General features: G+C 34.5%; 1 long non-coding RNA gene across 1 annotated transcript; it reads left to right on the top strand.

The window, feature by feature from the left end:
* Positions 1-22,046: 22,046 nt before the first annotated feature.
* LOC132013038 (uncharacterized) lies at positions 22,047-64,876 on the top strand. Its single transcript, XR_009402855.1, has 3 exons — positions 22,047-22,204; positions 22,738-22,865; positions 64,701-64,876. It is a non-coding gene; the product is annotated as an uncharacterized LOC132013038 (long non-coding RNA).
* Positions 64,877-72,089: the final 7,213 nt, after the last annotated feature.

Raw genomic sequence — 72,089 nt, 5'->3', positions numbered from 1 at the left:
ACCCGGGGCCGGGGTGAGTAATCCGCTCGGGTTTGCTTTCAGGAGCTTTTATTCCCTGAGCGCTTTCCGTAGAGTTCTGGAGGACGGGAATACAAATGGCGTCCTCCTGGTCTCCGGCCCGGAGGAGCCGAGAGCCCAGGGCCGCACTCCTCAGTGCGCCCTCAGAGAACAGCGCCCAGTTACTCCCGTCTGCCTGATCTCCGGTCATGCTCCGAGCTCACGGAGCCTGCGACCGGTTCAAGGTAACCCCGAGCTGCGAGCTTACTAGCTTACTGTCGGCTCTGTCTCTGTAGCCTGCTTTCCCGTTCCAATACCCGCAAGCTCTGCGACACTCAGACACCCCGGATCCTTCTGTGACCCTGCGGGACCTGAGGCCACGCTGACCCCGCGTGGGCTTCGCCCCGGTTTAGCCTCTGGAGCAATGTCCCTCAGCGGAACAGACTTTTAAAAGTCCTGATTTTGTGCGCCATTGCTCCGCTGCTTGCCAGGAGCCGGCCCCTCCCCCCGGGGTCTATCTTCCCGTTGCTTTGGATTCACTTCTCCACCGGTCCTAACTTTCAGGTTGTTTTTCTGTTTCCAGAATTGCTGTTCTTCTTCTCTTCGATCTGCCGATGGATTTTCAGGTGTTTGCAATCTTTAGATAAGCTATCTAGCTGATCTCCGGCTAGCTGAAGTAGTCTCAGCCTGCTACTTCTCCACCATCTTGACTCCTCCCCCCGAGATTAATATTTTTAATAAAGCTTAGACAGTGAAAACCAGAAGAGTCAAAGATTTTTACACTGATTTAAATAAAACTGAAATATTCCATGCAAAGACTTCAAAAAAGGTAGAAAAATAGGCTGCAAAAACCTCTCAACAATGCAGAGGATTAATGTAGAGAATATAGAGACAACTTCTTTCCCAATCATAAGACAAAGAGAAATTGTACTTACTAGATAAAAAATGAGTAAAATATTAAAGTACTTGATTAATAGAAGAAAGAATTAAATGTTCAATAAGTATAGGGAAGATTCTCAACCTCACTAGTAATCAAGGAACTGTTAAGTTAAAATGACAGTGAGATTCCAGCTCTATTTCAATACATTGACAAAATGTTAAAATCCTGATGTTATATATTGTAAAAAGAATTTGGGAAAACTATAAATGATATTACATTGCTAATAGGAGTGTAAATTGATTAAACACTTTGCAAGACAATTTTTTGATATCTACTAAAGTAAAAAAAATCATAATACATATACTTTAACTTGAACTTCCACATCTAGTTCTATAACACAGTGAAAATTTCATGCATAATTTACTGGAAGACACTTATTAAGAATGCTTACTTCAGTAATGTTTATAATAGAGAAAAAAATACTTCAATGTCTATCAGCAATAATGGATTTTAAAATTGAATGTATACAATGAAATACCCTATAATGGATAAAAAAGTAATGTAAAACAACACAGAACTATTTACAAGACATAAGTTCTTGTAAATCAAGTAGCAAAAGTATATACAGCCACAATAATAAATAAACAATACTTTACACTTTCCCTTTATTTTCTGAAAAATAGTTTTCCAACATATGGGATTTTTATTTTATTTTGTAAAAATTTATTTATTTGAGTGATAGTCAAGACTCAGACATTTAACTGAACTGAGCCACCCAGGCATCCCTGAGACATAGGATTTTAAACGGACCTTTTGTTTGTTTGATTGTTTGTTTCATTTTGGTACTTTATCAGTTTGTTGTCTTTGGGTTTGCACAGTTTTTGAGGACGTGTTATCTGTATTTCTTATTTTCATTTTTTTCTCTGACCACTAGAAAGATTTTCCTTTTATCTTTTTTTAAAGCAATCTGAAAATTTGAATATTATGTGTATGATTGTATATGTGTGCCTTCCTGTTTATCCTGCTTGGGTTTCCCTGAGATTCTTGGTTTTGTGGTTTAATATCTTTCATCATTGTTAGAAATTTCTTAGCTACTATCCCTTAAACCTTTTTTCTTCCATATTCTCTTCTTTTTTTGTGAGAAAATCACTCTAGTTACATGTGTGAGACAATTTGATATTTTATTTCAAATTGTGTACTCTTTTGTTTGTTTGTTTTTCATCTCACCATAGCTTTTGGATACTGTTTCTCCATTTCTTTGTGATTAAGTTTTGGTAATTTTATTGGTTAACTTCCAATTCTGATGACTTTCCTCAGCTGTTTGAGGGCAAGCTTTTTGAAGGTAATTTTTTTTCCACTGCTGTTACCTTTTCCTTTCATTTCTTTAATTTTCATTTAACTCTTCTATTTTTCTTCTCTCTGTTAAAATTATCCATTGATTCCTGTATGATAGCCATCTTTTCTACCCACCCCTTTAACATGTTAATCCTGATTATTTTAAAGTTCATTCTGATAATTGAGATATCTGGATCATTATCTTTGACTTTTAATAATTTTCTTTAGAGTGGGTGATCCTTTTTTGTCTTGTAATTTTTCATCTAGTGTGGATCATAATTTATAAAACTGCAGAGACTGAAGAAAATAGTATTTATGCCTGCAAATGAACATAGATTTCTTTTAGGCTGGTAGTACAAGGTTTTAGCTGTTTTGTTTGTCTGACTGTCTATCTATTTTGCCATGACTACTTCCAGCACAAAAGCCTTCAAATTTCTTTAGTGATGAGGTTCTATTGGCTGAACTCAGAGTCAGAAGGATTTCTCACAGCTCTTGCTCCATCCTGAGCTTCTGTTTTTATTTACATGCTTGTGTCACAGATGTGGTCTCTCCACTCTTGCTTTTTCTTTGTGATACTAGATAATTGCTCAGTTGATGGTGAGGAACAGGGATTTTATCTGTTGCCCTGGTTCAAGCTCAGTCCAGGCAGGCCTGTGTTCTTATCCCTCAAAAGGGTGGCTTTATATTTTGAAATAATGACATAACACTACATGATATTTATTGACACATACATATATTTTAAAGTGCATAACCATATGTGAGATGGATTAATACTAAATACATGATTGTGGTGTTGCAGAAAGAGGATGAAGAATAAATTTTAAACAAGGGACACAGAAATATCAATAGTATATATAATATATTATTTCCTAAGGTTGTTAGATATTATGAAAACAATATTATATTATTATAATTTTGTTTACTTATGTGAACATTATGCAAACATAATTTATATTTAATAAGATAAAAATCCCTTGCTTAGCTTGAAATTTTATTCTAGTTAGCTTTTTCTTTTCTTTTTTTTTTTTCCATTTTGCAATGACAGCCATCCATTATGCACAGATCCAATACTTCTTTGATTCTTTGATGCAATACTTCTTTGCAAAGACCACTCAGATTTTTGAAATGTGGCAATTAATAAAATATAAATGAAACATATCTTAACCATCTGCAAATAAAGCATACAACTTCTACTTCTCTACAAATACTTATGACTGTGTTAAACTGACTTCCATTGAGAGTCATAATCTGCACCAAGAAAAAAGAAAAAAAAAGGAAGAAGGAAATTATAGCTAGTTGAAAAGACCATTTGGAATACCAAAAAAAAAAAAAAAAAAAAAAATCCAGAGACCCTTATACAGCTGAAGAAGAATTACTTTTTTTAAAACTTTTTTTTAAAAGATTTTATTTATTTGAGAGAGATCACAAGTAGGCAGAGAGGCAGAAGCAGGCTCCCTGTTGAGCAGAGAGCCCAATGTGGGGCTCGAGGGAGCCCAATGTGGGGCTTCATCCCAGGACCCTGAGATCATGAGATCATGACCTGAGCCAGAGGCAGAGGCTTACCCCACTGAGCCACCCAGGCGCCCCAAGAAGAATGACTTTTAAAGTTAGCCTTAGCAATCTCACATTGCCACTTGCTGGTTCCATAAACTTGGGCAAGTGAAATAACTCAACATTTTCTTTCCTCAAATGTAATATGAAGATAGTATACCTACCTTGAAATAGGTATTAAATAAGGATGACACTGTGCTTAATTTTTTACTTTGCATAGGAAAAAATAAGTCCTCAACCAGCTCTGTGATTTTAAAAAGATCACTTCCCTTTTATGTGTCTAAGTTTCCTTCTTTACAACTAACCATAATATTTTCCACCTACTTATACAATAAAATGAGTATAAAACAAGATAACATAAAACCTGCTCAAAAAGCTATGTTTTTATGTGAAGTTAAGTCATTAGAGTGAATGGGTATTTACTTTCTTTCAGACAAATGAGTACTAGAATGGAAAAGTATATATTGAGAGAGATTACCACTCTTGGTAATCTAACCATTCTTAGACACTTACCATTCTTCAATAGTGAGGTAAGCGCATAGCTACATGTATCAGCTCCAAAAAAACAGAGCTGTGGATAAAATAAATAAATAAATAAGCAAACAAACACAAACAAGACACAGTAAAATAACAGAAATAGCCATTTTGTTGTTTTTCTGGCCTTTATTTTTAAAAACATGCTTTTATTTTTTGTGAACAGAATTCACATCTTTTTCAGTTGAGTGGCAATAAAATGTGTAAACAGATCCATAATAACTAACAATCATGTGCATGGAACTGTGAAGTATAAGAAGGACTTCAAATACAATGCAAACTTTTACATTTTTAAGCATCTGGAAAATTTTTTATTGCATGGACTCAGATATGATTTACCTGAGTCCATACATATAATTTAGAACATAGACATAATTTAGAAGCAATATAAATACATATTTTCTAAACTTTAATCAAGGAATAAATTAATACTTAATAATAATGTATGATAGTTTTCCCACCTTGCAATCATTTCCATTATATTTAATCCCAACAGTACTTAAAGCCTATCCCACAAGACGTTTTTTCTTTTTTCCACTTAAAAAACTAAATTCATTCTTACAAATCCAAATTAGTATGTTTATAGAGTTTACGTATTTTGTTTGCCTTGCTTTGATGTTTGGCAGTTGTCCAATAGTAGCTATTCTAACTAATATCAATTCCATTCCACCCAAGATCATTAATGGTGGTGCCGAAAGAGTTTCATGAGGCACACAGAAAGAACTGTTTTCATTTTCTTAAAATTAAAAAAAGAAAAAAAAAAGACATTTGCGATTTCACAAGACGATAGTATTGGTCATAACATGAGCTCATAGTTTTTCTTAAATGCAAACAATACATGTAATGACTGACTTGGATACCATTTTTTAAAGAAGAGATAACATTTGATTGAACATTAGATCACATTTCAAACCACTCTGACTTATCCCACTGCAGAAATAACCTGACTCTTGAGGGGAAGAATTTAGTTTAATTATCTACCACTTATGTCAGGGGAAAATTATTATGAAAAATTCGAACCTCTTTCTAAAGTTCACCATGAGGCTACAGTTGTAACAGGAAGAAAGCATTAGTGACTTGAAGCTCAACTTACTTAGTTTTCACTTTTGTGGGAATATGTGCTGAAAGTTGAGACATTTGTTAACCTTTCAACAAAATAACTGAGGTGCTGGCTTTTTGACCCTATTTGGGTACCCAGAGATGGAAAGAAGAAAAATGATTTCAAATCAGAGTCCCAACATGTGAGTGTATTTTTCGCCTTTCCCTTTTTGGTTAGTGACCCTCAGGCATCAAAAGCATATGGTATCTTGGCCTCTTCTCTTCACAGCATGAAAGTCAGTAAAGCTTTCAACAATCTTCTGTCCTTAATAGCTTTCTTTTCTGTATACACACACACACACACACACACATATATATATATATTTTCCCAAGCCCCAAAGCAGCCATTAAAAGTCACCATCATCTATCCAGTTATAGCAGCAGCCCAGAAAAAGAGCTGAAAAGAACTGTTGGTTGTTGGCATGGAGCCAGGAATTCAAGCTTAATTTTCTGTGTTTATTTCTTGAATTGAAGAGAATATGTGCCCAAATAATTGCAGCTTAAGAGGCCCTCCCAAGCCATCACATAAAAATATAAGGAGAGAAAGAAATACACATGAAATGAACTAAGAACTTGATTTTCAGAATTTAAAGATCTGTCAACAAAGAAGATGAAATCTCAAAGCTTTTGTCCAAGATGAGTGAATCTTTCAAATTAAATTTTCATAGTGTTGCAGAATATATCTATTCCTGCTAAAGATATACCAGCTGCTGGTTAAGCATGATACCTTAAACTCTGTAACTTGAAGTTGGCTAAACAGCAGCTCTTCTAAATCAGATGAATACCTACTAATCTAAACTACCATCCTTCAGGAATAAAATGAAATGTGAGGGCTACGTTTGACAAAATGGGCCCTTAAATATTCTTCAGATCCCCTACAAATCTGTACTTCTGAGGAAAATCTGGCTGAATTTCCTGTCAAACTTTTGTTTGTTTTTTAGGTGCTGAAATTTATATTCCCTCAAAATATGCTTCTTTTGGACTCACCTATCTCTGAAGTCTGTTTCTTCTACAGCATCATATGCCAGGCATGATCTTACTATATTTTGTTTTCTCTGTGTATGTATATACATGTGTGTATGTGTTAGTTTGAAATCTCCTCAGAAGCGTCTGAGTATAATCTAAAATCAACTTATATACAAGAGGGCAAGGTGACCAAGGAAAGAAGCAGACCACTCCAGATTAATAGGTGGAAGACTCAGAAGCAAGAGAATTTACTGGTCCTGAAGCTTTCTCTGGGTGACCACAAGACAAGTAGACTTCTACACCTGCCAGGAGACTCTCAGTTCATATAGAGGACTTAACTGGGATCAGTTATGTACCCAATCCAGATAGCCCCAATAACACATTTTTATGTCAAGGCTATATTATTGAAGCAACTTCTAGGAAGAGGGAAGACAAGGGAGCACATATTTCAAGGACAAGGGAAGGTGAGAGGAGCCTCTAATTGCCAGAGTCCAGCTTGTGTGTCAACTTGTGGCCATGTCTCCATGATGACCTCTTCCGTGGTATGCCTGTTTTATTGGCCTTTCTACTACCAAAGCAAATATGACACTGTCTGGAGCACGGGATAGGAGAAATAAGGTACTTCAAAACTTTGCATGTATAGTTATTTTCCATGTTTTAAAAAACAATGTAATCACATTACTTGCTGTAAGAAAAATAAATTAATTCTAAATAGTTATTTTTATACTGTGGACCAGTTCCTTGCCATGTGATTAGTACTAGTATATAAGGGAAGATCTCAGATTGCCCAATCCTTTGAGAAATATCACTACCCATTTCTGCCAGTATATACCAGTATCTAGTCTGATTGTCAGTACCTTTTTCATACTGATTGTTTAATATTGTGATCAGTCTCTTAGAAATACTCATACCTCTCTAATGTTCTTAATTCCTGGGCAAATACTACTCTTTTGTTCCAAACTCCTCAGCCCATTTGACTCTAGATTGACTTAGCATCAAATATATTTGCTGAATGCTATAAAATGGAAGTTTTACTTAATATTTCATCTATATAGTGAGATTCAGGAACAACTAGTAAATATCACAAAGGAGAAAACCAAAAAAGATTAAAAGAATTATCAAGTAGACCAATTTTAAATTTATCCCCCAAATAGGTCCAAAATTCTATACTCCAGGGAATATAATTTCATTACATCAAATTATTTAGGCAGAGCTACTCATCTCACCCGACATGAGATTTGGATCACATGAAAGAATGCTCACTTAATGGAGATCTGGCCTCTTGTTTCTAAGCTATAACCCTAAAAAACGTCGCACTGCAAGATTTTCATGCTCTTGGACATACGCTTTATTTTTGTGTGATATCAGGGCTTGAGCTATATCCAGGCTGATATAAACTACATTTTTAAAAGAAGAAGAAAAATTTACATGCAGTGGAGCGTTTTCTTCTCAATTACTTTATCATCATTAAATGTATATTTTAACACACTATGAAGTTTAATATTCAAATATTCAAAACATTTCTTAATTGAAATATTTCTTTAATTGAAAATACCTCACTATTTGAAATAACCTTAAATTTACAGAATATTTTCACATATTGACTCTGTCACAATAATAAAAGAGGAGCAAGAAATGAATTTGATGAACATAAATTCATGCATACAAAATGATACTTATAAAGCTTATTTTTCCTTAGAAATTGTGGCTAAAAAGTAAACCTTTCTCCTATATTTACAAAACCATATACAGGAGTCTAAAACCAAAATAAAACAAAAAAAACAAAAAACAAATAAAAAAGAAACAGACCCATAAATATAGAAAATACACTAATGGTTGCCAGGAGTAGAGTGGAGGAGATGGGTGAAATGGGTGAAAGGGAGTGGGGGCTTTCAGTTGCGGAAAGAATAATTCATGGAATTAAAACCTAGAGCATAGGGGTTATAGTTAGTGGTACTATAAAAGCATTATATGGTGAAGGATGATAGTGACACTTGCAGTGAGCACAGAATAATGCGTGAACTTGTTGCATCACTGTGTTGCACACCTAAATGTAATATAACATTGTATGTCAACTATACTTCAATAAAAATAATTAGTTAGTTAATTTAAAAATAAAAATTAAAAAACAATTGAAGTTGGAGGTGTCTCCATCAAATTATGATTGAAATTGTTAATGTTTAGGAGTTCACTGGCCTGCTGCCTAAAATGTGTTTTCTTACTACCATTAACTTATTTACCATGTAGAATAAACATCAGGGGCGCCTGGGTGGCTCAGTGGGTTAAGCCGCTGCCTTTGGCTCAGGTCATGATCTCAGGGTCCTGGGATAGAGTCCCGCATCGGGCTCTCTGCTCAGCAGGGAGCCTGCTTCCCTCTCTCTCTCTCTGCCTGCCTCTCTGCCTACTTGTGATCTCTGTCTGTCAAATAAATAAATAAAATCTTTAAAAAAAAAAAGAATAAACATCAGAGAATAATTTTTAAACCATCTGTACCCCACTATTCATAGCAGCAATGACCACAGTTACCAAACTGTGGAAAGAGCCAAGATGATCTTCAACAGACGAATTGATAGGGAAGATATGGTCCTTATATATAATTGAGTATTATGCCTCCATCAGAAAGGATGAATACCCAACTTTGTATCAACATGGACAGGACTACAGGAGATTATGCTGAGTGAAATAAGTCAAGCAAAGAGAGTCAATTATCATTTGGATTCATAGTTTCACTTACTTGTGAAACACAGAGGACATTGGGTGAAGGAGAGGAGAACTGACTTGGAGGAAGCTGGAAGGGAGATGAACCATGAGAGACTGTGGACTCTGAGAAATAAACTGAGGGGTTTGGGGAAGAGGGGTATAGGGGGTTGGGAGGTCCTGGTGGTGGGTATTAAGGAGGGCACATTTGCATAGAGCACTGGGTATGGTGCATAAACAATGATTCTTGGAACACTGGAAAAAAATAAAATAAAATGACCAAAAAAAAAAAAAAAAAAAGCCATTACACACACAAAGAAACACAAATCCATCATAGGAAATTACCAAATTTAACCATTGTTTACAAAGATCTCATTTTAAAAAAAAGTAATGATTGTCAATAATGAAATAAACCCAGATTACCATGTAGAGACAAACCTACTAAAACCAAGAAACATCTCATCAAATTCTGAGTTCATGTTTTCTTCAGATGTTGTAAGACTTCTCCAATCTGTCTGTTCCATTGTTTTCCATAAAGTTAGATGATTAAAAAAAAAAAAGGCAACCAAATTCTAGGGGTTTGTTTGTTTGTTTGTTTGTTCGTTTTACATGACATATTTTAAGCACATGTCTTGACAGTAATGAGCTTGAGGTAAGGTGGAAAGAAATTAGAACAATTCCCTAGAACCAACATTTCTTGTATTCCAACCCCAATTAAAAATTAATTCCCTAATTAGGGAATTAGAGTTCAAATCGTGGGTTAGAAGTTCATAAAACAAAGTTCAGGGGAAGACTGGAAGTCAGTCAAAAGAAAAATGAAGAGGAGGTGAAATAGAAAAGTCTGAAAGAAAAAGATATTCCAAAGTATATTGCACATAATTGCACACACTTAGAACTAGACTAAAATCTTTCAAAAAGAAAGGACAACGAGGTCATTCCCCATTGTCCTCTATGGCAAGCGTTATTGATAGATGTTGCTTAGATGAATATCGTAAGCTATATTTTTATTTCAGTGTCCTCTCATGTTTACATGAACTGTCACCTTTTCCTAGTAACATTTTTTAAAGTACTTATACCACTTCAATCAACTGGGGGGTGAACTGACCATTTTTTTTTTGTTTCAAAGAGGACAGGATGAAAACAAAATTTAATACTCTTTTCATAGAAAACCACACAGGAGTTTGGAAAATGTAAACTAATAAGCTATATTTTTTAAATTTTTAAATAAAGTATCAGCACAACTCCCTGATTTTTAACTAAAAATATTTTCATTGATTGTTCTACTGAGTTGATGATGCTGGCTCCTCCTCTTTCCTCTATCCTAACGTTGGATCTTGACTACCTAAAGAGGAACAAAAACAGTGCCTTGAGTACTGAAGTAGGCCTTGTGTTAAATTTCATCAGTTCCAACTTGTATACAATCAAGTCAAAGGAAATTAATTATATGTGAGGAATGGCTCTAAATCCTTGTGACTGATTTTGAATAATAATTCAGATTTCATATATCTAGATCAGTATTATTCTCTTAAAAGGTGTGGTTATACTTTTTTTTTTCAGTTATTTTTCTATTGTTTAAATATCTTAATACCTTCTTAAGGAACTGGGATAGAGTTAATCTCAAAAACTACAAGCCAAGTCAGTTGTGAAAATAAGCATTATCTTTATTTCTTTTTTGTTTTTCAGATAAAGATACTGAAACTGCATGAGGATTAAAAGCTGTATTTCTCCACCTTATAAAGCTGAGTAGCACTGGGGGCAAAACTGAGCTGTGTGACAAATACAGACAGAGCAAGAGAAAAGTGATAAAGGAGAGCAGAAGAGATTCACAAAATTATAAACACTTGATGTAACTGATGATAGTACTATATTATTACTTTATGATCATACTTAATCAAGAATCAAATTGGAAAAATCATATATTTTTTACTGTATCTAAAAATTAAATGTAACTTAAAATCTCCATGAAGTAAAATAACAACCTGGTTAATGTTTCCCTCCTTATACTGTATATCATTTGTTTAAAATTCAGGCTGATATTTTTTATTCAAGAATATAATTAGTGGGGGCGCCTGGGTGGCTCAGTGGGTTAAAGCCTCTGCCTTCAGCTCAGGTCATGATCCCAGGGTCCTGGGATCGAGCCCCGCATTGGGCTCTCTGCTCGGCAGAGAGCCTGCTTCCTCCTCTCTCTCTGCCTGCTTCTCTGCCTACATGTGATCTCCGTTTGTTAAATAAATAAATAAAATATTAAAAAAAAAAAAGAATATAATTAATGTAATTTTTAAGCAGGATTATTAGCCTAACTTCCGTGGGCATTTTTCAGTATCATTCCTGCCCACTGTTAACCAGGGACCATTAAGGAAAAAATTCCAAGTGTATCCTTTGAGTTTCTGACTTAAGCAAAAAATGATAATGCAGTTTCCAAATCATCCCTGCCTCTCTTATCCCTCTGTCTTAAAAAACAATACTTGCTGGAATTATATTCATGTATTTTAAGGAAACTTAGGTACTAAGATAGCTGTTTTCTTACTCTAACAGATTGGTTTACTGTCTTCAAATTTTCTGAGTGTGCCTCAATGAATTCTGACCTGAAATGAATTAAACTTCAACAGATAGAATAATGTGTTCCCAGCAAATGAAATAATTCTGTAAATTTCAAGATGGTACTGCATATAATGAATTACCTTATGTTGTGTTAAAGCAATCAGTGAAACTGCTATAAAGACCTTCATCTAGGTATCTAGCCAGACTTCATAAGAATTTTTTAAGTGCAAATCTAGGAAGGTTTCAGCTCTAGGACACCAAGTCATGCAGAAACAACCTGGACATCAGCAAACCCAAAAGAACCCACAAGACATCCAGAAATCTAAGGGTCACCAGTTTCTAAGTCTTTATGATCAACAAATGTTAGGAGAATGTTTTAATTATGTAGAATTTTTAGAAATTTTATTTTTGGAAATTTCACACAATATAACATGCAGACCACAGACAGAAGGATAAAACTTGCCTTAAATACTCTTTTCACTGTTAAAGATTTGAAATTTATTACTTATGAAAGCAGTGATAGTCATCCATGCCCATAAGCTCATTGATTATTACCATGGCTATTGCAAGCTATTTTCCACCAGAACAGAAAATGGCTTCCCTTTCCTCAGTTCTTCAAATAAGCAGAAATCTGTTTTTTGTAAGACAGAATAATTAAATATGTGACAGATATTAAGGAGGTATCTCAGATTCAGTGACCCAATATAAAAAGAGTTATTTACAGACATGGGCAAGTGTGGCCTACAACCCATTTCCTTGTGATTTGGAGGGTGGCAGCCTCTTGCATTCATCTAAGTTCCAGAGAAGGTTGGCCTCTGTTTACCTTAGTCTCTGCTTCGAAGAAGTATCCACTACTTAGGAGGATCCAAATGTACAGGATCTATATTTATTTCAGATGTGCAGAGAGGTGGGGAATTACAAAATTTGTCCCAGATTGCTCAAAAGCAACTGAGTTTTCCAGACATTTAAACTTCGTGTTTAACTCTATATAGCTGGACTATCTTTAGCTACCTGAGTGTATTAGCCTGTTAATAACGTTAAGCTCTTGGATTTTGTCTTTTGGCTGTTCAAGTTTAAAGCTTATTTGGTCAATAAAATGGTATTCAGATCCATTACAAGGATTATAATAATGATTTAAAATAACATCCTTCATAGTTAGAAGTTAAATTTTATCTTAAAGTAAACTAAATTAGAAAAAAAAAATACTTATTGCCAGAATAAGTGAAGTATCTCAATAATTGTTAAGTATTTTTCTAAGGATATATTTTTAAAAAGTTATAATTTGGTATTCTGCAAATAATAATAAACTGGAGAAGAGCCATATGAAAAATATAGTGTAAGTTATTTCTCTGTTTACTTAATTATCTAAATATCTATAATTTTTTTGGAAATGTCAGATTAACTAGAGATCTACAGATTAAAATAAATATGTGTACCACTTTAAAGTAAAGAAAGAAGTAGTTTGGCTTGTCTCTTTTTCAGTAATGTATTTTGAATACCAACCTATACCTGATGATCATTATCATTCATCCACATTTCAATATTCTGACTGATTTCAGATTCTCAATTTTGCCAAATAAATTTATAAAAATTTAAAAAAGGAAATAAGAGGACATGAATTTACATTGAATAGATAAGAATTCTATTTAGCTAGTACATCCATGGAAATTCACATTAATTTGGAGAGAAATCCATTTGTGACATATGTTGCCATGGGTTTTAAAACTTAAGTTTGAAGATGAAGTAAGGATTAGAAAAGACCTCATATTTTAAACTAAGTGAATGACATGTGTCCTAGTTCAAGGCTACTATTAATTTCATTGCTCCTAACAGATCCAGAAGGAAACTATGATCTAAAGGAATGTATAAAAAACATTCATCTCCAATACAAATGCAAATAAGTAAGCTGAATAATAAGTGTAAGGAAAGCTCATACTACCTACAAATACCACTGAAACTCCAGTTAATCGAGGTATCAAAGTAATTAAAGCATTTATACCAGTTTTATTGAAAATAAATCAGTTTATCATGTACTTAACTGTATGAATGACTTTCTCATAGAGTTTTGGGGTTTTTTTGCTTTTTTTTTTTTTTCCCTTGGTCTTCTGTAGTTTTTTTTTATAGAGTATCTCCTGCCCTCTTTAGTCCAGATTTTATAACTACATGTAGGAAGGATATCTAACGACAGCATTAATTTTTACTTCAGCTTCTCCTATTGCTCAGTGAAAATAGGTCATTATTAGCCATTTCTGGCAGAAACAGTTGACAGGAAACAGGACAGGAAATGATATAATGATTCCAGAATTGTAGATTTCCCCTATGCCCTGCTGTTTGGGGAATGACCTTACAGTTAACCAGGAAATTGGGAGGTGGTACTGAACCTCAAACACTCATACTATTGAACTCCTTTTTTGTCTCTTGTTCCTCTTCACTTAAAGAAATAGATCAAAATTCAAGGCCCCACAGAGGTAAAGATAAATCTAACAAAATATCTGTTTAATCATATATGTTTCTAAATTTCTGAGCAGACTATTCAAAGCATACATTCATATCCAGTTTGCTAACACAAGCAAAGCATATAAACCACCTAAATATTAAAACAACAAACTTCTAAATGCTTCAATATTTATGGATTTTAACTATTTTCTCATGAAAATTCAACTTTGCTGCTATTTATTATTAAATACATGGTTTTTTATTTACAGTTAAATCACTATGTTTTAAAATTGCTTTTTATATGTGTTTTTATATACCACATAATGATAAATTACATTAATATGTGGTCCATTCCTCATTTTTTTCTCTAAAATAGACGGTATCTCCTGGATGAAATATACCCAATAAAAATGACATAACTTCAGCTCACACAAACACATAGGCACAAAGATACATAGCATAAAATGTAAACTCCTCCATTTAATATTGTATGCAAATATAGTGTCAGTAAATTCCATTTAGACTTTTTGTGTTCTTTAAGGTTACTCTATATCTTTAAAAACAGATATCCAGTTTAGGACCTCACCTGAGACAATTAATTTCTCCATAAACGAAAAGTGCGGAATCCAATACACAGGTCTGATGCTCACAATGTGACCTAAATCCTTTTTGTTACTCCAGTGTGATATCAAGCCCATTAATATTTTAAAACACTTAACTATTTTATTTACATTCCTTTAGTCATTAACTTCAACCTGTTTTAAATTTATGTCACTGGAGGATCGAGAATAACAAAGCTGTACAAATTTAACAATTAGGCTTACTATGTAATTGCTTAGAATAAACATACTGATTAGTCAAATCACTATTAAATTTTAATCAATGTGAGTGGGTGTTTCTAATTTTGATTGGGGATTCCACATGGATTTTCTAAGCAAGTCCTTTTTTGTACATGATGTTGATATGTTTTTTCTCTTCATAGTAATGTCTAATGGATTGTATCTCAATCTTACGTAATGCACTGTTAGTGAAGAGTCAGATATTTTTCTTTAATATGAGCTTTAGTTTAATGATTTTTAATGACATATTTTCCTTTTCTAAATTTGTTTTCTTTTGGTGTTTAAACAAAGGTATGTATAGAGATTAAAATGTGGCAGTCTGTTATAATGGTATTTTCAAAATATAGAATTTCATTTTATGCAAACATTTTGTGTTAGTTTAGGTAAAAAATGACATTTTTTAAAAGGAGCAATGCTAATTATCTGAAAAATAAGCATTTATTTTTGAAAAAAGAAAGTATGCTCTGATTTCACCCACACAAAATATATCAGAAGAGATAATATCTAACAACTCCTAAAATTTAAAAAGCAACTGATTATTTTTCCAGAAATTTTAATTTCATTAAATAGACATATGACTGTAGTTTGGTTTTTTTGTGGGGAGGGGAATAGCTTGACAATCTTCCTATCAGAAACAATCAACACAAAATAATATTTACTGTGTTTGATATTCTGCAGATATAATTTTCTTACATTTCTTTAACAAATGTTTATGAATTCTTCAGGTGTGTTGAGATGAGTACCTCATTTCCTACATATTCTGTCATCATTGTGAGAACATTCTCTCTGTAGTGAAATGTTCAGAACTACTCAATCTCATTTAGCATTCTCTGCTAATCAACGCAATCTACCAGAGAACAGGTAGAATGGCTTTTAGAGTAACAGGCTCTATTACAAATACAATCAATTCTGTAAAACAAGATTTTTTCAGAAATGCATTCGGTTAAAAACTGAAATATGAGAATAAATATACAAACATTGCATTTATGAAAATGAATAAAATGTTTCCTCTGAATCACAGGAATCATTTTTTCTAAATGCAATCTTTGTATTTTCCTTGTCTTTTATAACACAGCCACTTTTGAATATGGCATTACTTTGAAACTTACCAGAATAAACTAGTAAAATGACATTCTCTTCCTTTGTTGTTCAATGTATAGTTTATGTTCCACAGTTTCCATTTAGACTATTTTTCTTTATTTTCTTTTTTTTAGACTATTTTTCTTAATTAAATAATTACTCTGCTTTTTGAAAAGTTACAGCTGTAATATGCAACTGTGTAAATCTTTAGATAACTAAATATAGTTCCACTGTAATTTACCATTTCTAAGAAACATTTACATGGGAACATTAGAAATCTCTCTCTCTCCCTCTCTCTCTCTCTCTTTTAATATAATGATGACAAAGTTGTGAAATTGTATTACTTACCAAAGTTAAGGACAAGTTTAAATGTGCTGTTTGCTTTTTGTTTGGATCATTAAATGGTTAATCCTAACAAGCATGGGGGGAGGAAAAGAAATTAACTAAAGTAAGGCCCTTGTGATACAATGACACTTGGTCTATGCTCTTACAGAGAAAAAGCATGATGATAAAACAGCACAAAGTGGAGTGTTATGAATTTTATTAATGACTAGGAGACAGTGTGCAAAACATCAAAGGTCTGTGGAAAAGATTAATGACCCCGTGTGAGACTGTTTAATTACCTCCAGCTAATTAGATTCTTGACCAAATTTTTAATATCTGCATTCCTTCTACTGCCTAATTGAGATTCCACATTATTTATCAATCTTTCAAAAAGCCCTTAGTGGGCTGCTTTTTTAGTTTTTCCCTTTGCACTTTGACTCCATTTATGGTCAATTATTAAATAAATAGCAAAGTAACTATTCCCCACAAATTGTATATGCAGAACACTTTATGCCTGTTTATTTTGACTAGGAGACTATCATTGGCCTCTTTTATACATAATGAAGCGCTCCAACTAATAAACTGACTAACTCCACTGTAAACAAGGTGGATAATATTTTTGTTATCTGCACTGTCTGTGCTCAGAACTTCTCATGTGGTTTCTGTAAATTAGCCTTTGCGATAGTCAGTTAATCCTTATATCAGTTTACCTTGGTGGGGGCTCAGAGACTCATGGAATGTCATCATACAAAGTAGAAAGAACAAGTCAATCAATTCTTCCCCCACCTTTTTTGGTAAATTTTTTTTTTGCCTTTCAGTGTTCAGAACACCCTAATTACACAACAATTTGCATTAACAAATACTAAGCAGTTACTTCTGAAATCCTGGAAACTCAAATGTAATTTGTTAGATATACATACAATGCAATATATATTTTGTTTTCTATATATTTATGTCATTTCTGAAGAAAAAACTTTCAATAGAACACCACAATGGAATAAAAAGGTACTTTATGGAATACCTAAAAATCATCTAGAAAATACTAATGACAGAGATTGTCCTTGACACACATTGAGCAAAACAGGAAGTCCAGACTCCTCAGGGACCAGCTGCGTTATCTTTATTCAGACAACTCCTTTTTCTTTAATTATGAATAAAATCTTAGCTTTTAAATCCAAGTATTTCAAATAGGATAAATTCAATAGCATGATAGGTCAAATATTACTCTATGTTTCATGTATTTACAGAACCAATGAAAGGAAAATAAAAACTATTGTAATGCAAACACATTGATAAAGTTAATCCATGTCAAACTGTGAATCTAATAATATTATACTATAGGGATTCTGTGTATTTCATCTCTGATTATAAAACCTGGAAAACATATACTGGGCTTTACCATGTACATAAATCCTCTTTTATTAATAATCATTATCTTCTGTATGTTTCTTAGTATTGGTCTTATGTTCAAGAGAAAAAAGAATATAAAACAATCATAGATTCATCCACATTTATAAAAAGGACAGGGTAACTTATTAGTTTTTTCACAGGAGTTGTAACTCCTCCATCAAACATGTGAGGATGACCAGAAGAGTCACTCATCACTTCTTTTCCTCACCTTCTGTATTTGATACAGTCCATTGTGCTCAATATTCCATTTATTCATATTGTTGATCATTTTTAAAATGAGAAGAAAAGGGGTGCTTTGGTGGCTCGGTCAGTTAAGCATATGACTCTTGATTTCGGGTCAGGTAATGATCTCAGGGTCCTTGAGATCAAGGCCCCATGCCCTGGGCTTGGAGCCTGATCAAGATTCTCTCTCTTCTTCTGCCATTCCCTACCCTCCACATGCTCGTGCTCTCTCTCTCCCTCTCTTTCATAAATAAATAAATAAAATGAAGGAGGAAAATGACAAGACGATTTCTAATGTAACTCCCAGTTCTAAAGTCCTATGATTTCAAAAGATTCTCACATCTCTACAACTCAGATACTTCCTTCAAGTGTCCTAGCAGGTTTCATATCAATGGCTAGACTTCGAAATCCACTAATAGCATCATGTTAGTCCTGCCTTATACTCATGACAAAGATTCAGATTGAGGTTAGATCAAAATAAAAAAAAAAATAATGAAAGGAGAACCAGCTCTTTATGAAATTTTATGGAGGTGAAAACAAAATTAAGGAGCCTGCCATGCTCCTCTAGGAGATAGATCCCAGAAACAGTGATGAAATTGGGAAAGTCTAAGAACCGACTACATGATCTAAATGTCCTGAGGCACCTTCAGCATCTAAAGAGCTGTAAGATCTGAGATCGCATGTAGACCAATGAGTGAACAGTCAGCAGGCCAGTAATTTACATCAGTTAAGTCTCTGAATCCCAGAATACCTTCATCCAATCACAAACAGGGGGAGAGGCAAAGAGAGAGGGACAGACGACTCCCTGCTCACCCAGAAGACCCACAGGGGCTAGATTCCAGGATCCTGAGATCATGACCTGAGTTAAAGGCAGACACTTAACTGACCAAGCCACCCAGGCACCCCTAGGTTCTTATTAAAATCAAAGCAAAGCCACTTGGCCATTAACAAATTTCAGATAATTTTGACATGACAACAAAGATAAAGCTCCTTTCCTCAATCCTACATTCTTGTGGGGAAAAAATAAAAATAAAAAAACCTGTGGAGGACTTCATGACTAAATCAGATCCCCTAAGCCAACTTCCAGATCATTATAGGACTCTCTTGCACAGCATCTCCCTAGGTGTTCCTTTCAGAGCATCACTGCCCAAGAGTTAGGCCACTTAAAGCTGTATTTTCATACATCGTAAGTTGTAATTCTGCCATTTGTGCTTATTTATTGTGCAGTAATTATTTACGCACTCTAAATTTCTCTATATAATTGTCATAATTATAAATTCTTATAATTATGTTCTCAAAACCTGAAGGACTAATCTGGGAATAATTTCTCACCATTAGCTTTCTAGCAGCCATGCTTTTGCTCCATATTAAACCACTTAGTAGTTTATAGGAAACATCAATAGATTTTGGTGAGAATTAGATTGAAACTCTTAGCAAGATCTATGTTCTACCACTGAGTATAAATTACAAAAGGTAAACATCAATCAAATCACCTAAATATGAAATTTCAGGGAAAAAATACTCCCATACATTGTTGCTAAAATTATATATTGAGCAGTTAATTTAATATATAATAAGAACTTGAAAATGTCCATGTCCTTTGGCCCAGTATTTCCCACTGAAAAATTCAATGCAAAGAAGAGAGAGGAAAAGAAGAGTACTAGAAAAAGAAGATGGAGGAGGAAGGGGAAGACAAGGCAAAGGAGAAAGAGGGAGAGGAGGAAAAGCGAGAAGGCAGAGGAAAAAGATATTTCAAATGATGTCAAAATCATAAAAATGTTCTTTTCCATTTTTTAAACATTTACTTTAAATAGTGTAATGGGGTATTATAAAGTTAAAAGAAAGTGCCATGAAAATGTTACATAATAATAAGAAATTATTCTAGTTATCATGATAAATAAAAAGAAAAGCATGCAATCCTATATGTAAACATGATTCTATATGTTAAAAATCCAAATAGAATAGGAGTTCCTGGATGTCTCAGTTGATAGAGTGACTCTTGACCTCAGGGTTGTGTGCTGAAATCCCACATTGGGTGTAGAGGTTACACAAAAATAAAATCTTTAAAAAATACAAATAGAGGGTGCCTGGGTGGCTCAGTGGGTTAAGCCTCTGCCTTCGACTCAGGTTATGATCCTAGGGTCCTGGGACTGAGACCCTCATCAGGCTTTCTGCTCAGCAGAGAGCCTACTTCCCTCTCTCTCTATCTGCCTCTCTGTGTACTTGTGATCTCTTTCTCTGTCAAATAAATAAATAAAATCTTTTAAAAAAACACAAATAGAATGTACTCAACTACAAGTCCATATATCCTATTTATTTTGAGGGGGAAGAAAGGTTTCAAAGTGCTTACATAAAATAGACCTACTTCTTTAAAAATACTTAAATGCAACTTATTAAATATTTAAATGTAACTTATCTAACAACTTGTTACATACTTTTAATCCATGGGAAAAACTTACAGGACTATACAAGCTATTTATTATTCTGGAATTGAAATATTTAGAAATATTTTCTTTCAGCATAAGTTTTTATAATGTTTGAACTGTTTATAATAAATATCTATTTATTACCATAAAATATATATTTATGGATAAAAAGTTAGCTGGGAAAGATGGAACAATAAAATGTTACAGAGGATTGTCTAACATAACCATATATTTAAATTACATATTCATTGATACCTAAAATATAACATTAAAATAAAGATTTTTTTTTCTGAGAATGTTATATATAAATTTTAAAGATTTCATATCGGTAAGTTTTGCATTACTAAAACACTAGTCAATCAAATCTGGAAGGATGTGCTTATGGATATATAGAGTAGTCAGACAAGTGTAGATTTTTTTCAAGACTTGCTGGAAGTGACAGAACACTGAATGTAAATTACTCCTAAAATATGAAGTGTTCTATTAATTTTAAGTTACTCTAGATCATGCCTGTTCAAGATATCAATTTTTCCTATATTTTCCCTTAAAAATATCTAAAACACTAAAATGAACCTTTGCAACAAAGCACATACTGGTTTAGATCCCTAATGTTGTTGACATTACTATTTAAAGGACTCAGAGGAAGATAACATGTGTGCAAGAGAGTGTGTAATGTGCCAGGTTTTCACTGGTTGTTATATTCCATGAAACAAATCTTCAATTCTATAAATAGAAAGAACACAAAACCTTAATCAATAAACTTGCTAAAATGCACGTCAGTTATTTTATACTATATGCTCTCCAGTTCGGATAATTGCTGTTACCTGTAGCCTAAACTGTTAACCTCTCAACCTTAGTAAATTGAGATTTCCTAGCAAAAAACCACACTACCAAAAGGAAGCCACAATTCCAACAGGAGAGAAAGAGCAGTTTGTTAATCAAGAGTCTGCACCACACTGCATTTGAGAGTTCATGAAAAATTGTGTTGGCGTTTTGTATTTTCTTTCAAAAACAGCTTCTTATAAGCTCCTAAATGGGCTCTCCTTATCCCCAGCCATGAAAAACAGCAGCACTTCCAACTTTTCACCTTTCAACCAATGTGTCCCTGAAGTATTCAAGTACTAATGAAAGAGATTCTTGACAATGTCACTATGGACCACCCCAGAAGTGGAGTCCTGCCAATGTAAACCATTATTACAGTACTGACTGCTCATCTCTTGCTGTGAGGTCATTCAGAAACTTCCCCTGCTTCCCTATTGCTCACACTGTCTCTGAAGAGTGACATCCTCCCTTGAACCACAGACATTGAGGCGAAGCCCCCTGCTACTGATTCCCATCCAGATCACTATGGAAAACATCCACACTTTGATGCTACTGAATGGACTTTCTTTCTTTCGGGGGAGAATCAAAGAACATTCAAAGAAAAACAACTTGGTAATGACAAAGAAATGCCCACAGAATGATGCAGTGTTTGCTTTGGAATTTTCCTCACATCCCGAGCTTGTAACAAGCAATGAAGTTTCTTGAGCATAATTATTTAATAATAAAAGCACCAAATAATATAAGAGCTATGTTTTTGCCAGAGTCACATTTAACTTCTGGGAATGAAAATGATTTGGATACAAATTTAGTCGACAGTGACTGACATGGGAGGATTTAAATAATATGGATTATGGGAATGAGGACTATTAGTCTCTATTAAATAACTATGACCTGTCACACACAATTTGTGTGAGGCACAGAGAAAGTTTAGGTTGCTATATTTTGAGAAACTACAATGCAAAGATAGGGAGCCTGGATAAGCATTCCATATTGCTAAGAAACAATTTACCCAATCATTTTTCCCTACAACAACTACCAAATATCAGGTATGTTTACATAAACGTCCAGTCCATGCCAGGTTGCCATTATGGAGTCAGAAAACAATGTACTCTCAGTCTTTAATCAAAGTGCCTTCCCTCTCTGCCTGATTAGAGACCTTCCTACTCCCATCTTACACCTTTGCCTTTTAGTTTCCTGTCATTATTAATTGACAGTACAACCCCACAGAAGAAAGGCTGTCCGTGTCACTCATCTGCTAAGAGATCAATTCAATTTAGGTTCAGCAGTTCTGTATATTCCATCTAAAGAGGATAACCATTATGGCCTTGGATGGAATGATTCACTAAAGGGTATATTCTAAGGAGAATAAAAATATTTTGTCCTTGATCTCATGGAAATAATCACTACATAGAAAAATGCAAAGTATGAGGAGATAAATAAAATGCAAAGGGGAGAGGATTGACACAAAGAATGAATAATGTTTTCTGTCTTTAATTGGAGAAGAATTCAACAAGGAAGATGATGCATAAAAAGAGTTTTAATAGATGAGGTTTTTCTTTTCTTTTCTTTTCTTTTTTAGGTAGGAGATTTCTAATGAGGAAACTGGACGGTGTGTACTTCAATGTGGAAGGATGCCCCGCAGCACATTCTAATGCACAAAACTATGGAGGAAACTGCCTTGCAGGCCCTGGACACAGTGATGTGCAGGTAAACGTTTAACAATCAGATCTTTGGCAACAAACAAAAATCATTATATCAGTGAGTACAGAGTTGGAAAGAGATACCATTTGCTGTTATGAGCCAGTGAAGTCCAGCTCCAGCACAGCAGTGGAGCAGGACAATATGGTAGGTACCCGATCCCCTTAAAAAAGATAGAAATATAACTGAACATTCATGAAAATACTTAATTTCACCAAGTAGTAATTCTGAATTTTTAAGGGTTTTTTTTGTTTGTTTGTTTGTTTTGTATTGTTTTGTTCTTTTGCAGGAGGCAGTTTCTCATAAGCATCAAATGTGTTTTGTCAGTCCCAGTGTTTAAAAAATATTTCTAGGGGGAGAAAGGGTAGGGACAGGGTAGTTAGGTTATGGACAATGGGGAGGGTATGTGCTATGGTGAGTGCTGTGAAGTGTGTAAGCCTGACAATTCACAGACCTGTACCCCTGGGGCAAGTAATACATTGTATGTTAATAAAAATAATTAATAAAAAATATTTCTACTTTGCTCTGGACTGAAGAAAAGAAAATCAAGCTTGTTAAAAATATTATGTTAAGTAGGAGTTACTAGGACCCTCACTTCAGGTCAAAAGCATTGCAATCCATGATTATAAGGCAGAAGTTTTCTGACAACTATTGCAAGGCCAAAGCCTTATTTCCAGACTTAGAACTATGATTCAAATAGGAAAGGTGTCCTAAATATTAATTCCCTGATAAGGAGACTTCCAATGTCTGGGGAGAAATATCATAAATAAGTAACTAATTTTTCTGACATAAGCTCCAAATATTGGTTGGCTTTTTCATGTTTGAAAGAAGCAAAAGCAACAACAGGAACTCTGCCATTATTTTATGAATAGAAATAAAAAAGCTACTGAAAAATGATGACTTATTTAAATAAATTGCTCATCTCATTCATGCAGCAGCCCCAAGCAAAATATTTATAATATCTAGCGGTCATATAAATTAATACAATAGTGCCAAGCAATATAGCTGAAACAAAATAGTGTACCAGGGGCTCTGGTGAACTGGAGAAAGAGTGCTACCACTCACACATTGCACGGAATATAGGCACCTTTAAGAAAAACTGGGATTTCATTTAAAATTTTCTGATTCCTAAAGGTTGGCAAGTATTTCATATTTTAAACACACTGTGTGGGCCAAACAAAACATGTCAGTGGGCAGGATTTTGCCTGTTAGCCACCAGCTCGAGACCTTTGCTTTCATTCATTCTAAACAGTGCAATGTGGTTTGTATTATGTGGTATTGGCAGGCGGGTAGTATGTGGGGCTAACGTGCCTGGATTTATTTTACTTATTAATTACTTTATATCCTGCCTTGTTCCCAGATGTATTCAAGATAGCTATTAAAAAAATCATACAATGATATGATAGAGTAATTGAGGTGAAGAGAGAAAGGACTAAAATATAAGAAGAGTCCTGGGGAGAGGTAATATAAAGAAACAAAGTACATAAAGAGCAAAACTATTTAAGATGAGATAAGAATGCTTCATTGAGCTTCATAGCAGCCAAAGCAAAAAGTAAGAAAAAAAAAAATCTAAGAAAAAAATAAGCCAAATTTATTTACATCACGTGTGAAGTAAGGTATGCAAGACCACCAAAAGAAATGTAGTTTTACAAAAGACAGGAAATATTTCTGCCAGAAGTCTTTATATTTTCTAGCAAGGGAGGAACTTTTCTCCTCACACAAATTGTCTGGCCACCTCATCTCCAGTAATTGATGGCAGTGAAATCACAATCGATGCATAAAGCACAGCATTAACACACACTATTTTTAGGGGTCTTTGTCAAAGAATACTACCCCTTCCTTCCTGCCCATACAGATATGCAAACAAAGGAAACTATCCCTGCCCCCACCAAAGGATTCATCCATCTTTAGTATCAGTAAACACTGTGGCCAACTTTAGTTAAAGCCAGGACAGTTCTCAAAATTAAATTCCATTTAACATTTATTAAACATCCACAATATGTCAAATACAGTGTTATATACTTGGTTATTCACAAAGATATATAGAAAAGAAAAAAAAAAGTTACCTAATCTTAATAAACTTCCCTTCTAGAAAAGGAAACAAACAGGTTTTGAAACAATTATAAGATGGTATGCTAACTCACATTAAAAGAATGTATAGAAAGCCCAGATGTAACAGAAAGGAGCATGATTATTTCTCTTGGACATATGAGAAAATGCTCCCAAGATTATTTTAAGTGATTTTAAGTATCCAGATGTCTTTGGGAAGGGTAAAAGAACGTCTTCAGAAATGCAAAAATAGATTATCTCTAACCCAGAAAGACCTTTCCACCAGTCTCACTCAGAGATGTTTATACCATTGGCATCATCTCATTCTCAATTATATTCTCATCACTGCATTTAAACAATACATCTTGGTCCCTTCTCTGCATTACTCTGATTGTCTCCACATAACTCATCCCTACCACCCCACATTAAAGAATTCTATGTATTCCTACAAAAACACTAATTTGGGGGCACCTGGTTGGCTCAGTGGGTTAAGCCTCTGCCTTCAGCTCAGGTCATGATCTCAGGGTCCTGGGATGGAGTCCCATATCGGGTTCTCTGCTCAGCAGGGAGCCTGCTTCCCGCTCTCTCTGCCTGCCTCTCTGCCTACTTGTGATCTCACTCTGTGTCAAATAAATAAATAAAATCTTTAAAAACAGAAAAAAAAAAGAATTTGAAAAGATATATGCACCCCTATGTTTATTGTGACATTATTTATAATTGCCAAATTATGAAAACAGCCTAAGTGTCTGTCCATAGAAGAATGGATAAAGAAGATATATGCAATAGAATATTATTTGGCCATAAAAAAGAATGAAGAAATCTTGCCATTTGTAATGACATGCATAGATCTAAAGAGTATAAGGCTAAGCAAAATAAGTGAGTCAGAGAAAGACAAATGACATATGATTTCACTCATATGTGAAATTTAATTTAACAAATTAATGAACAAAGAAATAAAGAGACAAACCAAAAAACCAACTCTTACATATAAAGAAAAAAACAGATGGTTACCAGAGGAGAGGTAGGTGGGGGATGGGTGAAATAGGTAAAGAGGATTAAGAGTACACTTATCATCATGAGAACTCAGAAACATATAAAATGTGTAGAATCACTATATTGTTACACCTAAAACTGATATAACACTGTATATTATCGATACTGGAAATAAAATTTAAAAAATTCTATTCATTTCAACTGATTATCATCCCTCTGGCATACATGCTGTTCCAAGAAAACTAGTATTCTCTATGCCGGCTTCCAAATCCTATCCCTTGTGGCTTCAAGTTACACAGCATATGTAGCAGCAATATTCTAATACCTTGGAAACCCAGACCAGTCATAACTAACAATTCACTAATGATCAGATTTGGGGTCAGATTTTCTTGGTGTTTTGACCAGATTTGCTGACTTTCTTTTGTTCTCTTCTTATATCTTTAGTTTGAGGCATTCCCCCCTCCCCTTACCAATTATACCATCTCTTCTTTATGGCTATACAAACTCTTTCTCATACCCTCTTTAAAAGCCCGTAACACTGGGGGGCCTTGGTAGCTTACTTGATTAAGGGGCCAATTCTTGATTTCAGCTGAGGTCATGATCTCAGGGTGGTGAGATCAAACCCTGCATGGGGCCCCCTGCTTAAGATTCTCTCATTAGTGCCCTTTCCCTCTGTTCCTCCCTACCCATCCCTACTTGTGCACATGTGCTCTCTCTCTCTCAAAAAAAAAAAAAAAAAAAAAAGAAAGAAAGAAAAGAAAAGGCATAACATCATGAAAATCCAAAATCCAAATACTTTTTTGCAAATCCTTCCACTTGTCCAGTGTGATGGCTCTTACTCCTCTTTGGGAAACATTACAATCAGTTTCTCATGAGACTTACAGTTTAACCAAACAACTATGATTTTCCAAAATAGTATTCTGTGTATTGCTTTAGTACACCTGGTCTTTCCATACTTACCTCTGTAGTATAAACTCTGTTTAAGGAAGAAAATGATCTTACACAAGAAAAGATATTTTAAGTATAGCACTCAATTGCATTTTAACTCTGCATCCTAAGAGAGGGAAAACAGACTCAGAAGAAAAGCATTAGAGATACTTCTGTGATTATTTACATATGTAAGGTTCTCTGTATGTACATACTGAAATCCGTATGGACAAAGAATTAGAAGAGCAAACAAGTAATTATAGACCAAACAGACAAACTCAAACTCACAGAAAAGTAATGTGAAAGTTGAAAGACAATAAAAAGACATGATCCTGAAGGCACAAGTTCAATTTTATAACCACCTATTTTGAGGAGCCAAAGAGGGCTGCACTCTAGTTTTTACCTCTGCTCTCAATAAGAGGTGGGAGATCTCACAGGTCTTTTTAGACGTGAAGATCAGAACCTCTGAGGAGTTGGTATATTTCAATTTTTGTCAGGGTCAAGAATCTAAACCTAACTGTAGTATCTTCCCCCAAACCCAGAACTTACAGAGAAGTACCATGCTATAGTGAATAATACATGTTATCAATTTTTTATCTCTTGATTTGGATTTGTTCCTTATATACTCTCTCTAGCTATCCATCAGAGCAGTATATACCTTTATTCTAAAAAAAAGTCTCCAAAGAGGAAGAAAGTTTCTGAAGAGGAGGAAAGAGGTAAGAAACATCAGGAAATGGGGTGCCTAGGTGGCTCAGTCAGTTAAGCTCTGACTTCGGCTCAGGCCAGGATCCCAGAGCCTGGCATCAAGTCCCATGTCAGGCTCCCTGCTCAGCTGGGAGCCTGCTTCTCCCTATTCCTCTGCCTGCCTCTCCTCCACTTCTGTGTTCTCTCTCTTTCTCTCTCAAATAAATAAAATCTTAAAGAAAAAAAGAAAAAAGAAACATCAGGAAAGGCAATGGGTAATTTCTTCTTCCTCAAAGGAAGCATTAGAGGATTTTTGTTCCCTTGGTGTCTAGGGTTCCTGGTCACGCTGCTTCGAAGAATGAAGAAGTAGACCAGAATTTGAGGGGTGGGCAGTGAAACAAAGTTGATTGGTTGATTGAGTGGTAGTACAAAGCTCCCAGAGAGGGAGGGAACCCAAGAGGGCTGTGGTTTGGGCGTTCAAATCTAAGGGTTTTTATAAGCACTTTAAAGGAACTATCTTGAGCATCCTGAGATTGGGCCCCCTGTGGATTGACTGCTCAGGTGTGCCAATCAGGGCTTTGATTATGCACCTGTCTACCTATTGGATACTGTTCATGTGTTGATGGGTCTTTTGGGATGACATCTGGAGGCAAACTGCCTCAACTTGTGATAGTGACCAATGTTTTATGATTAACTGTTTTGTTTCAGGATGTTTTGCAAAAGTCACTTCTGCCGAGGCTGCTAGACAGGATGGTCTTGGTCCTGTCTAAGCTGTAAAACAGGATGCTTGTGCAGTTTTGTCTCAGGTGTCCAGACCCCCTATTGTCTTATTGGGGGACCCTGGTCCTGACCACCTGAGTGTCTAATTAACTTCTAACAGAAAGGAAAAAGAGAGGGAGAGTCAAGGAGTTAGGGACTGCAGGAGACTATAAGACTCTAAAAAAATAGAGAAAGAAGATTCCTCATCAAAGGTTAGATAATAAAACAACACAGAATGATAAGGAATTCAAGCAACAGTAAGAGTCCAGTACTCTTCCAGAGTTTCTTTACTTCCATGAAGAATTCATTCTCACTCCCATTACAAAATCATGTATTTCTGTCAAGGTCAGTGTCAGCCATTTCATAGAGAGCAAGAATCTACGGAGGAGCTACAATCTGTGAGATAACAAACACTTACTCCCCAAAGTTATTAATAGATCAGCCTCAGATCTTGATTTTCACCCTTTGGTGTGAAAGGAGACAGCCCAGTACTGTTTTTTCAACAACTTCAAAAAGGGATTGAAGCATAGAAAAATTTGCTGAGTCAAAATTAGGAGAGACATGTAGGAAGAGGGTTTTATTGATCTGGGACTTTGCATTTATTTTTTTTTTAATTGGTTAAAAATAAACCCCTTAATTTAGGTCTCTGAGAACATCTTGGGTCTTAATAACAGAGTTGGCAAAGCTGCAGTGAGAGAAACAAAAAGAAATAAACTTCGTTTTGCTTTTAACATACAATTATTGTCCTATTAAATGTAAATTTAATCCCTATTTGAGACATGTAATTTAAAATGTGACCAAAAATATTATAGGCATGCTACTTCTAATTACATCAGGTGGCCTTATTTTAATGAAGGCAGAATTTGGAGGTGCTACCAATTGCAGTAACAAGCTGATGACTTGTTTTTCACAGTCAACATATCATTAGCATTTGGACTCCAGAAAGAGAGTAATTATTTTTTTAAATAAACTTTTAAAATTAAAGACTAGGTATACATAACATAGTCCACCCTTGAATTTTTTTTCTTTCCTTTTTAAGTGCTATTTAAAATAGACATAGACTAAACAAATTAAAATGTGCAAAAATACACCTGGTCCTTATCTGACCAACAGCTAAAGTTTTGTATAAGAACTCCATAAACTGATCATCTGCTTCCTTAGCTGAGTTAGCATTGTCTTCTGTGTTTATTTTTTAAGAGTTGGAACATGGATGGTAACCACTTAAACATTTAAGGCTTTGTTCAGCTTTACAGAATAAAACATAGATTGCTTACTGAATCAGGGAAGGGAAAGGAGAGCTAAATTCTCTTCTTTTAATATTTTTCTTTGATATCCATCCTCCTGGACAGAAATTTCAAGCAACAGTTCCCAGCAAACATATGGGGGAAGCCCATTGGAAACATGGGAACGTAAATTAATAATGGCAGATGCCGGCATGTCTGGATGTTGTTTATGCTGAAGAGTTCTGCATTCTTTATGTTTTGAAATTATTCTGTTGTAACAATTTTCAGATTCGTTTAGTTTGGCAATATATTCTGCTCTCCAAAGGTGTCTGCATTTATTTGACTACAGAAAATATTTACTTTAGTAAAGGGCAGCTTAACCTTTGTTTAAATTTGAGGTGAGTTAAAGGTCACTGTAATTATTTGCTGTATTATTTGTGTCAGATTTGAATTACTATGAATACAGCACATGCATTGCCCTTTATTATAAAATAAGCAAAAAGAAACTCAACTTCTGCATCCAGCCAGCATATTTTATGGAACCAATCAGTGTTGCAGAACATTTTCAAGGTTCTCTCTTGGACTGTGATTGACTGAAAGTGCTTGAGGTTAAGGTCCTTTCCCAGAGGGAGGGAAAGAGGCGATTTAACATGGCAGCTCACTCTCTCCCCGCCACCCCCAGCTATGTTTTTGATGGCTAGCAGCCAGCATATGTACAGAGTGGGGTTCAAGGCTATTAGTGAAAGACTACAAGCAGTCACACTGGGAAAAAAATATATAGACAGGGGACCGGAAGGGTGGAATTGCTGAGTAGAGGAAGATTTCAGACCAGATACACTGGAATCCCTGGGTTTTCAGTGGGGGAAAATTCAAAGTTAAAACATGAATATTGGAATCCAAAAAGTCAATAGAAAATAAGAACATGATGGAAAAGTTTCGAACTCAAATAGATTAGGACATAAAAGTGGGTGAGCCTTCATTGTTGGTCTTTACATTTCAATTATGGGGAGAAAATGATATAATATGACATGTTGACCACCTTTAAACACTACCTCCCCCAAACACACACACACACACACACACACACGACTAGTCAAAGATATTTATGCATGATTTTGGTGACAAAGAAATATCAAGGTTTGATTAACAACTGAACTACATTAAATGTGGGATTTGTTTACTTGAAAGAATGTATGATAGAATAGAAATATTGCATTCAGTACAGTGAAAATAATGCGATTTATACTTACAAAGCAATCAGATGTTCCAAGTGATGACTATACTTCCTTTCCTCATTCAGAGTTAACATTACTTTTCTTTTGTGTTAGATGTATTAAGAAGACTAATACATAGAAATTGTCTGGCAGACAGTAAGCATAAAATGAAAATTAACTACTTACTGTCATTATCTCTATCATTATTCTACTATTTAACTAAAAACACACCTACAGCAAATGCAGACTTTTGGTTCAAGTTAAAGTGAGGGTAAAACTGAAGTCAACTGCAAACATATATAGCAAAGGAATTCAGTATGAATAAGTATGGTGAAAAGCCTTATTCAGAATATGGGCAAAACATACCTACACAATTTACAATATGGTGAGAAAATGGAGGATAATATGGTCAGAGCAGGAAGCAAAAATATCAAACACATTCAGAAAAGCATCTGTAGATGTTGATGATGATGATGATTATACTCCAACAAATCTTAGCCAGGATTTTATTTCAGTCCCAGGAAGGATTCTCTGTGTTAAGTTACAGCAACTTTCTTCCTTTCCAATTCTTCATTTACCACTCCTTATCACAATAAATAAATCTTCTAAAGCTAAATTAACTGTCATTAATAGTTCATATAATTTTAAAGCAACTATTTTTGAGGAGTTTTTCTGCAGAGTATACTATTCACTATTCTAACAAATTGTATAACTCAATGATTTTTAGTTAATTTACTGAGCTATACAACCATTCCCTCAATCCAAGCCTTTTAATGGCTTTATGGAGGTACAGTCCACATACTATATAATTCACCAACTTTAATTTTAAAACCAGTGGTTTTTGATATACTCACAGAAATAACTGTGCAATTATCACCACAATCTAATATTGGAATACTTTCATCATCTCAAAAAGAAACCCTGAACCCACTAGCAGTTACTCCCCATACCTCCCAAACTTCCCTTCCCTGCTCCTTGCAATTATTAAAAAACATGTGTCACCACACATTTGACAATTGTGGACATTTCATATAGAGAGAAACATAAAATATGTGGTCTTCTGTGACTGGCTTCTTTCCTCTCATACGTTTTCAAGTTTCACCCATGTTGTAGCATTTAATCAGTACTCCGCTACTTTTTACTGCCAAGTAACATTCCATTGTATTAATACATCACATATTTATACATCCATCAGTTAAGGAACTCTTGGATTGTTTCCACTTTGTGCTATTAAGAATACTGCTTCAATGAACATTCAAGTGCAAAATGTTCATTTTCTTATAAAGATACCTAGGACTGGAACTGCTGAGTCATAAGAAATTTAAACATTTAATGTTAAAAGAAAGTGAAAAAATGTTATTGTCTGTAACAGCCATTCCAGTGGGTATGAAGTATTATTTCATTGTGATTTTGATTTGCATTTTTAATGACTAATGATGTTGAACATCTTTTTATGTTTTTATATACAAAAAACATTTGTATATTTTCTATGGAGAAATATATATTCTGATCACTGCCTGTTCTTAAACTGCATTGTCTTTTTACTACGGAATATATATATATATATAGTTATTTTCGCAGTTATTTATTTGAGAGAGAAAGCACACAAAGGGACGGGGGAAGAAGACTTCCTGCCTCCCTGTTGAATCAGGGAGCCCAGTCAGTGCGGGGCTTGATCCCAGGACCCTGAGATCACAACCTGAGACATAGGCAGACACTTAAATGACTGAGCCACCCAGGTTCGCCTAGGATTTATATATTTTGGGTACTAGTCACTTACCAGATAGGATTCACAAATATTTTCTCTCATTCTTGGGTTGTCCTTTCACATTCTGATAATGGCCATTGTTGCACAATAATTTTGAAGAAACCCAAGTGATCTGTTTTTTCTTATATTGCTGTGCTTTTGGTTATGAAGAAACCATTGCCTAATCCAAGGTCATGAAACCTTTTGCCTGTATTTCCTTCTAGGAGTTTTATAGTCTTTGATCTCTCTTTTAGGTATGATGCATATTGGGTTAGTTTTTGTATGGCATGAACAAGAGTGCCCAACTTCATTCGTTTGCACACTGATAACCAGCGTTATTTGTTGAAAATATTATCACCTCCCACCCCCACCCCCACACATTGAATTGGCTTGGCATCTTTATTAAAAACTAATTGGCTATAATGTATAAATGTTATTTCTTCACTTTCAATTCTGTTCCAGTCTTCTATGCCACTACCAAATCATTTTGATAAAAATAGTTTGTCCTAAGTTTTGAAATTGGGAAATATGAATTCTCTATTGTGCCTTTATTTGGAGATTATTTGACAATGTAGAATACATTGCATTTCCATGTTAATTTTAAAAACAAATTATCAATCTGTACAAAATAGAGAGAGAGAAAACATGCAACTGGGGTATTGATAGGGGTTGAATTGAATCTTCAGATCAATTTTGAGTGAACTGCCATTTTATCAATATTGACTCTTCCAACACATGAACATTGGATATGTTTCAATTTATTAATTTCCTCCTTTAATTGCAGTTTTTAGAGCATAAGTGTTACATTTCTTTTGCAGAATATAGGTTATAACTATTTTTTTCTTTTTGATGTTATTATAAATAAAATTGTTTCTTTACTTTTATTTTTGGATTGTACATTGCTAGTATATATGATTAAAAATTTTGTATGTAGATTTTATACTCTACCAACTTGTTGAACATGTTTATTAATTCTAACAGATTTTAAGCAGATTCCCTAGGATTTTTTTGTCTATAAGATCATGTCATATGCAAAAATAATCTTACTTCTTCCTTTCTAATCTAGGTACTTTTTGTTTCAGTTTATTTTCTAATTGGGCTGACTATAATCACTAGTACAGTATTGAATAAAAGTGGCAAGAGGGGACATTTTTGTTTGTTCCTTATTTGGAGGCAAATAATTCAATCTTTCATTATTAATTATGATGTTATCTATAAGTTTTTTTGAATATACTTTTTACCAGGTTGAGGAAATTTCCTTTTTTTACCTAGTTGGTTCAGTGTTTTTATCATCAAATGGTGTTATATTTTGTCAAATGCTCTCTCTGCATCTATTAAAGTAATGATGTGCTTTTTGTCCTCCTTCTGTTGATAAGTTGTACTATACTGAATGATTTTCACATTGATCCAATCTTGCATTCCTGGGATAAATCCCATTTGAGCATGATGTATAGTCCTTTCTGTATGTTCTATGTGTTGCTAGATATGATATGCTAGTATTTTGTTGAGGAATTTTTGTGTCTAGAATCATAAAAGATATTTTTCTGTAGTTTTCTTGGCATATCTTCAGTTTTGATATCAGTAATAATAGCTTCAGAGGATGGGTTGGGATATATCCCTTCTTTATTTTGTCAAGGTTAGTCTGTTAGCAACAAAATCTCTCAGTTTTTGTTAATTTGGGATTTTCTTAACTTTTATTTTCACTTTTTGAAAGTTTTGCTGGATACAATATTTTTGACCAACAAGTATGTTTTTTTTCTTTCAGTACTTTAAATACGTCAATCTTCTGGCTCTATTGTTTCTGATTAGAAGTTAGCTCTCAATCTTACTGGGTCTCAGTTCTACCTAATGAGTTGTTTATCTCTTTGCTGATATTTTCTTATCTTTTCTACATTTTGACTATGATGTTTGGGGTTAAGATCTCTTTGTGCTTTTACTACTTGGAGTTGAGATTCTAGGATGTACAGATTGATATTTTTCATCAAATATGAGAATTTATCAATCATTACCCATGCAAATATTGTTCTGCTTTTTTTTTCATATTCTCCTCTGCTGTGGAGAATATGAATATTCTGAGAATACAATTTCATATTCTCCTCTAACATGCATATGTTGATTCACTGAATGGTACCCACAATTCTCTGTGACTGTTCAATTTCTTTTCTTTTTTCTTTTCTTTTCTGTTCATCTCTGTGGACATATCTTTAAATTTACTAATTCTTTCATACATCAGATGAAATCTACTACTTAGCCTCTGTGGTAAATTTTTATTTTGTTTGCTTTACTTTTAAACTTTAGAATTTCCACTTTTTTTTTTTTTTAAGAATTTGTCTCTTTTTCAATGTTCTCTATTTGATGAGACACTGTGACCATACCTTCCTTTACTTCTTTAAGCATGATTTCCTTTAGTTTTTTTTTAATATATTTGTAATAGTTGTTTTGAAATCTTTGCTAATCTGACATTTGCACCTTTAGAAATAAAGGTAGTTTCTGTTGGCAAATTTTTCCCTCTGTGTCATAATTTCCTGTTTCTTTGCATGTTTTGTTGTTTTTAAGTCTGGACAATTCAAATAACATATCATAGGAACTCTAGATACTGATCATCTATTTCCCACCTCAGTGTGTAATTTTTAATAATTCTCCTCAGAGGGTGAAGCCATGCACAGTCACCTAAGGATGACATTGATTTTAGTAGAATTCTCTAGACTGTTTCTCCTTCATTTAAGTTTTGCAGCTCCATTTGGTATCACACCCAGATATCAGCCTTAAGGGCTAATTGCTCTATTTTTTTTTTATAATGCCATGGGACATTATTGCTCCACATTCTGATCCAATTAAATGTGGGCCCCTTTGCAGAAGTAATATTTGAACAGGGTTCTTCTTGGCTATTTTTTCCCCTGTCTTCTTGCTGCTTTATAGTTGAGTTTGCTGCTCTATATACATGAATAGCCTTCTCCTGATTATGTATTTCCATATTCTCCATTTTGTTCAACACTATACTTAGGCTTGAACTTCTCCCCATGTTGCTCAAAATAAAGTCAACTGTTGTAGATAGAATGTCAGAGATCTCTATTTTTATTGTCTATTTCTCCCCTGCATCAAATCTCAGCCACACTGTTTTCAGCATGGAAAGTGTCCCAGTTCAGCAGGAGTAAGACCACTGTTCTATCAACAAGGCATTGATCTGACAGGTATGAAAGCCTGTTGTCTTTTTGACTTGCTTCTCTGTGCATTAAACTCTGCACTGCAAACAAGCTGGGGTAAATACAGTAAGAGTCATTGTATTCTCAGCCTGTTGCTCCTGGTGTAGAGTTTTTGCCCTTCAATTTGAAGTTGAGGGAAAAAGAAAGTACCAGACCTCTCAGCTGCTCTTGCCCAGAAAAGAACATCTGCAACCTGGAGCTGAGGGGATGTTCATGTCCTGCCTTTCCCCTTGCATACTATCTCTCTAGACCAGGACCTGAGAGGAGAGAGGCCTTTATATTCTTGGATGCCTGTGAAGAACAGAGTTTCTATCATCCTGAGTTGGGAAGAGAGAGGAAGGTAGCTACTTATGACTTGAATGCTAAAAATTCTTGCTATTCTTTCTGAAATGTATATTTTCATGGTCAAGTATTTCTTCATTTTCTTTGTGACTTTAGGGAAATTTTCAGAGACTTTTGTTATCTCTAAAAGTAATTTTCACTAGCTATGACAATTTCCCTAGGGAGAAGATCTGTAGACATCTTCACATGGCCACTTTGGAGGTCATCCTTCTATCAGTATACATTTATACACATTCCATCTTAAGAAAAATGTTTAGTCTGATGAAAAAGAACTTTTTTTAAATAAATTTCACAGAAATTCAGGCAGGGAATTATCATAGGAAATTACAACTCAGGCGACCATGGTGACTGAATGTGAATAGAGTTAGGCAATTTTCTTTGCCTCAACCATCATCTAGTTTTTTGTGTAAAAAGTCAAAATTTTTGAATACCCACCTCCATTGTCATGGAATCAGTAGGTTTTAGGAAGAATTTAGTAATTTATATCTTTAAGTCAGTGTCCTAGTTGATACTGAATGATGTAGACAAAGGATTCCACTTTGAGTACTATGAGATTAGGAAAGATGTTGAAGATAAATGAGCTAGATTCAAACATCTAAGAGATATGTAAGGGAAAATATGAAGTAAATTAAAGATAGATGTATTTCTAAGAAGCCAAGAGAATTATAAACTATGAAATTTTACTTCACCAATAATTGACCAGCCTTGGAACTCAAAGAAGGAAAGGTCTGGGCTGATTTAGGATATCTTTAATTAAATGATGGACCCTATGTTGAAGTAAACTGTAAAGTGTCAAGCATATTAAAAAGAAAATCAGAGCACCTGGGTAGTTCAGCCAGTTAAGTGTCTGCCTTCAGCTCAGGTCATGATCTCAAGGTCCTGGGATCAAGCCCCTCAGTTGGATTCCTTGCTCAGTGAGGAAGTCTGCTTCTCCCTCTCCCTCTGCCCTTCCCCCAACCCTGAATCATGCTCTCTCTCTCTCTCTCTCTCTCAAATAAATAGGTAAAATCTTTAAAACAACAACAACAATGCAAAACAAAACAAAAAGCAAGAATAACATCAGTAACCTAGAAATATATTGTGAGGGAAGGGAGTTTGGGATATAAATCAATGACCAAAAGATCAGTCTGACAGCTGAAAAGAGTAATAGTCTTAATATGATGAACAAGCCAAAAAAGAATTCTACATGAAAGTTACTAATCAAGCTGGAAATCTAGAAATCAGTGAGAGTTCAAATAGCACTAAATCTTCACAATTTTAAAATTAGAACAGCTTTAGATATTGTGTAATTGTCCCAATATTTATATAATTTAGTTTATTTATGTACTCATTTAAAAAATTTTTGAGCAGCTACTTTGGCCAGGCACTAACCTAGGGGCTTACCATATGTCATTGAACTAAATGAATGAAAATCCTTCCAACTGTGAAGTTTAACTCTAACATCCACAGACATATAATAAATTCTTATGAGTTAATTACTGACAAGAAATGGTAAATCACTAAATTATGAATAATAATTCAGTGTTATAATACCAGTGAGAACAAACAGAAAATGATAGACACAAAATTATATGGGGTAAAAATGGTGAGTATTAAAACATTCTGAAACTCAGGTATTAAATTCCAAAAAGGACCACCAGAAGAGTACTTTAGAGTTCAATGAACATTATATGTTTTTAGTTACTAGTGATCTCACAATAATGGGAAAAAGTTACTTCCTCAATTACATTAGAAATAAAAGATTAGTAGGTCAGAACAGATAATCATGACCTCTTAAAAACAAAAGTATTATAAATTCTCTTTTGGCACTTAAGAAAATTCAATGTTTTTGAAGAAATGGGTGCTCCAGAAGCCACTGGGCAAATGATGATAATAATCTTAGTCAATAGTTATTGAGTATCTAATATATGTCAAATATAGTGATCCAGACTGCACATATTTTACCCTGTTTAGTGCTCATAGCAATCAAAAGTGCTGTTGAGTATTTCTCCAACTTTGCTAGTGCAGAAGCTGAGGTTTTATTGCTCATAGTCACACATAAACTCAATGGCAGAGGTAGGGATGATTTTAGAATACTGTTGGCCTCACCACTCCACAATCTTAAGAATCACTCTACCTAAATTCATGCAACAGATGGTTCTGTACTCCACAGTAGAAGAGAAAGTAATATATTTGAAGGGTGAAAAGCAAGCAAAGAAACAAACAAAATTAACCTTTTAAGAAATAATAGTTAGGTGTATGCAAAATGCCAAAAAGTCATGAATCCATCTTAGTAACTATATGAACATACATACTAAGTGTGCTTAATAGAAACAGTCCTATAATGAAGATATGATTATCAGATTCCCTCAAGAGTGAATTAATACGGGGCGCCTGGGTGGCTCAGTGGGTTAAAGCCTCTGCCTTCGGCTCAGGTCATGATCCCAGGGTCCTGGGATCGAGCCCGCATAGGGCTCTCTGCTCAGTGGGGAGCCTGCTTCCTCCTCTCTCTCTCTCTCTCTCTGCCTACTTGTGATCTCTATCAAATAAATAAATAAAATCTTTTAAAAAAAAAAGAGTGAATTAATATGAATTCAAATGGTCAACAATTATGTCCTTTAAACTTCCTTAAATGCCTTATTATATGAAGAAAAAGATACAGATCTCTTCTCTTCTCTTACTGGTAAATATTCATAATTGATTAATGATTGAGTAGTCACTGGACTAAGCTAAGTAGTAGATTTCAGACCCCTGAAGCTCTGTTCAGTTTATTAAACCATACTTCCTCCTCTGGTTTGTTTTTTCATAAACTGAAAATTTGAGCCCCTAAATAAATATGAGGCAATTTCAGATCCCTTAGCACTGAGAAAAATGACATCTATCTTGAGCTAATTGCAGTCTCTTTGGGAAGCTGGGTGAGTGCTATGCCTTATTGAATATTCCTGAGTTTAAACTAAGACTGCATTTTAATAAATGCTCATAGAGCAGATTAGCAAAATTTGTCATATACAGGCGGGAACATTCCATTCCCTTGGCTGGAGAAGGATATTCATTCTAGAAAAAGAGATCAGTCAATTTTGTCACAGGCTGCATGGATGGCTCCATTTCATAGTAGTCCTGGCTAGGAATGAGATTCAATACCATTGAGAAAATGTCTTCTTCCAGTAAAATTGTGTAATTTTATTATCTATGTACATAGGAATTTGAGACAATGTTCCTGGTTTTATGCTTGTCATTTTTAGAAGGCTAAGTTGTACAAAGTTACTCATTCTTCTACCAAAGCATGAAGATCATATTTAGAGGATGGAGACGAAAAGGGTATAGGAGGGTATGTTAGAATGAGACAATGGCACTTCCATATCAGCACTTCAGATTCATGTGTTTTCTCTACCTAGTACCCCTCAGTACAAATACAATGTTTAATAGCACATAGTCACATAATATTTTTCCCTATTAAATTTTAGGACATGGAACCAAAACATAAATTTGCCTCAGTGTACTGCTGTAGATAAAGTGGGAACCCAAACAGATGAAGTTTCCTCTACTTCATGGAGAGAGGATGGCACATTTAACAGAAATTTTTAACTTTTGCACTAGAGATGAGCAAATGTTTAACTATAGAATGGTTTCTCACATTGTATACCAAGGTTTGTTAAGATAACAGTAACAAAAATAAAACCTTTACGTTATGGATTAGAACTCAAGATAAGGAATAAAAAATAACATGATTGTTTTTAACATGTTAAAAATTTTTTACAGATTGGGGCACCTGGGTGGCTCAGTGCTTTAAGCCTCTGCCTTCGGCTCAGGTCATGATCTCAGGGTCATGGGATTGAGCCCCACATCGGGCTCCCTGCTCAGTGGGGAGCCTGCTTCCCCCACCTCCTCTGTCTGCCTCTCTGCCTTCTTGTGATCTCTGTCTGTCAAATAAATAAAAAATATATATAAAAAAAAAAAGTTTTTACAGATTGAAGCCCACTTTGAATTTATAAGGATGTCCAGCTGGTATAAAGGGAGCAAAAATGATAAACTCAAGAGACTCAGATGGTGTTTTATAGCCAATCTAGAGAAGAGAAAATAACCTAGCTCACTTTGTATCTTGGGGAGTCGGGGGAGAAGGCTAGTAGTGTAAAGTGCTGATATTATGGAACTCTTTATCAAATTATTTTTCTAGTGTATCAATAGGTTGCTTAGTGCTAGGAGATATAATGGGAGACAGGAATTTGTTAGCTAAGCAAATTATTAGCCATTCAAATAAGCTCATTTTAAGAAGTCTTGTGAACTGAGAAAAGATCAAAAGGTCACACCAAAAACAAATTATGTCTTAAAACCAATATCAGACATTTATAGTGTGGATTAACAGAATTTTTTCTTTTATTAAAATTTTAAAAAGAGGCACGCAGGACCCAGACTTCAAATCAGTTTGTCCAGCCATACGGAAATGGAGCAAGGTAAAATGAAGAAATGAGTCAAAATTCAACTTGTACATTAACAACATACTTTAAGTTATAGCAGTTATTCTAAGAATTAAATAATAATTATAATAATGAGATTAGTTTATACAATGAAGAATCTGGAAATGGATACAGACTGGAAATTGAGAAGTCATTTTTCAAGGTTACACAGAGTTTTAAATGACAAGGGATCAGAGCACTGCATCCTTTCTCAGCCTTTACCTATTATTCACATTTTTATTTTCTCAATCTGTGAAGGAAAACAAAACAACAACAACAAAAAAACAAGATACAACCCTTCCATATCTCTTTTAACCTCTGAGTGGATAATGGGTTTAAGCTTTCATCTTGAAGTTCCCTCTGCCTATACCAAGCCTCTGACTTTCTTTAATTTGACAACTATTCTTCGACTATTAAATGTTTAGTTCAAACATTGTATCTTACAGGAAGTATTTTCTAGACTCCACAGTTTGTGCTGCATATCCTCACTGTAGAAACCTTCACGGGGTTATCACATTAAATAAAAATTTAATATCAGTCTTTAGAACTAGCTCAGAGACCTCTTGAGGATAAGGGATGATGCTTTATTACCTTGGTTCTCATAGGTACCAGTACTTGGCTTATTATAAGTCTTTAATAAATAATTGGTGGATTGTACCAGAGTTTAGAATAGTCTTTTGGGAAACAACTAACTCTATATGGAAGGCTTAGAAAAACATTAGGAAGGACTGATGTGATTTTTTTTAGTCACCGGATTGAAAATATGTTGGTTGCTGACAATGGAAACAATATTCTGGGATTCATATTCAGCACCAACAATTAAGCTATTTTGGTAAAATATTTAACCTTTCTGAGACCTGGGTTTTTCATCCATATAACATTGATATTGATAATACTTAGTTTACCATGTTCCTCATAAAATAATCATTACAATGTCCTTATCTGATTCATTATAAATACCTATCAAATAATGGCTGTTATTCTTAATATTTTTATTGTTAGAAATAGTAGTCAATGCTCCACACATAGTAGTAATTAAGAATTGGAATCTACAAATGCCATGTGTACATTCATGATGGCTAATAGAGTCATTTTAATATTGTTAATCAACAAAAATAAAATAGCATGTGCCTTATAACTTTTTTTTATTGAAAGTTTTACTTTGAGAGGTAGCTTTCCAGTTGCTTCTTTCAGACTGAGCATAAACCCCATCCTCTATTCAACATAAAGTGACCAAAATATGTTCAACATCTTTAATGATTTGATTTGTATATTTTAGAAATTTTGAGATTAAAAAAAAATCTAGATGCTATCTTCAATATCTAAAACATACTGTAAATCTATAAACATTGTCCATTCAAAATTTAAAGAAATAAAATTAAATACATGTTGAATTAAATATATGGATATGAGTCAGTATTTGTGGACAAATAGTAAGGACTAAGTGATGAATACTTTGGATTGCCATTTATTTTGATAAAACAAAACTTTTTAAATTAATAATGGACTTAATTGCATAAGGAATCTAGTCAATTTGTGTGTGAATATTCTCTAATTTATTACTTATGGAAACATTTCAAAAAATGTTTTTCAAATATTAAGGTATTTTTTCCCTTAAAAGTTATTTTTCAGTACTTAAAGAATTTTTTTAAATTAAAGAACATATTTTTTCTTCCCTTCCTTTAGGATAAATCCATAGATAAAATCAATTTTCTTTTATTAAAATATTAAAATATCTACTTGAAGAATTTCAAAATAGCAATTGCCTTTACTAAAACATCATAGGCAAATTGCTTCCCTCAATAACACAATCTGCTTTAGTGACATACTGTTTATTTCGCTAAGATTGCTATAAATCCAAGTGACTGGATGGCCACTATATACTCACAGTATGAGTATGATATGGGACTAAATTATCTATCATTGGTTTCAAACATATTGGAAAATGGCAATTTTGTGCTTAACTGTAAATTTATTTTATTTGTATTAATCACAATTGCATGTCCCTGTCTATCTAGTCTTGGAAGATAAAAACTCAATGAATTCACATCCTGTTTAATTCACAAATGAATTGTGTTCCTGAATTTTAACATGCTATTCCTAAAACTATTAGCTGTGTTTCTGCTTTATGGGATGTTCCTACATAAGCTGGCTGTTCATCAATTTGGTGTCCATACATTTCTTTGAAAGTTATATTATAATTAGAGTTTAGGTTAATACTATTCAGTAACCATAAAACAGACATAAAATAATTATAACTCATTTAGTGAAATTAGAAAAGGAGCAATTATTAGACTCCCATTGTGAAGCTTTGCTGTGAGGGATAGATAATCTATCTGCAAGATGTACTTTAAGAACACCATTTTCAAAGAAATAAACTAGATAGATTACTGCTTCGTCTTTGTGCACTTGAGGCAGAAGGGGTGGAACTAAAAACTTGTGTCGTATCTGTGAGTTTTCTGAACTTTCCCGAATGTTTATAGGCAAATTAAAAACAAACAAACTAGAGATAGTCCATGCTTAAGATTTCTGTTCATTTTAATATTTGTAAAGCTGAGAAAGTATGTTATGTAAATTGATTTATATTTGTAAGGTACATTTCCCCCAGATTTGCAAAAAAAAAAAAAAAAATCCTTTTTATAGTTTAAAGCACTCAAACACTGTCTGAAAATTTCAATGATCAGTCTTTTTTTTTTTCCTAGTGTGCTCCAGAATGATTGATTTGTTTGATGGTCAAGAGAAGTGTATTGAGCTTTGTAATTTGCCTTATTATTCAATCATCTGCCTCTTAACAAAAGTTATGTTCATTCATTCACAGATAAATAAGAAGAGATGAAATCTACGACTTAGAAGTTCAAAATAGAACAAGTAACAGAATTTCTCTGCACTCCCTTTCTCTGAACTCTTTTAAAAAATCTAAGTAGTTTTACAGTGATATGAGGCCTCCAAAGTCCAAGAAAAATGTACATAGAGATAAATTATAGAAAATAGTAAGTTTAATAGAATAGTAATGTTTTAAAAAAAATAGATCAGACAGAACTAGTATATCTATACATTTAATTTATTTTTATTATTGCTGAGAAAAATTTCTGGTGGCAAGAGTTCATTTTTCTAGGCCAGGTGAAATGGCACATTCTAGAAAAGGAAAGGACCTGGTGATATATCAGTGCCAACCCCATGTGGCACTGAGAGAGAAAATAAAATCTCTTGGCTTTAAGAGGGACAAGATGAAGATCCATTCTTTCTTTCTTGTTTCCCTCAATCATCTGTTAATATGTGTCTTATGTTATAATATTGTCAAATCTACATATAATCCTAATAGAACAAACAGTAAACTCTGCCACATATTGCAATTAGGAAGGTAGTGGGGAAAAAGGCAAAAAGAGTTGAAAGTTCGTCACTAATTTTATTTGTATAATGACATAAAATTCTGTTTTGATTCTTGTTCAATGAAAGCAAAGATACGTCCAGAGAATTTCTCTGACAGCTATGAACAAAAAGAAAGAAAGAAAAGGTTTCCTTCTGAGAGTACTTTTCTGTCATTTAAGGCTTTTACATGTTTCTTTACTTTTACCTTTCTTGCTTGCTTTCTGACCACCAGGGATACAATGTTAGCACAGGGTCACCAAGGCTCTGTCCAGCTTTAGACAGATGTTGCTATAGTCAGTTTTATGATGACAGGATGAGATTTCCAGAATGCACTGGTGAGTTCTATGACAATTGTTAAGCTTGTCATTTAGACGAAATAAAAGGAAGTCATTGATTACTTTCAACACTTAGTACCTTTGCTTTGAGTGTATGAAATGCTTTTGTTTTTCCCATCCAAAAATAACAGTTAGACAGCAGCCCCCCAAAATAGATCACATTATTCATATTCTAAGACTCTCAGGCATCATAATTTACACTGAGCTGAAAGGAATTATGATTTTTAAGAGGAGTTCAGTCTTGCTAGACAAGTAAGGGAAATTAATTGAATGAAAATGCAAAATTAAACGCAAATGATGAATTTGGCTAATTTCTTCTTCTTCCAATGTTCCAGTATATTCCTCTGACCATTCTCTAGGAACATTGCTTGAAATAACAGCTGTGAATTATAGGTTTCCAGTAAAGTATGGAGGTGTGTGTGTGTGTGTGTGTGTGTGTGTGTGCATGTGTTTTCCTTTTTAAAGAAAAGCATCTGATGAACGAACATTGAGTTGCCTCAATGATTCAGAGGATTCATTCCAGTTTTTAATAATCCCATGTGGTTTTAAAATATTTTAATACTTCTCCTCAACATGTTTCCCACTATACAGCTGTGAAATTAGGGCAATTGAAATGAGGAAACAAGATTCTTATTCTTTTGCATAGCAAGTATTTTTAAGAACCAGGTAAGAATGTAATAGCAAAAAAGTAATAACAGCGGCGCCTGGGTGGCTCAGTTGGTTAAAGCCTCTGCCTTCAGCTCAGGTCATGATCTCAGGTTCCTGGTATCGAGCCCCATATCGGGCTCTCTGCTTAGCGGGCAGCCTGCTTAGAAATTAAACTCACTGTCTATATTTGAAATATCAAATCACTTTATTCAAAATCATCAACAAGATTATGCATCTAAGATACAGCACAGAGTTAGCAAATAACTCTCAAAAACAGCATTATGTTTACCATGGATGTTTCCCCTACCACATTTCTTCTAGATAGATAATGTTTTAAAATTGATAAAATTTAATTGTCAGGTGGCGATGAGTTAAAAAGAAGGGGGAAAGAGGAGATTGATTAAATTGATTATCCAAATAGCTTTATTAATAACCCCATATAAATCACTGCTAAAATCCTTTAATAAGATCTAAATTTAAGTATCTGTGATAACTCGCATATATATTGGAGTCAGAAAGAGAGAGAGAAAGAAAGCAAGAAAAAAAGAAGTTCAATATTAGAAAAATCAGATTATAATAAAAAAATTCCACGAAATATCTAAAAGAAAATTCTTACTATTGGTAATGCATTTCTTATGTTATGGACTCTTAATATCATCCTATGATTCATTTTAATGTCATTTACAATGAGGAAATAGTATGTAGCTTTTTTTTCTGACAGTGAAAAAAAACAGTGCTATATTGAGGGGAAGGTATTTTGAAAATTAATATGTTAACCTTTTCGAATTTTCAGATAAACTTTAAATGTTTCCAATTTAAAAATAAGAATAGCAATATTTTATATGACAAAATAGGAGCCAAAGGTTTTAGGTGAGACTATAATTTTATACTATTTTAACTTTCAAATGCAAAGCCTATCCCTCAGTAAAACAACAAATTACTAAAAATATTTTAAAATCTGTTACATTTATTTGTATAACTTATAATGTGTATAACTTATTTGTAATAAAATTAGCTTTCATTCTGATAGGTGTTTCTTTCAATTATTCTTGAAATTTATATAGAAAAAGAATGGTTACATGATATATATATATATATATATATACAGATATCTACCTATATATCTCTATATATGTGGAAAAAAATAGCACCTTACTAAAATGTTGGTATTTTGTCTTTAGCAAAATCTGTATAATTTTAGTATAAGACAATATTAGTTTTCATTGTGAATATGTGAGAGCTGTGCCTTGTAGATTTTAACTGAAATCCTAACATAATAATATAAGCATGAACTTGTGTCCCTCCCTTCTATTTCCAGACAACTTTAGAGCTTTGTGGTGCCCTTCAACCTAATCCTTTTGAAAGACTTTTTGTTATTTTTTTTTCAAAATTTCATAGTTTTAGTTATTTTTAGTCTCTGTTACACCTCAGTAAAATATGTTGAAATTTTTAAGATAAAAACAAAAATAAACCTATAAGGAAATCTGCAATAGTATGCAGTCAGAGGATAATTTATAAGTCCCAAAACTTGGATGTCCTTTCAGATCATTAGAAGTAATGCTCCAAGAATGCAAATCTAAGCCTATGCCATCTTGAAACCAAATAACATATTTATCCTTTTTGGTGTCCTTAGGAGATTTTTTTCTGGAAAAAATAGTGTTATTTTCTAGGTTACTTAGTCAATGTGAAATATGAGATCAAAGTCAAAACTAACCAAGCTGTAACTTTACTCATGAGATACAAATAAATCTCTAACTATATGACTTAATAATTAATTACCAGTTTAGAAAGTCACATTTTTTTCTATCAGAATAAACTTCAGCCACAAGAGGAATAACTGACACAGCAATAGGAAATTTGCTGAGCTACTGAAATCTAAAACTATAAGTTTAATCTGGTTAAAAGTAAAATAAGAGCACAGACAAAAGCTTAAAAAATTCTCCCACTGTAACATACACACAATGTGAACATAAGGTAAAATGTAGTTAAATTTGCCCTTTTGAGGTGATACAATGATTTTTTTTTCTCCAGAGTCCATTATAATATTAATTCTTTGAAATCATGTCAGGTCACAAAAAATTAAAGAAAGAAGAGAATGAAGTGAGGGAGAGATATATAAGAAGGAAGAAACAATGAAGGGGAATTGTAAACATTACAGAAGGAGCAGAAAGCTAAACAAAGTTGAGTATTGCTGTAATTTTGTTATGTTGGTCAGTAGATCAGGTAGACACTTTTGTTACATCAAATTCAGAACCTTAACACTTGTCTTTGCAGGACAATAATTTGGATATTTGACTAGCATTCTTTCTCCAGATGAAATTTGTACACTTTGTTTACCTGAGCATATTTCTCCTATAACCTCTTTCAATTTTTATGGCAGTAAATTAGCACAGACGCCTGTAACAGAAGGAGCCTCTCCAAAAAAAATGAAGACATCTGTCCTTTTGAAGAGGGACAGAGAGCCTACAAAAGGAGTGAAACAAAAAGAAAGATTCCCTAATGTGGGCAGAGCAAAGCAAGAGGCCGAAGTGATTCTGACTTCAGTCTATTCAAAGCCCACATGTTTATTGTTGCATCAATAATACTACAGGGATGGAGGAAAAATTAGGGGGAAAAAAGCTGCCCAAGATAGGAGAAGCATCGAGGAAAATATTTCAATACAAATGTAGAAATCATAGTACATCTTAGAATACTATGAATTACATGACTTCTTTCCAGATTAAAAATCAGACAGAAGTTAGACATTCACTGTTGATATAATTCCAATAATGTATTAATGCCACACTCAGGTGCCTGGTTAACACTGACTGACTATGTCCAAAGACACTTTGATTAAGCAAAAGAGTTCTTTTCTATGACCAAAAAAACCCCATTTGTAAGAACTAGATATTCATGAAAACTTGTGGTAGAAATTATCTTAAAGGTTATCAGAGTTCAAAGACTTTTAAAAGGCAAAAGGACTTTGCAAATCATGTAGCCCATCTTCCATATTTTACATATGATTACACTAAGACCCAGAAGTATCAAACATTCTTATCTAGAAATCCCAACCACTGATAAAGATTCGTAGATAAGATACACCTATATAAGTTAGAAAAGACACAGATGGCAGATAAATAAGATATATTTATATCTATCTATCTACCTACCTATGTATAAAGGGTCAATCATAAAGTTCCTTTTTGACATGGTGTTAGCTATTCTAAAAAGAAAGAGTTTGTAATTATATAATAACCAAACTTTCTTTCAAAGAAAATATTTAACCTTATATGTTTCATAAAAATGTGTTTATGTCATGAATCCTGAAAGTTAAACGGCCCTTCTTGGGAATAACTTAACCTCAATCTCTTAAAAAAAAAAACTGTTTTACAAGACTGAATTAGAAGGTAGATGATTTGGCAGCCATTTATACCACTTATCTTCCTTTTCCCAAATAAATCACATAAATATATAAACATATTTATATTATATTTTTCATAGCACAAACTCTTCATTCAAAATAAAAATCATTATTCATGATGTTCATTTAAACTTGAGTTAAAAATCTACAACTGTACGGGCATCTGGGTACTCAGCCTTCAGCTCAGGTCATGAACCTAAGGGTCCTAAGATCAAGCCCCACATTGGGCTCCCTGTTCACCAGCGAGCCTGCTCTCCCTTTCCCTTTGCTGCTCCCCCTGCTTGTGTGTGCTCTCCCTCTCACTCTCTCTCTCTCTCTCTCAGATAAATGAATAAAATATATTTTTTTAAGATTTTATTTATTTATTTGACAGACAGACATGACAAGCAGGCAGAGAGGCAGGCAGAGAGAGAGAGGAGGAAGCAGGCTCCCTGCTGAGCAGAAAGGCAGAGGCTTTAACCCGCTGAGCCACCCAGGTGCCCCAAATAAATAAAATCTTTAAAAAAAAATCTGGAACAGTAGGGAGCTCTTCTATGTCAAGAATATATCCAACCACCTATTAGAAAAAGGAATGAGTTCTAATTTCTAGTATCATTCACATTTCTCCTGACTCTATCTGCAATGCTTGGTCCAATCTACATGATCCTTACCTTTTGCCTATTAACATCAATAGCACTTCTTTTTATTAGTCTCTTGGTACTCACTGATGTTTTATGCATAATGATGCTTAAATTTAATTGAGCTGTAAGTTTCTGTTTAATTATGAGAATCCATGATACCTTCAGCACTTTTTCCTTCTATGATTACTGTAACAATTTCTCTATAACCCCTTTAAAATCCTTTCACCTATTAAACTCCTAGCAGACAAGCCATTTTTAAAAGAAAGAATAATTAGAACTTTTGTAATTATCTTAATGTATTTTTGTTGTTGTTTAGCAAAAGCCTTTTTTAAAACACATTGTGAATAATCTAAGACCTGCCCTTTGATAGTCTAGTTCTTATAGAAATGCTTTTGTCTTAAAAATCAAATATATATTTAACCACAAAAATATCTTATACTTCAATTGTGCTTTGTTTTTCACCTTAGTCTCCTTGTGTTCCAGCAGTGCTTACCTTTTTCCCCACAGTTGATATCTCAGTGTGAGAGCTATTCTGATAAGTTAGAGGCACAGAATTTTCTACTGTGACAGGTATCAATCAACCACTTTCACAGTTGAATTTGTGAAATCATTATGTCTCAGGTACACAGAAAAGAATTCAAAACCTCAGGTTAATTATCTGGATAACATATCTTTACATTAAAACATTCCTAACCATTTTGACATTATGTGAATTTACTACTTCTTTTAAAGGGTGAATATGCAGATCTCCAACAAGAAATAGAAACTGAAATTTTGAGACTGCAGATCAAAACTTTGAAAGAGATATTGGCTATGAAAAGAATACTACTTTCTATGTCCTCTCCTACTAGGCCATATTTCAAAAGCTACAACATTCCCCTTAATCTGTCTCATTAACTGGATTTTAGGGAATCACTGTGGCAAGAAAGTTGTTTCTTATTTCTTCCATGAGACGCACCAATTATTTAATATTTCTTAAATTTTACTTGAAGAGGGGCACCTGGATGGCACAGTCATTAGGTGTCTACCTTCAGCTCGGGTCATAATCCTGGGGTCCAGGGATCAAGCCCTGCATCAGACTCCCTACTCAATGGGAAGCCTGCTTCTCCCGCTCCCACTCCCCCAACTTGTGTTCCCTCTTTCACTGTGTCTCTCTCTGTCAAATAAATAAAATCAGAAAAAAAAAAAAGTATTTAAAAAAAAATTTAACCTGAAGACAAACTTACAGTAAAATGGAGCTTCTGGATAAAATCTGGAGATAGTAGTCTATGATTATTGTGCCACAGAATTTTCATGTATTTGTTATTCTTCCACCACCTTTGAGCAAAAGTACCCTAAGAATGGATATGAATATGCATGAATGAAATTCTTGGGTGTCTTCAGTTGCGTTTCCTAAAAGTAGAGCATAAGCAGGGATTTAATTTCAGATGTTCAGGGAATGTTTATCAGGAAAAACATGTAAATAAGAGAAAAATGATAAAGGAGGGAACAGAATAGTACAGAATAATACAAGCAAGAATGTAGTTTCTGAAAAGTTAAGCCTTTGCCTGCACCATGGTGAGGAGGCCCAACTCTTGGTTGTCCCATGTTGAAGAAAGGGCATTTGAGGGATTTGGATCCTATCTAAGTTCCTGTTGGGGCAGTTGAGGAGGTTATGTAACCTTCCATGCATCCTCTGAGGTGGTCCCTATCAAATTAGATCAATTTTCCTGACAAGCTCACAAGTGCAAGTAATTAGTCACAGCAATTTAAACCTCTAGTAGTTAATAAAGTACACCTGGCTTTTCATCTGTTAAAGCTGTGGCTATTGAGGCACCTGGGTGGCTCCATCAGTTAAGCATTGGGCTCTTCATTTAGACTCAGGTCCGGATCTCAGGATCATGAGATCGAGCTCAGTGTCAGCCTCCATGCTCAGCTTAAGATTTTCTCTCTCTCTCCTTCTGCCCCTGCCTGCTTGTGCACTCTCTTTCTCAAAATTCTTATAAAGCAGTGGCTCCCAAAATGTAATCTTTGGAACTGCAGTAACAGCAATAAATAGGAACTACACACCATGCAGTAACAGTAATCAAAAAATGGTACTTTAGTAAAAGGAAAGCCATATAGATACATGGAAGGGGGAAGCATTCAGAAAGAGACTCACACATTTATGGTTAATTGACTATGGTTAATTCAACCAAATTACTGAGGTAATGCAACAGTAAAAAAATAAACTTTTTAACAAAAGGTGATGGCATAATTGGCATATTAATTATCAATTGCTGCATAACAAATTATCCCAGACATAGTAGTTTAAAATAGCAATATTTATTATCTCACAATTTCTGTAGATTAAGAATCTGGGTAAAATTTAGCTGAGTGCTGAATACTATAAGAAAAGGTGAAGACAACCTATAGATAAGGAGAAGATCTTTACAAAGTATATTTGATGAAAGACATAAATTCATAAGATACAAAGAATATTTACAACTCAATAAGTCAAAGAACTCAATAAAAATGGGCAAAAAATGACCATTTCACTGAAAAAAATAGAGATTGTAAATAAGCAAATGAAATGATTCCCAATATTGTTAGATATTTGGGAAGTAGAATTTAAAACCACTACATATCAACTAGAATGGTTAAAATAAATTGAAAAAACTGAGTGTTGGTGAAGATAAGGAGCAAGTGGAACTTGTACACACATTGCTAGTGGGGATTAAAAATATAATACAGCCTTGTTGGAAAATAGTTTGTCAATTTCTTATGAAGTCAAATATCTTATTATTATATAACATAGTAATTCTTCACCTAGATATTTACCCAAGGGAAATAAAAACTTGTCTATTCAAATACCTATATGCAATTATTAGCTGGAAGCAACCAAAGCCTCTTCAATCCATTCCAAGAAGTCTGGAAACATATGTCCCCATATAGGGACTTCATTCATAATCACCAAATCTAACACCACCACAAATGTCTATTAACTCATCCATAATGAAATACACTTGGAGTGGTACTAACAAATGAACTTTCTTGTTTATGCAACAATATGACTGAATCTATAAAACCTTAATCTAAATGAAAGAAATGATGAACAAAAGACTGCATGCTATATTGTATTTCCATTCTGGAATAGGTAAAACTATAAGGAAGGAAATGGTTTAATGCCAGCCAGGGGCTAGTTGCAGAAAGAAGTCATTGTGAGAAAAGTACACAGGGAAAATTTATGATGTGCTGCAAATATTCTCTTTTCTCTATTATGGTTGTGATGGTATTTCCATGGCTTTTGCATTTGTCTAAGTTCATTAAAGCACATACTAAGAGTAAATTTCACTGTATTTAAATTGTATTTTTTTTCTTTTTTTTAATTTTTTTTTATTTTTTTAAGATTTTATTTATTTGACAGAGACAGGGAGAGAGAGAGCACAAGCAGAGGAGTGGCAGGCAGAGGGAGAAGCAGGCTCCCCATTGAGCAGGGAGCCCGATGAGGGACTCGATCCTAGGACTCTGACCAGGATCATGACCTTAACCAAAGGCAGACGCTTCACTGACTGAGCCACCAGGCATCCCTTAAATTGTATTTTCTTTTCTTTTCTTTTTTTTAAGATTTTATTTATTTATTTGACAGATCACAAGTAGGCAGAGAGCCCGTAGAGAGAGAGGGGGGAAGCAGGCTCCCTGCTGAGCAGAGAGCCAAATTCGGGGCTCGATCCCGGGATGCTAGGATCATGACCTGAGCTGAAGGCAGAGGCTTTAACCCACTGAGCCACCCAGGCACCCCTTAAATTGTATTTTCAATAAATCTCGCTTTAAGAAGGAAAAGAAGCTAACTTGGGAACTCCCATTATGAGAAGAATGTAATAGGCTATAACAGACAATGCTGTCACTGAAGCAATTTTAGAAAGCTGAATACCTTCAAAGGTCATTTTCACAAGCATTATTTTTTAATTTTTTCATTATTATTTTCACTTTTTTTTAAATTCCAGCAAAGTTAACATACTGTGTTATATTCATTTCAGATGTACAATATAGTGATTCAACAGTTCCATACAGCACCCAGTGCTCACCAAGATAAGTTCACTTTTAATCCCCTTCACCAATTTCACCCATGACCCCACTCTACTTCCCCTCTGCTAACCATTAGTTTATTCTCTGTAGTTAAAAGTCTGCTTTTTTGGTTTGTCTTCCCCCACTCCTTTTTGTTTATTTCTTTCTTAAATCTCACATATGAGTGAAATCATATGGTATTTGTCTTTCTCTGACCAGCTTTTTTTTTATTAAGCATTATACTCTCGAGATACTGTTAGAAATGGCAGGAGTTCAGGGTGCCTGGGTGGCTCAGTGGGTTAAAGCCTCTGCCTTTGGCTCAGGTCATGATCTCAGGGTCCTGGGATCGCGCCCTGCATCGGGCTCTCTGCTCAGCAGGAAGCCTACTTCCTCTTCTCTCCCTGCCTGCCCCTCTGCCTACTTGTGATCTCTCTGTCAAATAAATAAATAAAATCTTTTAAAAAAAAATGGCAAGAGTTCATTCTTTTTTATAGCTGAATAACATTCTACTCTGTGTGTGTGTGTGTGTTCCATATCTTCTTTTTCCTTTCATCTGTTGACAGACACTTGGGCTATGTCCATAATTTGGTTATTGTAAATAATGCTGCAATAAACATAGGGGTGCCATATATCCCTTCGGGTTACTATTGTTCATTTTCTTTGGGTAAATACCCAGTAGTGCAATTGCTGAATGGTTGGGTAGCTCCATTCTTAATTTTATTTAGGAACCTCCATATTGTTTCCCACAGGGGCTGTACTAGTGTGCATTTCCACCAACACTGCAAAATGTTTCCTTTTTCTCCACATGTTTGGCAACACTTGTTGTTTCTTGAGTTTTTTATTTTAGCCATTCTGACAGATGTGAGGTGTTATCTCATTGTGGTTTTGATCTGCATTTCCCTGATAATGAGTGATGTTGAGCATCTTTTCATGTGTCTGTTGGCCTTCTGTATGTCTTCTTTAGAGAAATGTCTATGCATGTTTTCTGCCCATTTTAAATTGGATTATTGTTTTTTGGGAGATATATACCCCTTTATCAGATATGTCATTTGTGAATACTTCCCCCATTCAGTAGGTTGTCTTTTAGTTTTTTTGGTTGTTTCAGCCAATGTAAAAGAGATTACTGCCTTATAGGCATTAAGTTTAAAAAGAACAAACATTAGATGAACTAAAATTCCAGAAAGTTGAGAACATTCCAAGGAGATTTAATGTCCATCAGATATTTCCCTCAAGGGGAATCTGCCAAATTAAGGGCATATCCTAGTGATCAGTTGATGTTCAAGCTTACTCTAAACTTACATACTCTGCAGGCATAAAGAAACCAAATAAAGTCTCAATGTTCAAATAGTATAAGAATAACAAAGAATAACAGTTTAGATATTTAAGAAGCCTCATCACTAGGCCAGTGTTTCCTTAAAAAAAAAAAAATATATATATATATATATATATATAGTGGAATTTCAAGAGAGTGAAGAAAGATTAGGAGTTCAATTAGAAGGTCAAAAAGCACCATAAAACATTCAATGTCCTATAGACATCAGATAAAAAAGACTTGCTAGGAGAGTGAACAATTTCAAACATTTGGCTGGCTTCTCCTTCAAGATATTAGCCAGATTTTAATGCTGCATGTGTTTAGAAGCATGAGAGCTGAGCTAGGAAACTTTAGATGGTAAAACATAGTTTGCTGAAATCTCAAAAAGGTAAAGACATAGGGGAAACCTTGGCTTTCGATAAAAATTTCAAGAGGGTCATTCCCAAGAGAGAAGACAAACACAAGAAAGAATGAGTCTCAGTAAAACTATAACCAAGTTTTTGTGACAAATTAGTCATGATTTTATTGAGACTTCAACCCCTTCTTATCTATATGACAGAGAAGAGAATACCCTCAGGTGGAGGAAACCATAACTTGAGCTTCTGTGTTTCCTTTACACATAATATTTGGCAAACAATAAAGTATACATATATTCTAGAGCTAAGAAAAAGTGGAGACTTTAGAAAATCAAGAGAAAACAGAAGATATTTACCAATAGATTAAACAGGAGAATTAGCAAGCAAAACCTTGAAATATACATGGTCATAATGTTTAAGAGAATAGAGAATAAATTTGGAAAAAACAAGTGAAGGCAAAGAAGTTTCAACAGAATATTGCAACAAATAAAAACAAACATTCTATAACTAAAAAATAAGATATCTGGAACTTAGAACTCAATGGATGAGTGGGACAGCAGATGGCAAGCAGAAAACCACAGGACTTATAAACTGAAAGAGAATTTAACAGAAAATATACAACTAAAGCATAAAAAGAAAAAAGATAAGGGAAAAAGAACAGAGTATATAAGCCACGTAAAATGTTTAAAAATTCTAATATACCTGTAATGAGAGTCATAGAGAAAGAAGAGAAAGAGAACATAGTATAATATTTACAGACATAATGGTAATGGAGTTGCAAATATTTTGAAAGATGTCAGTTCAGAATCATGAAGATCAGCAAAATCTAAGGATAAATACCAAGAAAGCTACAACAAGAAAACCACACAAAAATTAATTAATTAATTAATTAATAATAATAACAAATAAAATAAAAAATTAGAAAATCTTAAAAACACCTAAAAGAAAAGCAGATACATTATATTTTGTTATACGAAAACTGAAAGATGATAAGAACAGAAATTATGAAAGACAGAATAATGGAATGGCATCTTATTTTACTATTATTATTTTTTAAAGATTTATTTATTTATTTTAGAGAAAGATAGTGGGAGAGGGTTAGGAAGAGAGGGAGAAGAAGAGAATCTCAAGCAGACTCCCTGCTGAGCGCAGAGCCTGACATGGGGCTCGACCAATCCCATGACCCTAAGATTAAGAACTCAGTCAAAATTGAGTTGGACACTTAACTGACTGAGCCATTCAGGCATCCCAGCTTTATAGATATATACATATATATATATATACAACATTCATTCCATCCTAAAAGCTCCAAAATCATTGAGTCATTCCAGCATTAATTCTGAAGTCCACAGTCTCACTTAAGTACCCTCTTAATCAGATACGTGTGAGACTTGAAGTCCAATTCATCCAAATTCTACTCTAGCTGTGATTTTTTCAAACTACACAAATAATATGCTTCTGAGATACAATAGTGGAGCAGGCATAAGATAGACTTTCTCATTCTAACAGGTAGAAATTGGAAGGGAAAAAGGGTGGTGGGTCTTAAGCTTTATGTTCCAAATCTAGCAAATCAATTTCCATTAGATCTTAAGGTGCCTGGATAATCCCCTTTAGTTTGGGGAGATTATTAAAACTACTGTTTTTAGACTATGCTATATGGAAAAGGGGAAGGGATTTTTCAGACATAAATAAGGCTTCCAATCAGTTTAAGTTAATAAAAAATGAGAATATTAACTGTGGGCCTGACCTACCCCTATGAGCTCTGTAAAAGAAGATCTAATGTTCAGAATCAAGAAGTCAAAAATATTCCACATGCCGTACATGCTCTCCTATGGGCCTTAATGAAGCAAACAGCCACATTTTGGAGTTATATGGGAGAGAACAGTAGGAGCCTTCTCAGAGCTGAGGGCTTCAGTCATATAAGTGCAATCAACTGAATCCTGGCAAGAAGGGAAGCTGGAAGAGGATGCCAAGCTTCAGATGAGATCATAGCCCTAAACAACAGCTTAACTTAACAGTTCACCAATGGCAAGAATCCTGACCCTGTAAACCGTTCTGACCTACCAAACTGTAACTTGTGTTCCCTTAAGCCCCTAAAATGATAATTTGTAACACAGCAATAGAAAACCAATACATATCTTACTAATAAAGAGATCAAATCTATTCTAAGATGTACACATATTTTCTCAAATCCCAAAAACATATGAGCAAAAAACATTAAAGAAATTCATGTAAACAGACATATGACACAGGAGATTTGATAAATTATTGTTTTGTTCAGCTAACCCCAAAGAGCAAGTAGGTAGACTAAGAGTGTTGGGAAGGCTTTCTAATATGCCAAATACAATCTCTTAATTTACAAATTACAATGAATGTTTATTTAAATAGGAGAATTTAGAAGGCTCACTCTGATGTACTGAAAAAGTATCTATGAGCATAGTGATAATAATGCACATTTTATCAGCATGTTTTGACCCTAGCGGATTCCCTAAAAACATGGCTGTGATGCCAAAAAGAGCAAATTTTCCTTTTTTGACAAATTGATTTCTCTAATATTTGTTATTGTAATTCTCTAGAAATCATTCATTACATTGCATTTTTGGTGGTGATTAAGTCTTCCTTAGTATGATTAAAAAAAAAAAAACCATGAATGGCAAAATTCTTTAGAAATGGATCTAGTAGCTGCCATTACTAAAATGACTTAAAAATTCACACTTCCAAAAGAACCTAGATATCCATCAACAGATGAATGGATCAAGAAGATGTGGTATATATACACAATGGAATACTATGCAGCCATCAAAAGAAATGAAATCTTGCCATTTGCCACAACATGGATGGAACTAGAGCATATCATGCTTAGCGAAATAAGTCAAGCAGAGAAAGACAACTATCATATGATCTCCCTGATATGAGGAAGTGGTGATGGAACATGGGGGCTTAAGTGGGTAGGAGAAGAATAAATGAAACAAGATGGGATTGGGAGGGAGACAAACCATAAGTGACTCTTAATCTCACAAAACAAACTGAGGGTTGCTGGGGGGAGGGGGTTTGGAAGAAGGGGGTGGGATTATGGACATTGGGGAGGGTATGTGCTTTGGTGAGTGCTGTGAAGTGTGTAAACCTGGTGATTCACAGACCTGTACCCCTGGGGATAAAAATATATGTTTATAAAAAAATAAAAAATTAATTTAAAAAAAAATTCACACTTCCAGGGGTGCCTGGGTGGCTCAGTGGATTAAGCCTCTGGGCTCAGGTCATGATCTCAGGGCCCTGGAATGGAGCCCCACATTGGACTCTGTGTTCAGCAGGGAGCCTGCTTCCCCCTCTGTCTCTGCCTGCCACTCTGCCTACTTGTGCTCCCTCTTTGTCAAATAAATAAATAAAATCTTAAAAAAAAAAAGAAACACACACTTCCAATATGAAGCGTAGTAATATCTTGTCACATAATGTTCAATTTTTTTTTTTTTTTTAAGAAATAGGAAACAAGGGACACCTGGGTGGCTCAGTTGATTAAGCGGCTGCCTTCAGCTCAGGTCATGATCCCAGGGTCCTGGGATCGAGTCCCATGTCGGGCTCCTTTCTCAGTGGGGAGCCTGCTTCTCTCTCTCTCTCTCTTCCTGCCATTCTGTCTGCATGTGCTTGCTCGCTCTCTCTCTGACAAATAAATAAAATCTTTAAAAAAAAAAAAAAGAAATAGGAAACAAATTATGTTCTTGTGGTACAAAATATAAAGAGCTGAGTGGCAAGAAATAGAATATTAGCATATCCAAAAAAACCTGTATAGTTTGTAAAGAAATTATCAAGTTCTAATACAAACTTCAAAAAACAAAGCTTGACAAGATACAACTGTTTGTGGAGATCACGAGGTGAGCCAAGTGCCCTTTAGGGATCAATATTTTTTAAAGAATGAGAAACACTACTGTGAAGATTGACTTTAAAACTTTTTCTAGCACAGACCAGATGGACGAACTAAAGCTAAGCTGTGTCCCATTCCCCTCTTACTGTAATTCTGAAATGTGAGCTCATCAGAATGACTTCTCCAGGTTCTAATAAGGGAACCTTCTTCCCTGGTGTTAAGTGTTAGGTCATAAGACAGACCTTATGACCCAGCAGTACCTGGGAGCTTGGTACAAATACAGAATCTCAGGCCATGCTTCAGGTCTAAAATCAAAATATTCATTTCCACAAAATCTCCAGGTACTCTGTATGCACTATAAAGCAGAGCTCACAATCCCAGTTGTATACTAGAATCTCCAGGAACTTAAACAACAAAACCAAACTAACTAAAACCAAAATATAAACAAACAACAGCCAATAGCCAAAAACAGTGGATGAACTAATGTTCCAAGTCACCCCAGAAAAACTAAATTACGATTTAATTGGGTTGGTGGTAAGTCCCGGCCATCTAGATATTTTAAAGTTCCACCAGGTGATTCAGATGGGCAAAAGTCATGTGAGTCCCGGTTCATGACCTGCTAGGTACAAAACTCAGCTGCATTTCCCTCTGAGGAAATGGATTCCTGAACCTGAATCACAGCCCAAGACTAGAATCCCCTTACTCCCCTCCTCAGACACCAACTGTCAGCCTGAGCTTCAAATACCAGTTTCGCTAAGGCCTGCCTTTGCCACACTTCTCTTGTCCATCAGAACCTAGGTTATTTTGTATCCCTGAAACAACTGCTGTCCTGAAATATAATCATATTATTTCCAGATACTACCTCTATCATAGACTTTCTCTCACAATTTGTAAATAATGTGAAAAGAAGAATTCCAAGCTCTGCTCCTTCCCAGACCCTTCTCATACCCACCTTTCATTAACTAGCATTTATTCCAGGGGCTGACAAAGATCATTTACTTTGTACCTTTCCTCTGCTGTGTTTTTCTTTTTTATACTGTTATGTTAACTTGCTGTGTATTGGTTATTTATAAATTGCATCATTGTTATTTACTTTACATGCCTTAATCATTTTATTAATCTCTACAACAAAAGCCCATCCGTTGCTGGTACTGGTTTAGAATTCAAGGCCTAATCATGAAAACTGATAATCCTTCCTTGATCATCAATGAACTAACTGCTTTTATACTATTTTTAAAATAATTTCTTTGCATGAATCCCATTCCTCTAGTCTTCTCCAAGTGCTCATTTCTCATAGACAAAGAAAAAAAAATATACTCCATAAATATAATGTTTGTTTCCATTTGATAACAATTTGGCCAAATGTGTGATACACATGTTATTTTATAATAGAATACATTCTTTTTTATTCTTTGAAAGATTTTATTTATTTATTTGACAGAGAGAAAGAGAGCACAAGTAGGGGAGCAACAGGCAGAGGGAGAGGGAGAAGCAGACACCCTATGGAACAGGGAGCCCAATGTGGGGCTCAATCCCAGGACCCTGGGATCATGACCTGAGCAGAAGGCAGTTGCTCAATGGACTGAGTCACCCAGGTGCCTTGGAATACATTTTTAGACCCAGGGATATCTAATTTATATCACTAAAGTCCATTTAATCATTGATAACTAAATATTGTAGAGTATCCTCTTGCTAAACTCGCTAAACCATTTAATTCCTATAATTCTACCAATTTATCTAACCCTACTGTCCTCAAACAAATTTAGATTAAATGTATTTCTTCATAGAAAAATCTTTGTTGGACTTTTCAATTCAACTCTGTAAACATGTATCAGATGTCTTTTGTGTTTCTGCACTAAATGAATTTCCAGGGGCAAAGCAACTGCAGACATCTGCAACTTCCATTAGTTGGAAGAGAAATGAAGAGAATCTGGAACCAAAGGCCTGGGTAGAAAAGAGACTGAGTGAGCAATACTGAAAATAGCCATAGGGATGATGCAAGAATTTTGTACAAGGTTGAGAAGATGTGGGTTTTTGGGAATATAGAAGAGTGACTAGAAAATTCAGACTGGGTCTGGCTATGTAACAATACCTATTTATGTCTTGCTTTAATAACAGATACTTTGAATGTTTCAAGAGAAGTTGCCCTGAGATACTGTGATTTTGTATGCATGGTTCATCTATGACGAACAAAAACAAAAACAACTCTTCAAGCCAGATGTTAGAGCTGACTTAGAAACTAGGGGGAAAAAAAAAGAACCTACATAAGTAATGAGGTGGGGTCCTTTACTTACAAGAATCTGCAAAGACAGACATTGATGATACAGAGCCAACAAGATAAATATATCATCCTTCTTGCCTTTCTAGAGTCTCCTAATTTAAGAAGTAAGACCCATAAACAAAATACCCAGTAACTTGAGATACCATAACCAAACTTTACTGTATAGAAAATAAACAAAAATGTTGGTGATTATCTCTACCAAAATAATAAGGTTTAGATTAGGGATTAATACCAAACCAACTATTGATCTTTTCCTTATGAAACTCTAAAGCCTATGGTTTATGGTGTTATTAATAGAAGACTGAGAAATCTAAATAGTAATCAAAATTTTAATGTTGGAATTTGTCAATCTATTAAATTTTAAAAGAGAGGCTCTGGTTTATACCGCCTGATAAATTCACCACTTACTAGCTGTGTGTCCAGGAACCAAATTACTTAACTTATTTATGCCTAAGTTTCCTCATCTTTAAAATAGATATATCTGGGCATACCTGGGTGGTTCAGTTGGTTTAGCATCCAACTCTTATTTCAGCAAAGGTCATAATCTCAGGGTCCTGGGATCAAAACCCACATTAGCCTCCTTGCTCTCCTATAGCTTCTCCCACTGCTTGTGCACATGTGCATTCTTGCACTCTCTCAAATAAATAAATAAATAAAATCTTCTAAAATAAAATGAAATCGGTATATTTGTAAAATAGCCACTTCTTGGGATTTTCTTAAGGTTAAATAAATTAACACATGTAAAGAACTTAGAATTAGTCCTGGCATATAATAAGGATTATAAAAATAGTTGATGTTATCATTGTTATTATCAATACATATCAATAAATTATGTGTTAACATTACCATAGGAATTCTTTAATCCTTCTTACAAACACTTCATTTTTGGTATTATTTTGAGAATCAATTTCCTTTTACCATTAAAAACTACTAATACTCTTAAATCGCATAAAATAATTTATATTGAAATTGAATTTCAGGGGTGCCTGGGTGGCTCAGTGGGTTGGGCCTCTGCCTTCCGCTCAGGTCATGATCTCAGGGCCCTGCATCAAGCTCTCTGCTTAGCAGGGAGCCTGCTTCCTCCTCTCTCTCTGCCTGCCTCTCTGCCTACTTGTGATCTCTCTGTGAAATAAATAAATAAAATCTTTTAAAAAATTTCACAATTTTACATGCTGTATAGTCAAGCACAGGACTGGTATGACAATTCACAGATACATGAGATGGAAGCTTGACTGAATTAAGACATACTCAGAAACATAATCATATAGAAATAAAACCAACATAAATAGGGAAGTGCTTTAGAAAGCTTTAGGGTTTCTTATTTCTGAGGTTTGGGCTCAACAATACAGGACACAGACTGTTCTGTGGTATATTTTGGTATAACAGAAAAAAAGAAAATTTTCTTATAATTCATCCATGCAGATCTTGCCCTTTCTGACACCTTAAAAGCCTCTGACAATTTTTCCTAATGTACATTCTTGAGTAATGTTGCAATAGTACAATTTGAATCTTAAGATTTGAGGACCAATATTTTATTCTAGTTTTCTTTGTGTCAAGTTCAGTATGGTAGATGAGCTAACCTCATTATAAACCACATTATCAAAAAGTGAAAATAGTAAGAAGGCTGCTTTGCAAAATGCATGAGCTACTAAAAATGCCAAAGATGAGTTGTATGGACAACTCATACGGCAAGAAATCTTAACATTAGCTGAGACTATTTTGAAGAAAATATGCAAAGTGAAGGAACACATCGCCTTGATCAAAAAAATGGTTACATTTCAATTCAATAATAAGTATGTTAATCAATGTCAATGAGAGCTAAGTGACACAGTGATTGTATAACAACTGAAAGAATAAAACCTCCTCTTTGGGGCTTTACTTAAACATTCTTTCCTATGTCCTAAACTGTGGAATTAAGAAACCAGAGGCCCTATATCTCTTTTCCCTACTATATGCCTATCACACATCCAAATGGCTATAGGTGATATCTAGCTTTTTTCCTTAACATCTCACTGGAAAATGCCTTTATCATCCTTTTATACTCTTACCAAGAAAAAGGGGAAATGAAAAAAGAGCTTAAAATATGCATGTAACACACAATTATTCCATAATTTAGGTATATAATAGGTAACCCTCTCAAAGCTCAGTATCTTCTAATAATCGAAGTCTGTTTCTCACTTCTGTTTGCATGTTTGCTGTGTGTGTGTCAGATGTGGCTCTTTGCTTCTCTCGTCTTCAGTAAAGGACCCAGGCTGAAAGGGCATCTGGATTCTGGGACATACTGCTCTGAAGACAGAGGCAAAAGAGAATGGTTGACCCACTTCATGGCTCATAAATTTCTACTCAGATATGGTGTGGACATTTCAGCTTTTATCACATTGGCAAAATTAAATCACTTAGCTATGCCTCGCATCAGTGGGTCACAGAAGTAAAGGCTTCCAGAAAGATTCACCTTTATTCACTTGAAAATAGGAAGATATTCAGGATCCTCTTACTGAAGTAACATGAATAAATGGTAATAATAAATACAGTTTGTTACATCTCATCCTCTTAGTAACATATTCTCTTGCCTTCCAACTGCACACAAAGTAAACCCATTCTTTCCCAAAGACGTCATCTCAAAAAAGTCCCAACTAATCATGACATGAGACTCAAGTCTAAGGTCTTATACATGTCTCTACATCAACAGTATGGCTACTGTTGATCCAAAGATATGTGAACTACGAAAACAAGTTATCCTACAATAACCTCTACCATAGAATACCAAACATTTAGCAGTAGCACAGGGACATGTTAATTTCAATTAAGCCTGCAACAGAAAAGAAGAATGGGAGGCATAAAATAATTGGTACATAGCAAACCTGAAATTATTCCTGGAAGATATTTGGAGTGTCCATCTACTTTAGGGATAAATAAATTTCCAGAATTACTCTTTATTTCTGCTTTCTGATTATATCACCACGTTTTCTTGGTTATGGCTGCTTCTCAGATAGATCCTTTTCATTTCCCTTGGACACATCTAAAGAAGTATTACATTTATGCCTTTCTTGGGGGCCTAATTGTGTTAGCAGATGCATCTCATCCATAAATGGGGGCTCAGTGTCATTTTAACTCTCATATTTCATTTTGCTTTATTTTATTTTTTTGCTATATTTGGGTTTTTTAGTCCAGTCTAGGAGTTATTTGGCAGTACAAACCTCTCAAATCTTCATCTTTATGATTTTAATAAGCTCTATATTCCAGTAAACATGTCTATAATTCTTTCTGAAATACACCTTTCTCTCCCTAGGCTTAGTTGTCAATACCTTAAGATTATCAGTTTTCAGTAGAAAAACAATATCGTTTGTTTTTTTGTTTGTTTCTTTGTTTTCCCTGTAAGCCATTTTGTCCAAATTAAAAAAAAAAAAAATTATGAGAGCCAATTTAATCTTGTCCTGGAATTTAGCTAAGGCAAATCAGTAGCCTCCATGATTCCATCTTTGCCCTAGGCCAAACTTCAGTAAGTCTTTGTTATTCAAAGCATTTGTCAATTTTATTTTTAGTGGTTGAAGAAAATAAATAGTTGTATCTTTCAATCCTGCAATTTGAGAAATTTCTAGATCCACATGTTCCTTCCATTATTTTGTTAAGTTCATGTATTTCTTTTAATCTTCTTTAATGCTGTCATAAGCAACCAAGTCCTGTAAGTCACATTTTGTTTCCCAACTTCTTCATCTCAAACTACAAGTTTGTTAGTACATTATCAGCCTTTCAAGTTATCATAAGAGACAGATTTGCCAAATATATCACCATTTGATAAAGTTTGTCCATTTTTCCTGTCTTTCCTGAGAGTTCCCACACCTCCATTCCACAGCCCTAAAGTAAATGCCATACATTTTGGGATTTCTGCTAGACTGCATTGTTTATAGGTACCAATTTATAATCAGTTAGTTATCTTTTCCTAGGTATGTTGTGCTAACAATTACAACAAACCATGTAATGGTTCACAATGTTAAGATTTATTTCTTGCTTGCATTGCACTGAAACTGGAGATGATCTCCGCTTTATGTGTCTTTTTCATCTAGGATGAAAGGAGCCATCTAAAGGAGCAGTCTCCATCTAGGATGTGCCATTCTCATGGGCAGAAAGAAGATGAAAGACCCACATAATACTTCTTAAACCTTCTTCTCAGATGTAATGGCTGTTAATTCTGATCACATTGATTGGCTAAAGTGTCACATGATCAAGCTCCCCAAATGGGCTGAAGTCCTATGTACTTTTTTGTCCAACGATAAATAATTTCAAATAAAAATACAATCTACTATGACATATGCTTTCAAAATTCATAAGGAATGGTATTAATATAAAATTCAACATTTCTAGGCAAGGGGTGTGTGTGTGTGTGTGTGTATGCATTCACCTATTTATATAATAAATATGTATTTACCCTTTTACAAATATAACAATCAATTTGAAACCACAATATGTTCTTATGTTTATGAGGAAAGATGAATAAATAATGAGAAATCAAACAAAAACCTAGGTGATAGGTGATATTCTTGAAAGAAGTTATTCAAACAATGATTATATTACTTGTAATAGATTAAGCTTTACTGTTACCTCCTGCTACGATAGTGAAATTGCAAACTGTGAATTTCAAAACAAATTATGAAAAAAACAGAAGCATTCAGAATTAATACAACTCAAAACATCACACTTTTGGTGACAAAGTATATCTGTGGGATATTGGAATTTATCAATTAAATTATTCATAGGAGAAGACCAAGAAATGATCAGGCATCTTTTTATAGATAATCTTACAAAATTGAAAATGTTTAAGTAAAAAAAGGAAAATGCATACATTGTGCCACTCAAACAGATGTGCCATAGAAATAGAGCATTCAGATCTGGATTAAATAAATCTTGTCCCAAGTAAAGGAACTACAGATTTCTCTCATTCCCACACCAGCTGCCTCAGATATTAACAATGTTAGCAGCTAATGGAAAAGGTGACTTGGAAGCTTGATTCTGGGGGAACACCTGTGGGGCTTATTCTACCCTTGATAACCACTACTAAACACAGTCTTCCCGTATTAAACATAAACTGAATGTAGAATCAAACAAAAGAGCACACTCAATTATATCAAATTAGCATCTGAGTGTATGTAATCACAGAGTTTAGACCAGAGTTATTAAGCTGTCCTTTGTAACACAGTGACAACGGTTGAAAATGATCCCATAGTATAAGGGGTTTTATGAATGCACAGTGGCGTCCTTTATGTTTGGATGCTGACACTGGAGTTTTACAGAGTATTTCCACACATGCAGGGCTAAGAAGAAAGAGCAGCCTTCGTTTTTTCCAAAGTACTTTCTAATCATTTTAAATTCTGCCATCTGACAAAATGTGTATTTTTATGGCAATCCTAGATTTAGAATAAAAGTAGGAGTATGATCAGCAGAGATAAAATTCACAATACCTGGATCTTCAAAGACAATGACAATAATAATAACAATAGCAAAGATCCTTTAATTCAAATACTCGTAGCCTCCAGGAATTCTTCCAAATGCCGAAACAAAAAATATGGTTCTAGATAAAGGTCATAGATAGAGAAGGTATGGGACCCAGAAGCTTGACTTGCTGCAACCACCACCATCTTTAAATGAACCCTGCAACACTTACTATGGGATGGGATGCTCCTCTGATGCCCTCTCATAATTTTCACCTGGGCAAGGGCCAATTCTAAACCCATTCCTAGATAAAATTAGAGGATGGCTCCCCCTTTTGCACCTTAGAGGGGAAAAAGGACAGCCATGGCTACAGACTGGGAAACGTACCTGACATCTTGATATTGATCACACTGCACCGCTCTCTTCTTTGTAGGTTAGCCTTTACAATACCGAAAGTCCCTTGAGAGAAGATGCCATTCACCAGACATTGCTGAAAGTCAGCAAGGCTCTGAATCAGGCCAACTTAGTTTTGAATCCTAGCTCTGCCATTTACTAGCCATGACTTTTCTAGTTTCCTCTTCCATAAAATAGGTATAAACATTGGGCTAGATGGCTTTTTTCTCCCATCCTCCCTCTGCCTAATTCATTTTGTCCTCTGAGGCTGACCTTACAGGCAGACTTTCAGAATGAGCTCATTTCTCCTCAGGCCTCTAGTTGTTTCATCTGTTGAGTTTTGGAGATAGGGCAGCAGAGGGAACCACAGTAGGAGTGCTTTTCAGGGTCACAAGAGCTGGTGTATTTTAGCTCCTGTGATGCATTTACCCCCAGCATAGCCCCTTCAGGTATGCCTCTTCTGTCTTTAAGTTTGGCAAACATGGCCTCTTGCTCTTTAAAGCCTAGGTGGGGCAGAGTCACCAATGCCCCGACCAAATTCATGTTACCCAATATCCCATGAGGATTACCTAAATTCTGCCTGATCCTTAGAATTAATCTCTTTATCAGTTAATTGAATAATCTCAGTTTGAATGTGCCATTTGTTTCCTATGAAGATCCTGAGAGAGCAGTTCATTCCTCCTTAGAAATTTTTCAGGTTCTAAGTATTTATAGATATGCTTCTACCCTTAAAACTGGAGAGACTTGTTATCAGAATTAGCCCAAAGCTTTTTACTGATCCAGGAGTTGAGACTGTGGCCAATAAACATAAACTCATTGTTCTTCTTTCTAATGATTTAGTGATTCTTACCCTAAAAAGGTCATGTTATTTATAAAACAAAAACAAAAACAAACAAAATAAAACCTGAGATGTTGTTGATATATATTTTACATCTAATACATTTGAATGAATCCATTAATTATTCAATTGAACCAGAGTTGGATAATATAGTTTGTTTTCAGAAATACTAGTATAGGATATATGCCAATGATGTATTCAAAAAGTATATCTTTCTCCTTAAATAATCATCTGCAGGTAGCCAGTTATGTGCTCCACATAAACAGAAAGAATTATGGATTCTTAGATAGATGATCCATAAAATTCAGCAACTTCTGCCCATTGTATTAATAAATTAGTCCAGAATTACTTGTGCAAATTTTATTACTGAGTGTTCTACCTTTATTCACATATCTTAACAAAATTAATTGAACAGAGCCAGTATCAGGATTGACAATTCAAGTCCATATTGACCTCTTGTGACTGAGTCTCATAAACTTTAAGATCTGTAACATTTTAGCCTACTTTTAACTTGAGAGTCAGATAACTCTGTTATTGCCATATGTAATCTGTTTGGAAATCTCAATTTTGAAAAACCCATTACCATTAAGTAATTACAAATTTATTCCTATTCTGTTATTTTCCTGAATAATCATAGTTATTACATAATTTCTTGATTTCTTGCTTATCTTAATAACCTGTAAAAGATTCTATGATTTGTTACTTTTGAAAAAGCTGAGAGTAAACAAATGTAACTTGTTTTTCTTAATAATTCATGTACAGTAAAAGACTTCTGTTAAAAAAACAACTTTTTCACAAGTTACGTCCAATTTTTTTTGTCATAGTTTTCTGTAATCATGCTTACAGAAATAAGAAAGTCAATGAGGCTCTTCTTTTTTCTACAATATTGTATTATCTACTTTATAAGTCACACAAAAGAATATGAAAATCTATTAAAAAATAACTACAAGTAAGAGTAAGATTCTGAAAACCCTAAGGAATTACAGAATAACAGCTTAAATTATTTGAAAAAGAGACTTAATATCCCTTAACAAGTCATGACTTGGATCACTTTGGCAGATATCTCAAATAAATTCTGAGCTCCAAATCCTTCAGGACCCACAGATGAACTCACAAAATCATTGAGATATCTGACTTGAGTTGAGAAAGTAAAATTTATGTGGTGACAATAGAGAGACCAATATTAAATATATAAATTCTCCCTTTCATTGATGGAGTGCCCCACCCCCAGTATGGATATGTTCCCTTTTGATTCAAAACATAGTATCCATACCTTGAAGACTGGGCAAAATTCTTGACAAGAGGAGACATTTAATTATGCAGAATCTAGTCTTTCAAAATTTAAGGTATTATTCTAATTCATACTATATCCTTTGGTCATCTTTACCAATCAACGCAATATTGATATAAGATGGGCCAAAATTTTGAGAGGGAGGGCCTCAGATCCCTTTCCAAGAGGATTCATGACATTAAAAAGAATTCAAGAACAAGCCCAGCATAAGGGACAAAGTTTTAAGTATACAAATAACAAAGAAGCTATTTCACAGCGAAGTAGCAGTCTCTCCTCCCCAATGGAAAAGGGGACCCCTCTTTGCCTCCAACAAAGGGTTTTATAAGCTTGTTGTTGTTTCTAATTAGTTAGCTGTATATGGAGGGGCTTACTCTTTACCTTTGGATTTATCATTCACATTGTCAGTTTTTCCGTTGCCTTGGGGCTGTGGAATTATTCAGAGGGAGCAATTTTAAGAATGTCCAGCCTTGTGGCTTTTACTGCCAGAGGAAGTGGAGTCCTGTGGTTTTGCCAAATTCTGATCTTGTCACTCTTTTCATGATCTGCTGACATATAGGTTAAGGGTCAGCTCAAACCCAAAATGGCTTTATTTTGGTCTATAGTGACAAAATATTACCCAGGGACAGTATAGTATCTGCCAATCAATTTTATTCAATTTTCTTTCAATATAGTCTTTACAATTAAAAGACACAAATACTAGGGCACCTGGAGGGTTCAGCAATTGGAGGACTAACTCTTGATTTTGGCTCAGGTTATGATCCTAGAATCATGAGATGGACCCTCAGTTGGGCTCCATGCTGGGTGTGGAGGCTGCCTAAGATTCTCTCTTTCCTGCTCCTTTTGTCCCTCCCCACCACTGCATGCAGACCAGTGCTCTCTCTTTCAAGAAGAAGGAGGAGGAGAAGGAGAAGGAAAGGAAGACAACGATGACATAAATACTTGTTGAAAGCTGGGTACTGTGATGGGAATATCCAGCCAAAGAGAAAACAATTTTTTTAAGTTTTTTTTTTTAAGATTTTTATTTATTTATTTGACAGAGAGAAATCACAAGTAGGCAGAGAGGCAGGCAGAGAGAGAGGAAGGGAAGCAGGCTCCCTGCTGATCGGAGAGCCCGATGTGGGGCTCGATCCCAAGACCCTGATATCATGACCTGAGCTGAAGGCAGAGGCTTTAACTCACTGAGCCACCAAGGCACCCCTTTTTTAAAGTTTTTTAAGATTTATTTTATTTAGAAAGAGACAGAGAGCCCAAGCAGGGGGTTAGGAGACAGAAGGAGAGGGAAACCAGACTCCTGGCTGAGCCTGGAACCTTCAGGCATAAGGCTCAGTCTCAGGATCCTGAGATGATGACCTGAACTGAGACCAAAATTCCGATGTTTACCTGAGCCACCCACGTACCCCAACAATCTCTCTTTTATAGGAATAAATGACCTAATACAGAAAAATTGTATTTGGAATAATTTATGTGATACATGGTATATGCTAATAAAAAATTTCATTGTCACAAGTAATTCTTAATGTATGGATTGAGAGAGCAGTATGTGCAGGATATGGCAGATTAAAGAATCAATAGTTTTTTTCAGAAAACATGAGGTGCTTTACTGGAAAGAACAGAATAATTAAAGACACAGAAGCTGAAAAATGTGTAGTATTAGAGAAATTAAGCAAGCCTTTGTTATCTAAAGTATATGTATAGTAGGGAAGTGGCAAGAAGGTAGAATATTTGATAAGAGCTTTGAAAGGTAAGCCAAAGAATTCTTAATTTACTCTAAGGAATCACTGTAGGACATCACTGAAGGTTTTTTGAGCAGGGAAGAAACAGAAAATGCCTGTTCTATAGAAAATATCTGTAATGACTAAGAAGAAACTTTATTAGGAGGAAGAGAATGTATTAGGAAAAGTAAAATAAAAATACATAATGTCGTAGCTCAAACATAATAGGATTAACTTTCTCTTTCACATAACAGTACAGGACAGGTATTCCTGGGAGGACTTAGGGAAGGAGAAGGCTCTGTCCCATTCAGTCACAGGCTATAGCAGCTCTTCCAACTTCAACATATGATTTGCAATGATAGAATATTCATTACTTTCCACCTTCAGGGAAGGTAGGGGGAGCAAGAAGGAGCACATGCAGACATTTTTTATGGAAAAAGACATGGAAGTGGCAGACATCACACTCACAAATATTCCATTGAAGAGATCTCAGTCACATGGCCAGATTTAACTGAAGAGAATCTAGAAATTAAGTTGTCTGACTGGGCAGTTACATTCCAAGTGCAACCAATAACCATGACAGTAAAAGCATAGCTTATCCCAGACTAGTAGCCTGTGCCACATACTAACAACTCCACTCAGTGATCTTTCAATCTGGAACCCAGAATGAATGTAAGTCAGACACATAAAATACAAAATTGAACAACATGTAATATCATTAAAAAAAAATGTGTTAATCTGAAGGTCATTTGTTACTACTACATAACCCAGCAAAAGCTGACTAATCCTTAGAAAGCTTTCACAGTACTGGGTAGTATCTGGATATTTATTTTCTCCAACATAAATTTCTCCAAACTTAAGATCTCACACTTTCCTGAATAGAATGAACATTTCACTGAAATAGTATAATATGTATTAAATAGAAAGAATATAGCCAATTTCAGAAAACATAAAAGATTTCTCAAGGGAAAGGAATCCCATCTACTTATTTTTAAAGCATAGAATTCATTCTTCATTATTTCTTATTTTCCAGTTCTACTTGCCTTAAACATGAGCAAAAGTCTGAACTTAATTTACACTTGCTATTTACAGCTTCCTGGTGCTCTTCTTGTGCTGGTTTAATCATGATTTATTTTTCCAATGACTTAACATTGAAGCACCACAGTTCTCTGGATTCACCTATTTTCTTCTGCTCTCATTATTTCTCTCTCACTCTGTCCATGTCTAAGACAGACTGTACAATGTCCTTCTCCTTTGAAACATTGAACAATCCAATTTCACTCTGTTTCTTTTCACTATAATCTAGTTCCTATATCTATATTCCATCTAGTTAAAAAGAGTTGAGCACAATGAGAATGGTTATTTTCTCAATCCTTGTAGTTTCTTCATCTTATCTCTCATGAATTTCCTAGCACTGGGTCTCCTTTTGTTTTTCGTGCAGCAAATTAACAAACACAATAAAAAATATTTATTTAATGATTCTGCAGTGGAAGATGGACTTTCAGTCAACTTGCTCCTGTTGATGGTTACTGTTTTTGAAAAAGGAAAAATATCACCTTCATATCTGAAAGCATTTTGAGTATATCACAAAACACTTACAATAATTAGTCACTGCAGAATAATAAGTAAGAAGGCATTATTAAATAAACCAGTAGCAGACTTATTATGAAGATCGGTTGTATTCCACAAGTGTACTATCTTATTGGAAGAATCTTGCATTCATTAATATAATGATCCTAAATTTTCATTCTGACAAATTCCGTACGCTTTCTACTTTGCCATACTTTGCTGA

The sequence above is a fragment of the Mustela nigripes genome, chromosome 3 (assembly GCF_022355385.1).
Source record: "Mustela nigripes isolate SB6536 chromosome 3, MUSNIG.SB6536, whole genome shotgun sequence".
NCBI lineage: Eukaryota > Metazoa > Chordata > Mammalia > Carnivora > Mustelidae > Mustela > Mustela nigripes.
The sequence above is the reverse complement of the archived record's forward strand: the minus strand, read 5'-3'. Positions and strand labels throughout refer to the sequence as shown.